At 43.3% G+C, this 72,089-nt stretch overlaps 1 protein-coding gene across 2 annotated transcripts; it reads right to left on the bottom strand.

Annotated features, from left to right (window-relative positions):
• Window positions 1-20,886: 20,886 nt before the first annotated feature.
• On the bottom strand, window positions 20,887-59,311 carry BDNF (brain derived neurotrophic factor). Of its 2 annotated transcripts, none has more exons than XM_058851017.1 (2): window positions 59,112-59,311; window positions 20,887-21,893 (listed from the first exon to the last, which is right to left on the bottom strand). In XM_058851017.1, exons 1-2 carry the CDS (start codon window positions 59,112-59,114, stop codon window positions 21,132-21,134), a joined length of 765 nt encoding a protein of 254 aa, XP_058707000.1. In that variant the 5' UTR covers window positions 59,115-59,311; the 3' UTR covers window positions 20,887-21,131. The 2 variants fall into 2 exon arrangements, with proteins under 2 accessions (XP_058707000.1, XP_058707010.1); XM_058851027.1 differs by lacking the exon at window positions 59,112-59,311 and adding an exon at window positions 40,252-40,523.
• Window positions 59,312-72,089: the final 12,778 nt, after the last annotated feature.

Below are 72,089 nucleotides of genomic sequence, written 5' to 3'. Positions count from 1 at the left end.
AAAATAGCTAAAATAAAAAAAAAAAAAATCAGGATTTGTTGTAATAAGCAGCTACACTTCTAGCTCTTCTTTAAGATAAAGTTTTCTAGTCTTTTCATGTTATGTTCCCCAGGTGAGGGACCCTGATGAGATCATTTAGCCACATTGGCTCCAAGGTTCTTGCCTCCCTGCCTTGGGCCAGAGCATGACTGTGGTGACAGATACCTGTGCCTGCCTGTGTCAGGCAAGGGCTGCTACTTGCTCCCAAATGGTCACTTGATGTGGCATCTTCCAGGAGTCAGTAATCCTTGTTTGCTTTGTTCTGCATTGCTTAATATCCAGTGACTCAGCAGCATTCCCTGCCACCCACTGGCATATTTTCCCTGTTATTTTATACATTGTGAAACAGCCACTAATTTCATTTCATGGGTGAGGAACGAGCCTGCCAAACATAATTCCCCAGCATGTTATGTGGGATCTTATCAGGGAACTCTCACAGCCCCGGGAAAAGTTTAGCAGGCATCTCAGTAAAGGCTCGGTTTTGTGGAAAGACAGATTTAAAGTGTTTATCCTAGTGACCATACAGGGCCCAGGAACCCCCAAAAATTGCAGGGAAAGCACCAAGGAATAGCTACTGCATGAGTGATGAGCAGATGCTCCAGAAGAGGCACTAAACAAGCTATGGAGCAGCATTGCCACAGCCTCAAAGCTTCTCCAGGAACAGGTAGCCAAGGCAGCTGCTGGTACATCCCTGCTCCATGGGATAAAGTCCCAGCTGATCTACCTTCAGCACTGCACCCTGCTAGCCCTGCATTTCCATGCTGCTTTTTGGAGCCTGAGCACGGTTTGAATAGTCCTTAAAATGAAGCAGGCATCCATCTTATGCTGGCAAAGGAACAGCTGCTCTGATTTATGGTCCTACAGAACCTATCTGTACCAAGCCTGGGCTTAAAGTAAGCTGATTTAATTGCTTCAGCGGAATGAACATAAACTTACTGGGTTTTTCTGAGGTGGTTAAGGGTTTTAGTTTGGAAGTCAACTCTGTTTATTTTTCCCTGTATGTTCCAAGCTGAGGGCTTCGCATGTATTTCATGCAAGGCGCAGCTGTGGAATGTGCACCTCAGATGTTGTTCATGGAGAGCCTCCACACAGGATAATAAAAGCAGTCTAACCAAGCAGACACCAGCAGCAACAAACCTCCCAGCAGTGAACAGGTTGTGCCAGTGTCCAGAAAAGGGAGGCTCATCTCTGGCACTGGGTCCCTACTCAGGGTGACACAGCTCCTACACGGCCATGGGTGACAGCGTCAGCCCCAGCAGCTCCCACCTCTGGCCAGATGTGTGGGCACTCTTGTGCCTGAGCATGAAGTGCCAATGAATACCTAAACTCTAAAACCCACAGGAAGCCAACCGGCCTGGAGGAAGGAGTGAGCCAGCAGAGCAGGTGGGGGTGGTGAAGGGCCCACGCATGGGACAAGAACGCAGCACAAACCTTTCTTGCTATGGTAAACGTGGACGCTAAAAAACAATGGCTATTTCTCTTGTGATGCAAACCTTAAAAAAAGTGTTTTTCCCCCCCTGTTAAATCAGCTGAGCAGCCCTGCTCCTGGCACCCTCTGACCATCTCTCATCCAATATAGTTTCAGTAGATTCTGAACTGTGGATTCAGTTTCCTCATGGACAGGTTCAAGAGGAATACTGGAGGAACAGCAGCAGCACCTAAACCACAGGGAAGCAGATTTTGGGTACTAAAAATACTAAAAGTGAGTCTGTTCAGAGGAGGCAGCTTTGGATTTTGCTCATGGGTATAAAAAGATTAATATAACTCTTTGAGAATTTAATATCACCATAGCCTAAACTGATGTTCCTGCCATTGGAAAAATTGTGCTTTTTATGTCTACAAGATCTTCAGAAACAAAGATACACCCATATACAGATTGTACACATATTATAAGGACATTCATGACTCCAGACACAGTTTCAAAGGATTTGGCCAGCTAGCAGAACAAAATCTAGTGCTGTGTTTAACATACCAGCCTGACTAAAACCAGAAGATTAAGAAGCTTTGGCACTGTAAGAGATATTACTGAGACATTAGGTGTGGGGTTATGATAACTGACAAGTCAAACCCATATCTAAAGGTGGAAAAAAATTAGGAATGTGTTCCTTCTCGATGGATTTTCCCAAGATACATCCTCAGCCCCCTAAAGTAACCTCACCAGAGGATATAGTAGATAAAAAGAGATTGTGTCTATCACAGATATTGTGTATATCATCTAATAATTTAAAAGTTGAATACTTGATGTTATTACTGAGTGATGAAAAGGAGGGTAAACTTGTTAAAAGTTAAAAGGAGGGTAAACTGTTGCTTGAGCTAAAGGCATAATGATTAGTGGGGGACCCATAGTTTCAGTGAAACTGTCCCAGAAGGCTTTGCTTATCCTAAGCAGCAATTAAAAGAGCCTGTTTCACTTGCCTTTGCCAAACTTTAGCTGAGGGGAACATTAAAAATATCTATAAGACAAAGAAAAACCCATAACCACAAGAATAGGAGATACAATTTGAGTATGAAAGAAGTTAGGGCAAAAAAAGAAGGGGAGAAAAAAGGTCTCCAGCACTACTGGCCCAAGAATGCAATGACTGTGGGGCCAACAGGAGGATGAAGAAGTTGCCTCATCTGCAAGAAGTCATTTTCAGGGACATCACTAGGGGAAGGATGTTATTTATTTGCTTGGTTCTTATTTCTCCATAGCCTGCTCATGCCATTACTGGAGAAGGGCTGCTGGACTGCAGGGACCTTCATCCTGCCTGTTTTTATGTTGCCTCCCACCTTTGTTAATAAGACTGTGGATGAATCAAAAGCAGCTTCTGGAATGAGGTAAGATGGATGGATAAAGCATGGAAAGATTTATTTTCCTTGGAGAGTAGCCATATGTAAATAGTGTAATTAGTTCTGGAAATAAGGAGTGTGAGTTAGTTGAACTCCCAAAGACTGTCTCAGCTTCAGTCTTTGACACCTTTCCAGGGAAACAGCATGAAGTCATGGGAAATTTTCTGATTCTTCACCTTCTTCAGAGAATTGCTGATAGCAGTCTGCAAAGTATACTTCAGATTCTCTTGAAATAATTTATTTGTAATTTAACTTTTTTTTCCTCTTTTTTTTTTTTTTTTTTTCTGGGCAGAGAATGAGAACAGTTCTCTTGATGGTCATAAGTGTTCATAAGGGTTTATTTTCAGGCTGGATTGGAGCACCTCAGAGAAATATTGGATGAAATTTGAACTCCTTGCATGCTCTGGAGAAGATGTTGGCCACTTGCAGTAAATGTGATAGTAGAAAACACAAGAATGAGAAGAAAGGAAGAGGATCCTTTTTCCTCCTCATACATTCCTATGAATTCACTGTTAAAAGCAACTGCATCACTCTGCAAAGAAAATATTTTGTATCACCTGCCTTACTTCTTTACACCAAAGTTATTAAATGTGGTGCAAAGAACATATTTCCAGTTTGATCATTTCTCACCCAACCTATAGGGTATGCTGTTACATCAGAATGATAAAATTTTAATTCCTTTCCAGGAGTTTTAGGTTACACTTCACCCTGCACTGTATCTAGGCTCTACAGATGTTTAATCCTAGAGCTGTCTTCCAGCAGCAGTTTGGCAGCATTTGTGAAACAGTTGGCATGTTCAAACTCCAAACATGTTTCTAAGAGCCTGGTGCTAGTACTAGAGGGATATGGCATTTTCCATATAAGATGGTAATTGCAGTGTATTTTCCATAACATATTTATAAGGATCAAAACCTTCCTCTGTCACTTATTCTCATGCTAGGTCTGCTACTATGTGAAAATCTATATATTTATAGATTATAGATTTGATTTATACTCACTACAAGCAACATCAGGTTTTATTAGTTGAGGGGAGGGAAAGCAATGGGTCTGTTCTTCTTTCAGTCCTTCTCAAGCAGATCTCCAAAGTTTGGTGGCCATAACCAAGCAGGGATTTGACTCGAAGGTTAATGCTCTGTTTGCTTTGCTCCACATGATTTTGAAGACCTTGTTGGTATATTCAGCTGTGTAACTCTCTGCTGTTGTTTTGAAATAAATTAAAACGTTTGAAGAATTATCTTTCTGACCAACACTTCTGTATTGACGTAGCTCTCTGCTCCAGCCATTAAGACTTTCCCCTGGGAGGAGCTAGCTTGATAGCTTGCTAGTTTGAGTTAAATGACTTAAATGGTAAGTGGCATTTTGTTCTCATTACTCTAAGAAAAGTCAATCAATATAAAGCCCATCAATGCATTAATATAAAAGCAGAAACCAAAGAAAACTGATATTAAATGGAAATTTAGGATCCATTATATTGAACACTACAACTCAGTTTCCTGAACTAGAGTTGACAAACCACCAGTAAATGTCCAGCAGGGAGTAGTTCTGCTGTGATTATACTGACTAGATGATTTAATAGGTCTTTTTCCTCTCTAATACCTATGAACATATGAAAATCAATGGCAGTCCACTTAGTGGAAGTACCTTCTGTCTTTTGCTCCAGATGCATGGTTTGAGCTACCTGTGCAAAGCAATGCTAACAGAGATGCCAGCTCTGTGCCACCTCCAGGGGGAAAAAGAAATTCCAGGCCAAAACCCAAAGGATTTCTTTTGAGCTCTGAAAAACACCACCTCCTTTCCTTTTGTAGGAACTTCAGGCAAAACCTTGCCTCAGGAGAGGAGAGAATTCCAGCTGTCAGCTGTAGAACAAGGTGGAGACCAGCTGGCAGGAGTGGGAGATCTCTGCCCAGCCTGTTTCCATCCCAGAGACTCTTTTGGGACACAGGTCCCTGCCAGTCTCTGAGAGAGGATGGGATAGGTGTGCAGCTGGGACCAGACACTGCTGTGCCCCCCCTGAAGGCTTCTTCTCCATTTGAGAGCCTTGGGAACTCCTACAGGAGTATGCCAAACAGCCCAGCTGTGTGGATTTATTCAGATTGGTCTTCACCTTGTCCCACAGGCTGTGGAAATGTTGTGTCTGAGGAGTGGAAGCAGCTCCCCTCTCTGTATTGCCAGGGTTTTATTGTACTTTTTATTTCTGAGCTGTCATTTCATTTAATTTCCAGTAGGCGTTTGTAGCACACCAGGCCCAGATGGTCTGGCCAGGTGCTACCTGGGGATCCTCAAAGTCCTCAAGAGGGTGACAAACAAAAGAGGGACAGGCACAGTTCAGTGACCCAAAAAGTAAAAACCTTTAATACCAAAACAACAAACACACAAGGTGAACAACAAGGGCCACAAAAAGGCCAGGCTCACAGGGTTGAAAATAACTTATATAAGGTGGGTTGAGGGTGGAGTTTGAGGGGAAGGAACCAATAAGAACTGGGGGTTAGGAATATGTAAAATAATGCACCAAATTCTAACCAATAATAACATAGAAACCATAGAACTTTCTAGAAATATTTACATACAACTATTCAGGGGGCAGCATGTAATATTTTGCTCTCCATGACTAAGGGGATTATTCCCACAGCCTTAAATCTGAGTTTTCACCAATCCCAGCAGATGCTACTCTGTTTGCTAATCAGGAATTGCTCCTTACCCAAATGCCAGACCTTGACAGAAACATTTCTCTGTGTATTTTCAGAATACAGGGAAACAGTCTTAATCCATCAAGAGTTGATATCAATGATATGACATGTTTAATTAACATGCAAAAGGAAGGAACAGGGCCATGCTTACCCACTGAAGTCCATGGTGATAAACCAGTGCAGAACTGAGCTCAGTAATTTAAAAACATTTTAGTAAACAGTGGCAGAAATACGGGAGCTTGCATTATACATCAGCAGTGCTGATAAAAAGCATGGGTGCAGGAAAAGTAATAAAATCTAGGGTTTTGGTAGCGAAATAAGGGAAAAAGGAATAAAAAATCCTTTCTGAAACAATCTTTATGAATTAAAACAACAAATTTCACCACAAACTTTTTTGTGTTCCCATTTATAATATTGAATATTATTTGCACATCTTATCCTTGACCAATTTTTACATATTTCTCTGTTTTTCTCAGAAAAGGACAATGTGTGTGGTAGAATCCTTTTCACTAAAGGAGTTGCAGGACTTCTTGAAAACCTCTTAGGACAAAGGACATAGTTTAGCTGAAATAAAAATAAAATTACAAGAATATTATTATATTTTACATAATTATATGCATATAAATTATATACGAAAATATTATATATTCTAACCCCTCTGTCCCCTGCACACTCTGGGCTTTGGACACAAAGCCTGGCATCCATTAGAAAGCAGGAAAAATCTTCTCCTAATCTGAGCTGTGCCATGTTGGAAAGAAAAGGTAGGTACCTTGCTCAAATCTGTGTTCATGTTATTTGAAGTCACACTTTTTATGTTCTTCTGCTGGAAGTACTGGAAGGATAAAAGCTGATGGTAGCTGTCCCACACCAAGCATTTGTTGAGGGAGAACACTTAATTTCCACAGGAGCTTTGTCCCAATATCAACTCCCCATGATTTTGAGGACCAGCAGTACCCATTTGCTGTCACCTCCCTCAGTGCCTTTGCCTTACATGCCCTAAAACTTTCTCCTGCCCTTGCTTTCAAGGATACAGACTCATGCATATATAATAATATATGCTATATATATATATATATATATATATAATAAAACAACACAGGAAATTCTGTGAAATGCTGAAAAGGTAAAAAAAAATGAAAGGAGGAAGTGTTGGTCAAACCTACTGTGAATATTAATAAATGGTGCCAAGCAAAGTTTTACCAACATTGTTTATTTCCATAGCAATTAATCTCAAAATCTTGACTTTTTTTTCCCCCCATGATAATTATTTCAGTAAATTTTAAAGTAAGTGGCAGCATTAACTTAATTAAATCTTAATTTAGTTAACTAGCTTAATCTTTGATTTAGCTAATAGGAAAAGGTTGCATTAGAGCATTCCTGGAATAAATGTAAGTGTTCTTTAAACTGAATGCAATAATGGCAATTCCCCATTCAGGTGGGAAATGAACTTAATATGACTTTGTCATATTATTGAGTTTTATTTTCCGGTGTCACATTATCTAACCTTATTCTTCAAGTTCTAGTTAATAAAATCACGTTGATTTGTGAAAATCTCAGCTTTTAATGGAGGTTTTAATAATGGTTTCCTGAGAGCTACAGAGAAAAATCTTCATTTCAATAGCTCCTAAAGCAAGTATGAGGACCCTTAGCATTTATGGTTAAAAAAAAAGCAGCAGAGCTTCTGTTCCATGCTTTGGGCATCTATAATGGTGAGCACTGTACGTAGTGTAGCTGTGTGGGAAAACACACTACTACATACAGAATGAGGGAAAATGATTCAGGTCAGGCCCCCTTTTCCCCAGCAGCCATCCTTTGAGATGCCCAAACCTGGGGATGTCCTTTTCCAGCTAGCATTACATATCCAGCCTGTAATGCCATTCAGCAGTGCTGCTGAAACTTATGGGAGGGATTCAGTACCATTAAGCCAAGATTAATTTAACTCCAGCAGTCTTATTTGTGCACCTGATAAGCTTTAATCACAATGTTTGAGGCAAGGCTGTAACCAGCACCTGGTAACTTGGCTTCCTTCTGCATCCTCGTCACCACCGTTTATCCCTGTCCTGTTGAACCCTGGTCCTCGCCCACCCTGGTTCCAAATCAGTTTGTTTCTCATTTTGAACTTTAGCTGCTTGAAAGATAATGTAAACAGAAATCCCAGTGGAAGGCAAGCTTTGCAAACAGGGTGCTGTTGCTTTGCATAAGAAATAATCTTGTTTGAACATTTATTGTGAGAGCTGCAAGTCGACGTCAGGAGAAGGATGACTAAGAAAGCATCTCAGGAAGCAGAGCACATGCACATCAGGGGTTCCACATGGCACAGCCCAGATTCCAAACACCTAGTCCTGCACAGACCAGAGCCACCCCAGCCTTGGCTCTGCCATTACCTGCTGGTCCTTCACGGTGCCTCCCTCATCCCAGGGCTGCCCTCACCCTGGCCGATGGCCACAGGGCCTCCAAACGGAGCAAACACAAGGGAAATGGATCCTGTAAGCACACAATGAACACCAGAAAACTGAGCTCACCATCCTCTGGCTGAGCTGCATGCAGAGATGGAGGGTGCAAATCCAAGGGTACAACACAAGGGTCACTTTCCATGTGTCCTTGCAGTGCTGGACTAGAGGAAAAGAGGGTAGATGGCCATTGGCAGCCCTTGGGTACCACAGGTCCCTGGGCAGTGCCAACCATGCCCCATCCCCTGCAGGGCTGGCCTAGAGGGCTCAGGTTCAGCCTGCTGGCACTGCTGTCACCTCTTTCCAACCACAAAGCCAGGTGCCTCCTCTCTCAGAGCCTTGAAAACACTCTGTTTCCTCACTGCAGTGCAGGGAAGGGAGACATGGGATTTCTCATTTTCTTTCAAATGAAAGACGATGGGTCAGTTTGTTAAAGAAAGGGCATGTGGTGATTCTGCCTCTGCTTTGCTGTGAGATCTCTAGTGAATTCCTTAAACACTCCATGCTGAGGTTACCCAGCCACAAGACACATGCAGACCTCATAGAAGTGTTCTGAAAAGAACTGCAATTTCAGCTTCTCCAGGGTAAACTGCTCAAACAGGGCAGAGCATTGTGATTTATTGATGATTTCTTCAGCGTGTAACATTTTCCACAAGCCATGGTTCAGCTAGGAAAGATGGAAGACACCGTAGTTGTGATCTTTTTCCCTTCCATGCAAATGGTAACCTAGACAATATGCAAACACATCTGCCTAAATCAAAGCAGAATTTTCATCCTCACCCATCCCTGCTCAGGCACAAAAGTTGGCAGCAATTAGGGAGGTTCAGAAATCAAACACGTAAAGAAAGATGAGAGGCACACAACTGCATATTTAAACAAGATACAGCTGGTAAAGAAAAAAGAATCTTTTTTAAAAGGTCACCTAATCCAGTAGGACAATAGAAGAAGTACTTGTTATTATTCCATTTTCATGAAAATTATTTTAGCACAAAGAGGTACTTATTCTTCCACCTTCTTTGGTGTCTATGCAAGACATTAATTCTCAGGTAATAAATGATAAACTGCATGAGACTTTTTCCAGAAAAATGGAAGAGATGGGACTTATGCCTCTATAATTAAACCAGCAATTATAGTCTGCACTATCTAAACCCCACTGGTTTAGGTTTCTTGCTTTACAGCTGGATGCAGCATAAACAACATCCTCTGTACATTTCTGGCAGTGGTTTTAATTGATTGTGGCATTGATTATCTGCATGCAGGTGGCTGGGGGCTTCCTCTGAAAAGTTTTTGGTATCACATAGTGCTGATGGAAGCAGCAAGTGCTCATGACTGACAGGACCAACATTTCAGTTGTTACTCTACACTAACCCAATAGTTTTTCACACCCTTTTCATCCCCATAGCTGAGCTAGTTGGAGTGTGAGGCTGAACACTGGCCAGTTTGGATGAGATGGATGGGGCTGCAGCTCTGGTACCCCATGTGTCCTGTTCTCAGTTCTGGTGACCTTCCCAAGCAGATCCAGAGCCAGGTAACTTCAAAGCCAGCACCTGGCACCTGGGAACCCCAGCTCTGAGTTTCTGGGTAAGGCAGATCGCTGCAGCAGTAGCAGGATTATTTTTATTTTCCAAACTCATTTCTGTACGTATGCTGGGCTGTCAGGAGCAGCACGAAGCAAATGCTTTTGCATAATTGTGTATTACAGCTTGGATTCAAAGCTGGTGCGTGGGTGGGGAGGGGCTGGTTACACATCTCCAACAGGAACCCTTACGGATGTCGTAACAGCCACATGAAGAAAACATCTGCTCATTAGCAAAGCTGCTCCATTTCAGACACTGGGAGCACGCAAGCACCAACAAGCCCTGAGCAGAGGCTGCTCATATCTAAATCCCCTTGTCAAGCCTCATTGTTTGGCCACCCTGGCTCCCCCCTCCCCCCCACAGCCTCCAGCTAACCCTCTGTACTCAGCAGCATCCTCTGGTCTGCCAGTCAATACAATATTCCAAGGGGGTTTCTTCCCCCTGGCTGCACTGCTCACATTTCTTTTTCTCCTCCTTGCAAACACACTCACCCAGCTAACAGCATCTTCCCTGGTTTCTCTGACTTTTCTTCCCATTTGTTCTGTCTAGTGGCCCTCAACCTGATACATCTTAGCCTTTTCTTCCCAAGGCCAAGGGAAGGCAATTTTCCATCCAAATCCCCTGTTTCTCCTTTCTGGGGCAAATCCTGTCCTCTCTGCCAGAGAAATGGCTTTGTCCCTTTTTTTAATTTGTGGGAAGCTATTAATCAGTCTTACTTCCTTGGTGACGGAAGCACACACCCACACAGCCCCCTGGAATGTCCTGCAAGCAGCTTCCTCTGTGCAGATGGGCTCTCCAGTGGTTTCTTGTGGAGGGAGGGCATCTTTGCCCTGAGATGGTCTGAATCTGGGTTTCTCTGGTGGCCCTGGCTTTGAAGTGAACCTGTACTCACCCTGGGCTCTCCTCCAAGTGAGGAGTTTGAGCAACAAAAAGGAGGGAAGCAGAACTGAGGGAATGTGACCAGTGATGGTGTGATCACCAGTGAATTATCCATGGGGATTTTTGGACAGGTAATACAAATTTCTCGTATTTTTCCCAAGTCCCCAGTTAGCTGCTGATGAGAGTCAGGCACTTGGATCCTCACGTGGATCCATCTGGTCACACAGTTTTGGGTTAGAGTATCTGTGGGAAGTGAGCACACGTAGCTCTGGATCCTGACTGAGCAGGACCTGTCCAAACACAAAGTGCAAGAACTACTTTGCCTTGTGTTCCCAGCTCTCTGCAGGGGTGGGCTGGAATCAGGGACTTCAAAGATATCACATTTGCTTGCCAGGCCAAAAAAAAAAAAAAAAAAAAAGTCTGAAGCCCATATTTTCCATAATTTCAAGTCTGCAGTGTACTTGAGAAGTCTGAAGTCTTTGACAGGGTTTTATGCTTGCAGAGGGGGATTTTATTTTGAACATCCTTTAAATACTTTGTGGGTAGGAGTATTTCCAGTTTTGGAGTGGTACATGTATTCTGATAAATAAAATCAGCCTACAGTGTGGACCTTTGCATTGGTAATCAATACAGCATTTATCTGCATTAGTGACTCACACAGCCTGTCACAAAGGCTTTGTTCAATTACTTAATGTAAGGTTACATTTATATTACCAAATATTTACATTGTAGATATTCTAACATCAATGAACAGATACTTTGCAATATGTAATTTATTAAAGAATAAGAGTTTTGCATCCTGGGGTGTGCTGCAGTCTTCATAAATACGTCTCTCAAAATGAAAAAGTTTTTTGGCACCATATATATTGCTCATCTTAAAAGATAGAAAACTGTAGGTCAGAGGTATGGTGGTAATAGTTGAAACAAACACTTTTCCTAATCAAATTAGTATTTATTCAAATCCTAACTTCCTAACCCAAATTATGTCATTTGCCCAAATTCTTCTTCCGGGTACACTTTATATTCCTGGAATAGATCAAAGAAATAACACAGTGTTTGCTGCCTTGTAGATCAAACTGGCCAAGAAGACAGATCAGTGTTCCTGCCATGTGAGGAGAAGAGACTGAGTTTTATCTCTGCAGCTTAAACTTCGTATTTTGAATACAAATTCTTGTAATTTCCTAGTTACTACTCACAGTAATCATAGTTTTGGCATAAAATCTTTTCTGTTTGTGATTTTTTTGGCATTGTTTTGTTTTTAAGTGCATGTGTTCAACAGAGTTCAACAAGAACACGTTGCAAAACACTGCAGGACCCTAAAGGTAAATTAAGTGACATTTTATTGGGACCTGGCAATGCTTAGGGATGGAGGTAGGAAAATTCCCTCCTGGGTAATGAAAGAATCCTCTGGGTACAGAGGTTTTTTTGCAAAGAGGCAAAAATAGATGGTGGCCACAGAGCTGAAGCAGAGCAGAGGGTCTGTGCTCTGTGTGGCAGAGGATGAAAACTGTTGGGTGGAACAAGCTCATTTGCTTCAAAGCAAAATGGCAATTCCCAGCCAGCCATGGACCCCGTGGAGCTCTGCAGCTGGAAACCCACTGGTAAAATAAAATCAGCAACATTCAGAGCAGCAACAAGCGCAGCAAAATGGTAAAACCTAAAGCAGAGCCAGGCAGCTCAGCTGTGTCTGAGGCCACGTGAAGTCTGTAGCACCACGGAGACATCTGTGGCAGGTTTCTCATCCCTGCTGGATCCCCATGGCTGGCTGTAGCTCAAATACATCTGTGTAAATCCAAAAAAAAAAACCCACTGGCCTGACTTTAATTTACTAGAAAGGCAAACTCACACAGCTTAGGAGCATGAAGACCAGAAGAAGTGGCATGTGGTTGTGTGCAGGCCCCAGGAGATGGCTCTACCCCCTGTGCCCTCTGAGCAGCCTCCCAGTCCAGACAAGGTCCCACTCCATCCTCCTCTGGGCTCAGTGTCTCCAGGGCTGAAATCCACACAGGCACACACCACAGTGTGCTCAAGGTCCCTGTGCCAGTGCCACGGGGGCTTCTTCTTGTTACTCTGCAAGAGGAAGTTTTCTTTTCCACACCAAATGAAATCACCATTGTGGCCACCCTCACGAGTCCCCAGTTTTCCCAAGTCCCACGATGGGGGTTGAAATGGGGCAGTTTTACAGCAATTGCCTCCCAGACTACTCCTCTGCCAGTCTTCATCCCGAGTTTCTCCTGAGCTAAAAGTGATTCTGTCCAGAATGACTTCTGCTAGATTTATTCTCTATTGATTTATTGAGTGCTCTTTAATCCTCCAAGTAAATTCAGTAGACACTGTGCTTTTCAAAGGCAGAATTAGGCTCTGTGATTAAGGAAAAATTGTCCTATTTAAAGGAGAGAAAAACAAAAGCTCCAAGAAAGAATATTTGCAGAGGTCTCTGGGGTTGCAGCTTTGCTCTGCAATGTCCCAACCTACTGCACAGGTGGTCATTTCATTTGTCTGGCACCAAACTAAATTAAATTACAGTGTAAATTACACTGTAGTTACAGCCCTACTCAATACCTGATACATGTTTTATTAGAGATACTGCACCAATTCTTAGAAACCGTAGGAAACTGTTGTGTTACAAAGCACAGAACAGAGTATTTTGTTTTTTAAAAGGAATTTATGAGTTGACCATTGCGTAATTGTGGATTGCAGATCCCTAATGTCATCTTAGGCTGCAGGAACCCTTTATTTCAGGATCTCTTCATATTAATGTACTGCCTTGGAAGTTCAAGCAAGGCAGACCATCCACTATTTTCAGTGACAGGCAGGGCTAATTAGCTCATGTAACTATTGTTTGCACTACTTTATCTTCATTGTTCCTCTGACTTTCCATGCAGGCAACAATTACAAAGCCGTAAGGACATGCAGAATTATGCCTGGAATCTCTGGTTTAATTAGAGAAGGCACAGGCAATGCTACTGCTAACTGCAGGTGCCTACCTGACAGATGGACAGAGGGATCTCATGTGTTTGTCTGCCTTTCCTCTGTGTCCCACACTGTGCAAGCTGCTAACAGCTGGCAGAAAGGGTTGTGTGGTCCCTGGGCTCGTCAGGCTCACAGAAATAAAATCACAGAAATAAAATAGCTGACTGTCAAGGCCTCAGTGCATACAGTCATATGAAGATTGTTATTTTTTGGGGAAGCTAACAGTAAATGCATGTTTTAAGGGAGCGCACAAACTGATGCTTTTCTTCTCTTAGCCTCCTCCAAGCTCTTGCCCTATTTTTCCCCTGGGGAAACAAAGCTGCTGTTTGGCACATCAGGTGATGAATCTCTGTTTCACTAGACAGCTTGTTTGCAACAAGACTTCTGAAAACAGGGGCATGGCTTATTCTTCCTGAAGCGCTGGGCTGAGACTGCCACTGCCAGGATTTCAGCACAGGGTCATTTACCCCGTGTCACGTCTTGCAGGGAGCCAACAAGGAGCTGCAGCACTGCACAGGAGGGCAAGGCACAACAGGGCAGCAGGATCCGCTGTGTCTGGCTCTGCTGCAGTGGCAGCTCCTGAGCAGAGACCCGTGCAGCTCAGCGGAATGCACCAGCAGATATCAGTGAGATTGAACGGGCATGTCTGAACCTACATCCCCTGAAATGGGGAGTGATCCACACCGGCACAGCTGGCAGCAGGGAGGGGGGACTCAAAGGGAGAGAAGTGTAAGGTAATACGGCTGTTTTGAGTAGCTCAGCCAAAGCTGAATGAGACTTTTCTCTGTACCCTTCAGAATTAAACAGCCAGGCAGCAGCATCTCCAAGACCAATTTACCCAAACCCAAGGGAATAGTGGTCAGAATCTGTAACAAGCTGGGAGGTGATTTGACATTAGGTGACACAGCCACACGTCACCTTGTTGCTGCAGCCCAGCACTGGCAATCATGTTGGCAGAGATCTGCACCTTCCTCAGCACATCCTTTTGGCTCTACCCTCAGGAAGGGTAGCTCCTACAAGGCAAAAAAAAAAAGGTATTTTTTTTAGGTACTATAAAGGTGTTAAAGTATTATGTTTTTTTAGGTATTATAAAGGTATAAAGGTATTATAATTTACAAGGTGATGTAGTGATTTTATTTTTTTTTAAATAAATACTTGTGCTGCTGAGACTGTTCTTCCTGACCAGGGGGCCTGCATTACACAGGGACATCAAGGACAGACATTTTGCTTAGCCCAACAATAAAGCAAACCAGAGGGACTAAAGAAAAAAAAAATAAAAAATATATATATATATAAAGGCTGCTGCATAGTTTGAGTTTCTCGTAGCTAAACAAGACTTTAGGTATGTATTTGTGGCTAAAAGGCAGAGGTGGGGATGTCCAGCCTGCTATGAACAGGGGAAGCAGCAGTGCATCACCTGCACCTTGCTCTCAACAAAGCTCACTAGATTTGTTCTTTTTATATATTTCTCAAAGCTTTTTTTGGGTACGTCATTCCATTCAATTTTACAGCTGTACCAGTCCCTGTGTGTAAGGGCAGGGTGTACATCTGGAAGCAAAAGGGCCTCACTGGGCTGTTTCATGGAAATAAATGGTGACACTGGCAGCACTATTTTTGTAACAGAAACATGGTCACACGTATTTTATATTGTCTTGATGTAACAGATTCCCAAGGTCGGAGTCCAAATAGAGTGGAACTTCTATGAAGGACCATGGGGTTAGAGAAAAAATGAGTATCATAGCAGAATGGCCTTTAAAGGTCAGAAAAAACTATAACCGGAAACCTCAAGATAATTTAAAACCCTCAGTGTAGATGACAGTTGAAGGAACATTTAGTCCACCAGGTACCTGCCCCCCTGTTTGGAGGCTCAGTACTTTTAAAGGCTGTTATAATTAACATAACACAGGAGGAGAAGGCAGCTTGGCTTACACACATGAACTGCAGTTTGAACTTCATAGGCTTAAGCTACACCAGATTTTTTTACTAAAAGGGAGGAAGGGACAGTATAAAGGATTCTTTTAGCAAAAGGAAACATTTTCAGAATGTAGACTCATGAGATGCCGTTTCTGGAAGTGCAAAACTCTGCACTCCCAGCAGGACATATCCTTCCTTGTAACCCATCCCTTTGCTGGCAGAGGCAGAGAAGAGGATTTAAGCCTCACAGCTCTGTGCCAAATCCTCCTCCTCATCCCTGAAATCCCTGTGTGAGCAAGCTGGCAGTTGTTGTTCAGATGAGATCAGTGGTGTCTGCTGCAAGCTGAGGCAGTGGAGGACTCTCAGCAGCAGGGAAGCCCTTGCTGCCTGCCTGGTCCTCCCAGGCACTGGCAATTACTGGAATTGTCTCTCCTTGTTCCCTCTACACGTTATTCCCACAGAGCAAGGACCTGCAGCAGCAGGTGGGGTGGCTGCAATCCTCTGTGTAGACCAAGAGAGACAAGTGAGCAGCACCAATAGTGATTTTACAGCTAGATAAATACATATACACGTGTGTGACTTCAGCAGGGCAGGTCACAGGCAGGTTTTAGAGCACAGCAAAGCAAAAACCAGCAGCTATGTGCCCTTTGTCTCAGTAGAGAGGGGTTGGTGTAGCAAAGAGCACTTTACCTCCAAATGCTTTCTGTCACTGTCTAGCAGGATTTAAAAGACTTGAAAGACTTTCCAGGAGCGTATCAAATTCCAGAGGTGAATCCAGATCTTGTGTGGAAAAGCAGGATCACTTGTGCTATCTCCGGTCCATCTCCCATAGGCATCAAAATAAAAGCTATCACTTTAAATTCTCTGATTTATAGCAACACCACAGTCTCTGAGTACCCAAAATGGTACCAAGTTGTTTTAAAAACCAAAGTCTACCTATGAAAAAGTTCAGGGGAAAAAAAATAAAATCTCATCCTCTTCCAAAACACCGCCTACAGAAACTTCCTGACTTTCAAATCCCAATTCCTTCAAAAGGTCAGACATCAGTGCTCTTTATATTTACTCAAAACAAGTGCATCAATTACTTCTTCATTTTAATTGACCTGCCAGAAGGTATCTTCTCAATGAGAACCTAATTAGGGGAAGGAGCCTGTGGAAGCCATGTGTTAGATCCACCTGGGACAAACTGAAATAAACATCCTCCCCCTTTCATTACACTTCAATGTACCCTTCACTTCTTTTCAGAAAATCTTTTACTGCTTCCTATTATTTTTTCACTGAGTAATTTTAAAATCTAGCTATGGATTTTTTTTTTTTTTTTGTTTGCTCCAAGTGAGAAAAGCCATGGAAACACCTTTGTTTTCCCCTACAGAGCTGGGACTCAGTGTGAGTGGCTGGCTGGACAGTTAGCACCTGTTACCTTCCTCTGCAGATCAAATATGTGTTTCGAGTGCGTACATTTCATGTCACGTAATCAACATAAATTTAATATGCTAAAGGAACTTCTCTGTCCTACCTCAGGGAGGAGGCAGGGTCCAAGCAGAGCCAGCTCCTGCAGCCAGGAGCAGGCACATGGCGTGGTCAAAACGCAGCTCCGTTCATCCACATCCCAAAGATTTCAGTATCCATTATGGCTTCTGTTAGCTTATGCTAAGATGGCAATAAAGAAAGCAATGTGCATGCAGGTGTGTTTAATATAAATGACCATCTGCAAAAGCATCATTTCCTTAGTTTTTGTGAGATATTGCTAGTGCTGGGCTCTTGAAAAAACTGCAGCAATAGAATTTTTTGTATGAATTTGGGTTTGTGTTCCCCCCCGCACCTCCCTCCTTAAGTTATATGAAAGTTTTCTACTCATCAAGAGGATTTATTGATTATTATAGATCTATGGGATAATTAAATATGCAGATTTGGCAGCTGTAGCAGAGAATACTATTTTAGAAATACTAACAAAATGTTAAATCCAAGGAATCCCACTCCTAATACTCTGTAGGGTCATGAATTAGTGCAGGGGATATAAATATAAATGACACCATTTAAAATTCAGATACATGACTATAGCTACTGAGTTTATCTCTCACTTATCCCTTAGTTACTAAGGGTAGAAACTCCCCCCCCCTTCCATCCATTACGCTCTTTATTTTATACTTGAGTAAAACCATATATATGTCATTCATGGGCTTTTAGTTCACGAGGACTTTTGTGCTAGAATTAAATGGAAATATGTAATTCTGCAAGTATCCCCAACTTTTATGTGAAGTAAATTCTTGCTATCCCTCCCCTCCCAATGCTAACTGTCCAGCTATGAAACAGGGGGCTGGCTGCCCTCCGAGTGAGATTTTATTGCTAAAATAGAGTAAAAACTGTTTTAAAACAAAGAACACACATATTTATAGTAAAACTCAAGTTTGTTTTACAATTAGAGAAAAGTCACATGGTCCCCCAAAAAACCCCGTTTTTTATATATATATATATATATGTATTTCGAAAATATATTTAAAAACATAAAAACTCTAGTTAAACATATATTATGTTAATCAGTACACTTAAATATAGCTTAATTATATTTACAATATGACGCAATTGCTTTTAAATTTTAATGCCAATTTCAATATTTTCCCAAAAAACCATAAAATTATATAAATATACAATAAATATTTATGTTACACAAGATGAATAATACAGAACAAGGCCACAGATATGAACTTACAGTTGCAAGAGTCTTTAACACAGCACTAGGCCTGCTGACATGCATGATATACTTCTGTCACAAACAGACCAGAGCAAGAGTTTTAATGAAGTGATATGAAGGAAAAGCAACCCTCCCCTCTCTGTCTGTGTTAATTAGAATTGCCCAGCCTGTGGATGTGTAAGGTCAGGCACGGCAGGGCCATGGGACTGCAGGTTAATTGGATTAATTAACCTCATATCAATAAGCAGAGAGTTGGCATGTTATGGGGAATATCAGTCTGGGTGTAGTTACTGCACACAGTTCTCTGGGTTCCCAGCTCCATCCCTTAGTCCCTCACCATCTACATGGGCTGTCCTTTACCCCTCTGGACCTACCATCCCACTGTGCTAATTCTGCCACACCTGCACCACCTTTACTGTGCCAGGTGAGGGTTTATAAGTAAAGGATATAGCCATAGTTAACTTTGGGAAGTAAGGAACTTTATTTCTAGCATGATTTATGCAAACGTTTCTCTTTTGGAAATCAAATTTCTTTGAACTAGTAGTTATTTTATTCCTGTATCTGAATTAGACTACTGTCAGATCCTAGCTCTTTTTTCCCAGTCTAGATGAGTGATCTGTTTGTTATTCACATATCAGCATCATCCTTTCCTTTAAAGCAACCAACCCTTATTTTGAGACAAGCCAACATTACACCACTTCTCTGCTGCAGATTAAGAGTATTGCTGAGAATAGCTCCTGAGTCACCTTGGGTTTACTAAATGTGAATTACAATACACACACAGGTACTGGCCCTAGGGGAATGAAATGGTCTAGTGGAAGATGTACTTGCCTATAATATAAATGATTTTTAAGGCCCCTTCCGACACAAAACATTCTTTGATTCTATGATTTAATTTGCATAAAGCATATCTTAGATGAAATTTTGAGAATTTCGGTAAGGTTTTGGGTCGTTTTTGGTTTGTTTTTTTTTTTTTTTTCCTGTGTGGGAAATCCCCACCAGCAATTGATGGGGAAGGCTGAAGTTTGAAGTTCAGGTGGGTCACACAACCCTCTCCTCTTACTCAGTCTCATGTGCACATGGCCAATGCAACTGGCACTTTGACAGCCAGTTATCCTCAGGAAGGGGCTGCTCTTCTACCCAAAGTAGGAGCAATCACTGATGTGAAAGTGTGCTAGCTTCCAGCATGGGCTTCTATTAGTGATCACATAAAATCAGTGTTAAATATGCTCTTCAAAGAGCATCACCGGGGCCAACATATTTCCGTAAGCTTTGCCCAGTCAAAGTTTTAATGAACACAGATTCTAGGGCATTCAGAAGCAGATTATATCTCGCAGTATTTTCCTACTTGTTCAGCTATTTTTTTTATCTACAGGAATTACAAATATAGCATCAGCCTTCAGTGAGCTTACTAACAAGCTATTTCTGTTCTCAGCCCACTGTAGCCAGTGCAAGTGCTATGCACAGCTCTCAGCCTTACAACCCTCCTTTTTAGCAATATTCTGTCAGGAGAGGGGGGAACAGAGCTAAACACATCTCTCAGAACCTCAGCAAGTTAAGCCAACTCCTCCACCACTTGCTCTTCATTTACTTCAGGAGTGGTTTTTTAGTGCCAATGTCTGTTTCATAAAGTAAGTCTGACAGCAGAGGTAGAGCCACGCAAACACGATGCTAATTGTTTTCTGCTAGAAGTAGTGCTCCTTTCTGTCTCATTCCCAAGCTGTTCCCAGGGCTCCTTCAGGCAGAGGTGCCCCCAGAGTTTGCCCACCAGCTTTGCAGGCCTGGGGCTGCTGGCATGCTCTGGAGGGAAAGGGCATCCATGTACATGGCCAAGCTCTTGCTCTCTGACACAGTGCACAGGACCACATTCAGTAGTGACTGCAATTGGAGCAGCCCCAGTCAACCCAAATCACTGTTATTTGTTCCCAAACTGGCTGAGCTATAAAGTGCCACAACCAACCTGATTTCAGATCCCCTGTCATCTTTTCTAGGCCCTTTTTCTAGTGACACTCTCACCGTGCTTCACCAAGACACTTGATCCAAGCACAGTCTTTTATTATATGAAAATAATTGCTCTGAACACTATAGAATATTCTCTATATGACAAGCTCCAGTTCTATGGTAAGTGAAATACTTAAAGATCACAACCAATGTCCCTCCAGAGGGAGAAAAGGGGGAAAAAAATTTCTCAAACACAAGCTAACATGGTATAAGCAAATGCATGTCTCAAAATACTGAAAATTGAAAAAGAAAAGCAAAACAAAAAACCCCCAACAACAACAAACCACCCCTCCCACCCCCAAAACCAAAAAAGCATGTTGCCATACAGTTAAATAAGTGTTGTCTTTAAGCCTGAAGTTCAACAATGTGAAGTGGAACATCACCATTCTTTTTCAGTTGCCTCTTTTTATTATTTTTTGTCAGTAGTCGGACTGCTATCGCAAACACCTTCACAACATACAAAAACCAATTTTTTTTTTCTAATCCAGAATAAGGTAATGATTTTTTTCTTTTTCAATCTGATGGGAGTTCAAAAGTAAAAGAGAAACAGTAAAACTATGACAACAGCACCTTGACATTGTTTTAATTTCAACGCTATCAGAAGTTAGAAGCAGTAAACATATATACTAACAGACTAAAGATACTTACTGTCTAAAATGTAAACAGAATGTTTTGGTTCAATTTATTTTTCTGAAAGAGGACAGTTTATCATTAATTCACAATTGAAGCAGCATGCAATTTTATTCTTTTTTTTTTAAAAATTTTTTTATATTTTCAATTCTTGGCAACGGCGACAAACCACAATGTTATGGAGGAATGTAATGCAGACTTTTTTGTTTGCTTGATTTTCCTTTTTTTTTTTTTTTTGTTTTTTTTTTTGTTTGTTTGTTTAAACTTGTGCGCAAATGACTATTGTTCCCCTTCAGGTCATGGATATGTTCAATAAATAGATTGTGTAACCACTGTACTGTATAAACTTCAGTCATACATGCAGTCCATAAAATTATTTTTTTACCGAATAATTTACCCTGTTATGTATATATACAAATAGATAATTTCGTCTCAATATAATCTATACAACACGAATCCACTATCTTCCCCTTTTAATGGTTAATGTACATACACAAGAAGTGTCTATCCTTATAAAGCGCCAGCCAACTCTCTTTTTATTATCCATGGTGAGAGCTCTCACGTAAGACTGGGTAGTTCGGCACTGAGAGTTCCAGTGCCTCTTGTCTATGCCCCTGCAGCCCTCCTTTGTGTACCCCTTAGGGTTGCATTTGGTCTCATAGAAGTATTGCTTCAGCTGGCCTTTGGGTACTGGAACTTTTTCCAGGACTGTGACGGTTGCCCCGGACATGTCCACTGCAGTCTTTTTCTCTGCTGCCGTCACCCACTCACTCGTGCTGTCACACACGCTCAGTTCCCCGCGGCGAGCTGGATCGGAGTGGCGCCGGACCCTCATGGACATGTTTGCAGCATCCAAGTAGTTTTTGTACTCCTCGAGCAGAAAGAGCAGCGGGGGTTCCAAAGGCACTTGACTGCTTAGCATGACTCGGGATGTATACAAGTCTGCATCCTTGTTTCCCTCACTGGGCTGGATGTCCTGGTCCTCGTCTAGAAGCTCCTCTATGACATGTTCAAAAGTATCTGCCAACGATGTCAGTCCTCTTGAACCAGCACTGGGCCCATTTATGCTCTCAAGGGTCCCGTGGGTCCGAAGACCTGGGTAAGCCAAGCTGCCTTGTCCTCTTAGACTAGCTTCTTTCATTGGGGCAGCTTTCATGCAAGTGAAGTATGAGATAACCATAGTAAAGAAAAGGATGGTCATCACTCTTCTCACTTGGTGGAACTGTTAAAACCAAGAAAAATAAATTAACTTACAAGGTTTGGAGGAATAAAATTCACCCAAGTTGACACAAAACTATGCATTTTCTACAGAGATATTCTGCATGCAGTTGCGACTTGTTACCGGTGATAAAACATACTCTTGTAAAAGAGTGTTCTTTAATTTAGTTTCAGAAAAAGTATATGCTGCAGCACAGGCAACACTGATCCCAGCAACTCAGTTCTTATATGCTAAAATCTCTCTGCAGCAAGTATTAGATTAGATACTATGCAGACTCCTCATTTATTGACCAATTACACCTATTTCAAGTAATGGCAAAAGCAGCACTATTATTTAGCAATGCAACATTTCAGCAATAAAAGACAGCTTCACAGCTGCGAAAGGCAAGACTTCCAATTCAAGCAAATGTAAATACTTGATTTTGAGGACTTCTCTATAGAAGAAAATAGTTCATCATTCTGCCCACAAAAAAAAAAAACAACAAAACACAGAGTAGCACCAGGATAAACTGCATTTGTGTTTTGAAAGCAATCTTTGAAACACAGGAAGAAGCCATACAATTCTGAGGTTTCAGCAGGTCAATTTCTCATGTAAATGTAGAAGGTATATGTACCTAAATACAGAACAATAAAATGGCCTGGAACAGTGCACTGAACTGGAGCTGAACAGGTTGCTTGCATCACGTGAACAGCACGGAAAGGGCACGCAGGAATACAGAGCTGGTAAGAGCTATACTGAAGTGACAGTAACAAAACCACTGTTCTGTACTTTTCCAGGGCCCCACACCACCTCTTCTCAGGTGGGCAGAGTGTTTATTTACACCTAGGTAGAGTCTCAGGTGGGCAGAGCATTTATTTACACCTAGGTAGAGTCCAGAGGCCATCATTAAAGCCAGCATAACCAGCCCTACTGCCATACTGAAACACAGCAGTTTGCCTGTTTCTCTCGCATTCTGCCCCAAAACCTGGCACATGTTAAGGGTCATGCTTTGATGTTTGTATGTGTTCTCATCTCTGTCCTCACTGAGAGGTGGGCTAGCACCAGAAAGGTGTGCTGGTAAGGAAATTCCTCACCAGGCTTGGAATCAGCACAACTTGCTCCTGTCAGGACTCCCAACTGCTTGGAGCTGGTATGAACTCCTTGCCAAGGGCTTTTTTGAGTCTCCTCAGGGTAAAAATTGTTTCCTCCTCAAGTGCAGAGTAGATACTTTAAGTCCTGTTAAAAGGACCACCCCCAAATCCTGCAGTGACAGAGATCTATGCCTTCCGTCTGATCCCAAGTACTACTACAACATCTATCATATCCAGTTGTCATTTTTTTCACCTTCTGATCTCTCTGCTCACCAGTTCTGTTTGCTAGAAAGCAATGGCATTGTTCACATTTTTGAAAAAGCAGCTAATGCATGTTTCAGAGCTTTTGAAGTTCATTTGGAAGTACCTCATACTTGGCAACACTCATTGGAGTAAATGCTATTTCTGTTTGCCAACAGGGTGCTATGTAAAAAGACTTACTTTATCTCCAGCAAATATGCTGTGGGAAATCAGTACTCTTATGACTTAACATTGAAAGGCAATTTATCATAAAACATACAAATAAAGTGAAATGTGCACTAGAAAGGCAATGCCTAAAATGTAGGTCTTAAAATACCTAATGAAGGCAGGGTGGGAAGCGTTCAGGATTATGTCCATGCCCCCACTAAACAAGATTTTGGCCAAGAATCCTTTGTAACCCAGCACAACTCTTCCTTTTAGCCCTCCATCTCTCTCTTCCTGTTTAATAGTGTTGTTGCGGCATAGATTTATTAAGATTAAACAAACTTGACATCTGTGACTCACAGGAACATAGTGTTTGCTCTAACCATGCAGAACATTCATATTTTGCAGATTTTTTCATGTTGGGATTTTCAAAACATTCTACAGGGAGTGTCAGATTTCTTCCTCAAAGGGAAGGAAAGGAGGCATTACAGAGGTGATTTACAAAGGAAGGAAAAAGATTGATAGTCTTCCTTTATCAAATGAGGGACAACTCTTATTTTCAATCCTGAAAATGGGTGGCTCAGCTAACATACAAATGCAGAGCCAGTGGAACAAAAAATAATATTTATACACTCTCTCTTCAGAGAATTGTTTAATAAAAAACCTAAAAAGAAAAGAACCCCAAACACTCACATCACACTTTGTGGCCACCAGAGCAATGAACAGAAAACAGATCTTCTGGCTCCTACCCAAGTTCCTGTTATTTTTATCGAAGTAGTGCCCAGAGGTCCTGGCCAGTTCTTGACTCTGTAGGACAGTCTCTCTGAGCACGTAGCCCCCCAGTGGGCCCTCCACAGCAAAAGAGAGAGGGCACAAGAGGCACCAAGACAAGCACAGAAGAGGGAGAAGTTTGCACCCATCAGGTAAGCACACCAGCTGGAGTAGCTCAGTTGCTGTTTAAGTTAGACAGGTGAACAAAGGAGAGAAAAATCCCTGGACCAGGCCACATCACTGACTCCTGTCATTGGGCTGTTTACCTTGCATGGATGTGAATACAGAACAGTGGCTGCACAACTTCACTCACATGGATGCTCTTCTTAAAAGGAAGACAATGGAGGACAGTGGTGCAGATTGACTTTGATAAGGCCTCAGCATCCTCTGCCCACAGCTGGTTGGTCACCAGATCTAACAGTACTTTATATATCACATTCAATTTTCCTTAATCAATTATGCCTTCCATTTAGGAAGAAAACTGCTGTCAAGTGTGATCAATTCACATCCTATCTGATGATACAACCACCATTATCTGGGATAGCAAGAAATTGTGTACAACTAGACTGAAAACCAAGAATTTTTAGACAGGCATTACCCACATAACATATTGATGATACACAAAAAAACCCGTATCTGCTTAAAGGCCAATCCTCTTCCTCCCATTTAAAACTGTAGAAGAGCATGTTGAAGTAAGCTTTAGCAGCACAGATACCTGGAATATTGCTAGCAAGCAACCACAGAACAAACATCTACTACTCTGCAAACGAGTCCCAGACTAAGCTGAACTCCAGAAGCAGGATGTAAAACCATTCTTCTCTCTATCTTGACAGTGACTCAAGCACTGTACAGAGTCCTTATCTTTGGCAGCAAAATTATGTCAAGTGATTTAATACAAGGGTGTAATATTTTATCACCTGGAAAATACCTTTATTTTAGAGACCATAGCAATTTGTGTTAGCAGTTGCTAAAAATCAACTAGCTTAACATGTTATAGAAGAATCAGATTATTTCACTTCATGGGTAGAATCACACAACCTTTCACCTATTGTTGAACTCACACATGAATGTATGTGTGTTGGTTTCACCTGGCTTGATTTTTTGGTGAGGAGGAAAGAAGGCAGCCATGGAAGTGATTATTTTTTTCTGTGCAGTAGTTGAGATTCTTCTGCAAGGCGTGGTGAAGACTATAATATAACAAACAACTTCCCTGTAATTCATGAAGTGCTTGGGGGGATGCAGAGGTCCACTCACAGCCTGTGAGAAAAGATGCTCATGCTGGAGCACATGGATGCCAAAAAGCTGTAATCTAGTGGAAAACTCAGAGAAAGAAGATAAAGAGAACCCTTGCTTCCAAACTAGAACAACTCATCCTTAAAGAAATGACACCCCATGAACTAAAATGACCACACCATGTATTTTGGGAAGATTATTCTGCCCATGGAAGGGAGTCACATTACAGCAGGTTGGGTGGGACTGCAAGTCATGAAAATTAGAACCATGTTGGAAAAGTTCACAGAGAACTGCCTCCTGTGGGAAGGACCCCATGACATAACAGAAGAGACTCCTCTCCCTAAGCTAACTGAAGAAAGATTTTTAGAAGTGCTAAACTGACTAAAACCCCCATATATTTAGTCTCCCTGTCCTGTTGGTGGGAAGGAAAGAAGGGCTGGGGGGGTGGGGGAAGGCAGGGAGAGAAAGGTGTTGTAATGGTTTTAGTTCTCATTATCCTCTTTTAGTTCTGTTAATATTTTTATTTTAATACCTTTTAAGTTTTGACCCTATTTTGCCCTTGAAGTGTTTCTTCTCAATCCTTACTTCAAGTCATGAGCCCTGTTGGGTTTTCTTTCCCCCTCCTTTACTTAACTACAGCAGAGGAGAATGGGTGAAGAGTTTTTTCATGGGTGCCTGGCATTTAGCCAGCATCAAACCACAACAGGTTCACCTCCTTAATGAGGCAGCACTGATATCCCAATGCTGCACCAATAAGATCATTGGAAACACTTTGGAGGGCAGCTTCCAGTCCTTTTCCTCTCCGTTCCCCAACCACCAAACCTTCATTATATTGCAAAGATTAAAGATACTGCCTGTCCTGTTACAGTAAGTGTCTTGTAAATCCCAAACATTAACTATTGTCTATATCCTTCTGATTATGAGCCAGTCAGTGTGCCACCCTGTGTGGAAGGGTAACTGAGCTGGGAACATGGGACAAAACAATTTTCCTATTTTCCTAGCCTGCTACTACCGAGCAAGGCATTGATCCTTTCTGTGTTGGGCATATCCACTGCTATGAGGTCTTGCATGGAGATGCCCCAGCATTTCTGTGTACATCCATGCCTGAGGCTGTGCTGGTAGACTGAGCAACTAGCTCCCATGGAGGTCACCAGTGCTGACTTTTTCTTAACTGGAGCAACCTGGCTGACAATGGATGTTCTGAGGGCATCAATACAACTGAATGCCAGACAAACAGTGTGGCCATGACTGCTTGTAGTAAGATGTGCACCCAGAACCATACAATAAAAAAACTACTACAACATCAGTCTGTAATCCTACAATACACTTATTTTCCCTCCCTTCTCAGGTGTAGGAGGTCCAGGTCTCTACTTCACACCTTCTAGGAACAACAAGTAAAGACTGCAACCCTTTTGCACTCCTGTTCAGCCACATCTCTGGGCATAAAATATCAAAGACATCTCTAGCAATTGCTAGAGTCTCTAGTCCAGTTGCTGTCCCATTCACTGTACACCCACTAACTTGTACAACATAGATATACACTAGCTTCCCTGAGAGCAACCCTTAAACTACTCCCTCAGGGCTTGAGATGCATCTATCAGAAATCACATTTTAGACCAGCTTGGTGGACACTCTCATGGCCACAAGAATGTTCTTTCTGCTTTCAAGCAGCACAGTGAAGCTGTAGCAATGAAAAGAGGTCACCCACCAGACCAGATCTCAGGAAGATGAGACCTACTTCATATTCCAATAAAGTCCATACAATTACAGCTACAGTAAGACATGTAATTGTGGCAGTCATCTCCACTAATGGAAAGCAGGCTCATTAAATGAAGGTCACGTCAATTATCTACAGCTACTTAACATATGCAGTCAATGACCTTGCTGTACTATTTATTTCAGTATTTGTACTTAATGAAGATTCACCAGTTAATTGTTTCATTTCGTTATTTTTAGTTATTTTAAGCAGAAATCCAGTAGCTTTACAGGTTATATTTCCACCAGAGAGACCTAAGGAATAGCTGTGAACATGTACTTGCTTTTCTGCATCCCAGTATGTGCCATGAAAGTTGAAATAACTTTCAGTAGTGAATAGATTCATGTTTTCATCTCCAGAAAGGAGTGTGTGGAGGAAGATAAAATTAGCAGCATGTGACATTCGTTTTGTGCCTTGCCATTTTCTAAGATCTTTACACAAAAGTTCAATTTACCAAATCCTACTGAATGCCACAGGCATGAGTTTCTGCTTTATGCATCATTGCCAGAGTGTGTGAACAGATATCAAAATGGGATGCATGTCAGCACATGATTTGCAAAGACTAAATGTACTGAGAACAAATAGCATTAACCTTTATCACATGCATAACTGGATGTCTGACACACTCTACTTATCCTTGAGGCTATTTATGCAGCAAACTACATAATTACATTTTATTACTGCAAATAAAGCACCCACCCCCCAATACATATACATGCACACCCATATCCAATTTGTATTCTTGTAAGTTGGTGCTTCTCATCAGGAAGAATAAACCTATTTTATTTTTTTTCTCATGTTGGTTTCCCCTGAGGTAATGAAATCTACTCAGCCTTAATGCCAGAGATAGCAGAGACTATGAAGTATTTTGAAGTCCAAGATAAACAGCAAGCAAATTTACAAGTAGTGCTAACTTTAACTACAACTTTAAGCATGAGAAATTGGCTTTTATCTTATGTAGCTAAATATTGTCTGTGGTACAGCTTCTGAGAGCAAACAAACTCCAGTAATGTCTATATTGGCTCTAGAAAAGTATGCATCTGTCTAAAGCACTACAAGGCATTTTTTGTGGGGTTCCAAGGTTTTATTGGACTCTCTCCTCAGTACATACAGAAATCACAGCTCCTGACAACCAGAGGTGAGAAAGAACCCAAAGAAAATAATGGCAAAATAATAATGCCATGACATCACAGTCCTGATCTTTCACAGAGCCATGTATCAGAGTTTCCTACAAACTTCTCATACCTTTCTAGATACTCAAACAGCTCACTTCAAAGCTCAGAGTGAGAATTCAGTTGCTTTAATGAGTGCAGAGCAGATTCATTGCAAAGACAATTATGCTTAAATTGGCTAAGTGCAGGACTACAAGGTGTTCCCAGCAGCCTCTCTGTTGGACAGATCTCAGACCCAGTAAGGATGAGTTTTGACAGTATGTACAAGTGAAGAAATAGCAGACCAGATTCACAGATGGTATCATAGGTTTTCAGAGAGACATCTTTAGAGGAGATGTGCACTTTTTTTATAGTTTGATAATGGGAACTAATTACTGAGCCAGCTCAACACTTACTGCCTTTCCAGCTGTTCATACAGCACACCACACTTCAGGCACTCAAACTGCACAGGAAGTTGTGATTCCAACTGTACACATAGAAACTTAGCTCCCAAAAGAGCCCTGTGTGTGTGCCACCATTTGTGGCTTTACCACAACATTTCTTGCCAAAATTTCATGTTGAAATCCCAAGGTATGCAATGAATGTCCTCCACAAATAAAAAAGTTTCTTCTTTTCAGAGTATCATGGGTTGAGTAACATGCTGCACTTCTATTACTATGTCACAAATACTGTGCAGTAGGGATGATCCTTCTAAGCTCAAAACTTGTGCATTAGCAAATTCCAAGTTCAAAATTTACTTTAGAAAACTGCATTTATCTCTTTAGAGTACACATCAAGGTATGATCATGCCATTACTGTGGTCATTCAGAAGTAACACTAAAGCAATCTCTGTGAGAGGAAGGTTCACCTATAGAACGGGGTACATACTCCCCCCCACAACATGAAACCCATGAAACCAATCCATTAAGTAATTACTCCATGCCAAGATACTATCTGGTTCCTCCATGGGGGCAGATAATTACAGTTCTCTGAAATAATTTGCTTCAATAGCCAATAGAGCTTTATAAAATGCTAATTCAACCTGCGTGCAAAAGAACATTAAGAAAGAACCTCAGACCTTTGAGCAGCATCTGCAGTTTGTCTTCTATTTCACTACAGCTCTTTGGTACAAAACACTGCACTGAATCATCACAGGACTAAGCTATTCTGCCAAGTGCACACATGAAGCTCACAGAGAAGTCAAGGATAATTGGCACCCAGAAGCAGGAACAGAACGGATCGTGTTGCGTGCAATCTAGCACGAGCTGGATCCACTGAACAGTGACATGTGTCCAGCAGCCCTGGAACAACCCAGAAGTTCCTGCACCAGTTGAGGCTTGATTTCACAGAGTGCCTATAAAATATTGAACAGCATGAAAAGGATCCCACACATACATCAGTTCTGCTGCAAGTGGCAGCTTCCTAGGACCTATAGAACATTATGCAGCCAACAGAAACATAAGTGAAGATTTGCCAAGGAAAAGAAATGGTTAAAAAGCATAATCATCAGATAGTGCAGTTACCAGTGGTTTGGGAAGGCAGTGCTTTCACTAGGGTGAGGGGAGGAGAGCAAGGGCTATACCTGTTTGTAGCAAGACTCTTACCTTTGCCGAGACCCTGACTGTGTGTGGCATTGCTGTAAGAGAATACCTTACTTTTAGCCATAGCCAGTACTTGAAATGTAGCTGATCAGTACATTGTGATGTGAATGAACCAGAAACCAGAAGTGCTTGCTGTGAGAGCTCTGACAGGTATTAACAGTGCTCCTGCATTTGCTAGTGGTGTTTCAGTCATCTTTTGGCTGTCTGCCCTTGTGTGTGGATTTTTCTTGACACATGCTCAGTCCAGCTGTCAGCACAGGATCTCCAGGGAAATAATTTCTGTACACAGAGCAAGGAATAAAAGCTTACACTGAGGTACCAGAGCAGTTTCTGGGAGTATTCAAGTCCAAAATTACATGGGAGCAGAACCAGAGGAGCAGCAGAAATCTGTAGGTTTGCAAAGTCACCTCAATCAATGTTAATGGAATAATAAGAACTTGTATAACGATATAAGGATATGCTCATTGGGAATCTAATCCACTTCACTGGGCAGCCAGCCCTGCACGTGTCTTGCTGTGATAACAGCTTTATCTTTAGAGATAACACTATTAGAAAATTATGTCAGTATGTTAACATAACTGTATTGAAAACACTTTGGCAAGAAGTGCTCTTTCACCAATGATATTTTACAATGACAATGCAGCTTACCACAGATTTCAAAGAATTATTGTTTTCAGCTTTTTAATCCCCACCTTCTAAGTGGTTTCATGTTGAAACAAGACTGTTGCACTTGCTATGGCTGGTACTCTATCCCTAATCTATTTTAAAAATCTGGGGGCCAACATCAACCAGATTCAATAGAGGGACACACATGGTCATGTTGTATAACCAGCATGCCAGCACCTGAAACCAACCCAAATAAGCTCTTCTCCTCCTCCATCCTTAGGAAAACACCTGTGTATAGGCTTATGGACTTACAACACCATATTTTCCTTTCATTTCACAAGCTCCACAGAGGGAAAGTTTGGAATCACTAGAAGGGGTGAGGAGGTACCTCTGGCAGAGGTTTCAAAACAAGCTTCGTTAGTTGTACTACTCGGGGTACAAACATTTAATGGAACAAAGAAAAAAAAGCCCCTGTAGTCTTACAGGAAAAATTAATTTATCCAACTCCTGCCTTGTCCCAAATGTATAATGGCGTAATTTCTTTCACCAAGAGTGTTACACTGTGTTTTTTGTGAACTACACAGACATTGGGACCTTACCTTCCCTAACTAAAAATTAAGTTTACAAGGTCCCTGACTTTTCATACTTGCCACTAGATATAACAGATTGTGGCATCATGGGGAATTATTTCCACAAAAATTATTGAAGTTCCTTGAAGCAGTAAGTTCCAGTGGACCTTAATTCTGGTGGACACAGTCCCTGCCTGGTATAAATGCACCATGTTCCATTCATAGATTTGTATCAGTTGCAAAGGTGACTCAATATTTATGTGCTTAGAAAATCAGATGGGGTCACAACCTAAATGATAGCTAATAGCTGTATCAGAGCAAAATGTGACAGGTTTCAGCAAGGCAGTTTCCTCAGAACTCCTGAGGGATACATGAGTATTTGGTAATACAGTTTAAAGAGAAAAGAAAAGACCTTTCTAGGTGTGCAGGCTAGCTCTTCCCTCACTGATATAAGCACATAAATAGCCTGGACATGTCTATAAAGAGAAGTATGCAAAATCCAGCCCAACACCACCTAATGTTCCTCACTTGGGTGTCCTGTTTCATGCACAACCCCCCACTGAAGAAAGTGGCTTTGCTCCCAGCAAACCACTGTTCTCACTGTAAGAGCCCTTAAGCTCCAAAGGGTAGGTTTGTATATGAGATTTCAGTCATTAAATAAACACGTCTCTAGAAAAACTTCAATACCTGTCCCTTCATGTAAGCAGATCCCACTATGCTGCAGGGAAGGACAGCTTCTCTTCTAATAGCTGGGGGTGGGGGAGGAAAGAGAAAATTAAAGCAAGAAACATTAAATTACACGATTACTCTTGGAAACAGCTAAGTCTTTTCCCTCTTCCAAATATCACCACAACAGAATAGACTAGTTAAAGAAGTCACCATCCTATTCAAAATCAAAAAATGTCATATCAGAGATTAGTAGTTGTAGAGGGAAAGAAATTCTTAGCAAAAGCTAAGAAATCTGCTACTTAAGCTGTTGTGACTCTCCAATTGTACAGCATGTTTTGGAGAATGTGCTATCAAAGCCACCAAAGTGCTTTGCAAACACTGAATCTCAACATACTTAGGTGAGAAGGAACCACATCAGAAGCTGTGTTTTCCCCCTGGGTCGCCTAAAGCCCACAAGTATTTTAAACATTTTATCCCAGATTTCACAGCAAGTCACTGCTGAACCAGAGGAGAACAGAGGAGTTCTTGCTCAAAATCCCTCAGATTTGCCACTACACAAAGCTGCCTTTACCATGTGTATCATATGCATATTTTGCTAATCTCTCCATGGCAATTCAGATGTCTAACACAGAGAGATGCTGATTAAAACCTTAGGGGTATTACCTTGAATACATATGCTAGCTCACTTCCATCTGTGTCATTATTAGTTCCTGACTGTAGGTTAACTATAGGGCATGTTGTCACGAGCCTAAGGTGGGGTGGCAGAAACTCCTGCAATTGCCATATGGATTTCTGTTTCTTCTTTCATTTTTCAGCTTTTGGCCTCATGCTTCCAATTTGTGGGCTCAACCACTACATAGCAAAGAGCAACAAGGAAAACAAAACTAGTGTTAAACTATAAATATTCTTCACCATTAAAACCTCTAAGTTTGGTCTGAAATGCAAGTACAAGTTCCTATCTCATCCAGACCAGACACTGCTTTTACCTGCAGCAAACTTGTTATGAAATTTGGGAAAGACTTATTCCCATAAAGAAGTAATATTGCACAAGCAGGTATTTAGCAACCCTACAAACACAAACCAGGCAGCTTTCCAGGTACCAAGGGTCATCCTTAATTTGGATAAAATGGAGAGCAAGGTTATGCCTACTTGTAATATGGGTAGCAGCACCATCAAAACAATAAAAGGAAAAAAGATGTCTGAGTTCCAGTCATCTTTTTTGCCAATGGACATCCACAGATCCATCTTTATGTTAAAACACCAATGGCTCAAGACTGTCCTTAAAAAAATTATGGGTCGTGTTTTGACGTACGCCTGAACATAACAAATTACAAAATACGCAGAATATCAGTAGTTCCCCTGCAGCCATTTCTAGTGAGCACAATTTGAATATTAAAACATCTGGTGGTGCTTTACAACTGAAGACTTGCTCCAAAGCATTCAATTTACAGTAGACATGGAAGTTATTTATTGCGTTTTCTACGTCTCACTGCAGACCTGCCCTTCCTTTAGCTAAAGGCAGGGGAAATGATTTATAGTATTTCCAAGCATAAGAGTCTGTAAGTTCCATAACAGTTACAAGAATCAGAGCAGGTTAAAAAATATACAACTGTTTCCACACTGAACAAAATTTTTAAGAACTAGGTGATATGACTTCATGCTCGAGGTTTATGGACTTCAAGATGTTGTCCACAGGTTTGTCACTCTCAAAGGTAGACTCCTTTGGAGGCTGACTTCTGACTGACTTATTCTTAAACTTTATTTCTGCCTTTCTTTTTAATGGAGGTATGCAGAATTGACTCATTCTTTTGCAACAACCCTGTTCACTGGTGACATTCCTCCTACTTCTGCACTTGCAATTGCAAAGAAGTTTTGCACAGGGGACAGCAGAATTTTATCATTAGTGCAAAATCAAGAGAGAAAAGGACTTAAATGAGGCCTTTCAAGGAAGGCAGCTTTATTCCTTGTTTTAAATTAATGTGCCAATTATTAGCTTCTAAGGGGAAAACTCATTTTCAGACATTTCTTGCCAGTCAAAACATCTGTACATCTGTGAGAAGATGTAATGAAGCACCTGCTTCTTCTCTTTGTACCACTTCATTGAAATCAATTTGCCAATGCCACACCAGTAAATACTGTGCTGCTGTAATGACAAGTGAAGCATCCTTCCTTGCCTCCCATAAAATAAAAACAACCCTTCACCAGTCTACAAGACATAAGCTGACAACAACAAAAAAAGTCATGACATTAACGGTAGTGTTTACATCTGGAAAAGCAAAAATGCAGAACTTCAGATGTGTTTATTTCTAGTTTTGCTTCAACCCATTATAAAGATAAAGGGTGGTCATGATGTTCAGAAGGACTTTCATAGCTTACCACAGTTTCCTGGCAAGGATTCTGGTTAAATGACTCTTGCCAGCTCAAACTTGTTATTGAATGTGCTTCCCTCTCACACTGGCTCCCAGTACAAATTCTATCAAATAGCATTTCTCTCTCGGCATTTACAGCTCAGTCAAACTGGATAATCAACTCAGAAGGAATGTAAATAGCAAGTGAAGATCCAAGTCTTAATGGACGCAGCCAGCAGGCAGAATTACCTCAAAATACTTCAAAACAAGTCATGTCACTCATCCCAACAGTATCCATACACTTCTGTGGTATAGAGACAGCTATGACTAAGGGGAGAGGTTGGTTTTACTAATCCAGCCTTTCAATAAAGTTTGGATTTAATTTATTTTCTTCTCAGTGTATCATGTACTGAATACTCAACAAAAGCACCATGGCCAGTGTAAAGATGGATAAGCTAAACCATGTGGATAGTAGATGTTGCACCAAGCTTAAAAAGTAAATGGCATAACAGACTAAGGAATCCAGAGATCATAACCTTTAATTTTTTGATCTAGATGAAACAGCATTTCTCCAGGAGCAGTGTTGAAAAGAAACGGTGTTTAGATCACACTAGATAAGGCACAATATGCATTAGAATTGGCACAAGATTAAGCTTAACTCACTTTTCAAAGATATATAGTACAGGATTCTGTGTTGAGTCTTTTACATGCTGAATTAATAAAGACCATGTAACAGCATTTTGCTCAAGGTTTTGCCTAGTTCAATTTTTTTCCAGATTCCTCCTGCATTCATGCAAAGCCTATTTGTAACTCAGTGCACATACTGGAAAGATTGAGGCTGATGTTGAACTCTGGTGAGCCAAGGATTGTTTTTCAAACTCTAGTTTGGTATTACAACTCTCATGCGCCATGATATGGCATAAGCAGTTTGCAGTTGCCTCCTGACTTGTGGCAAATATTCCTGTATCACAGTTTCTGAGCTTCCCACAGGAAAATTCTGTTCCTTCTGAAGTTTTGGATTAAGCTCTTATCCCAATATAATTTACACTGACAGACTTCAAATATTTCAGGAAATTTAAAAAACCATCACCTGGAAAGTTATCCAGTATGTGCAACTGACTAGCAGATCGCATTTTCAGGTCTCTGTGAGATGATGTTATCAACTCCAGGTTAAGTTGTGTTGGTTTTCTTATTCTAGTAGGCATTTGATAGCTGAGAGCTAGCAGTTATTATAAAAGCCCCAAAACATACCATGTCTCTAAGAGTCAAACAGAGAAACTGAACATGAGATTATGAGTTCAGGGGGTAAAAAAAGGCTCATTGTTTCCCTCTGTAATCAGGAAACAAATTAAGTTGGGAACACTGCTTCTCTCTCCAGCGCAGAGGAAGAAACTACTACAGCAGGTTGATGTACAAAACAAAAAAAAAGGAGGAGCAGATACTACTGTATTCCATGTTGTTAGATTTGAGGTAGCAACAGATAGCTACATATTCAACTTAACTTTGATACTTAATTTTTAAACTGAGAAAATTCTGAATCTAGTGAAACCAATCTAAAGGCTGCTGAGTTGAGACATCTAGGAAAACCAGAATTTTTTCTATTCCAGGAAATATATAGTAAAGGACAGTCCCCAACAAGTAGACTTCAAAGATGACATAGGGAACAAACCAACCTTCAAATGAACTCAAATCCTTAAGGGACTAATTCTACATTGCATTTTATTGGCGTAGGCTTTACAAAGGCTATGAAGCCTCAGCAACAGGTGTACCAAACCTTTATAAATTTGACTTGCAAATAGTTCTTTAGGTGTAGTCTAAATTAACCAGCAAATGATGTACTGAAAGTGATGCTTCTTTGCTTACCTATTCAAGCCACACAAGGAAGACTCTATAAAATTTAGTTTACCTGCATCACTAGAACAGGATTCATCACTTGAACAGGTAATCATCAACTACAGGGCTAAAAAAAGTCGGCACTCATACACTAAATTTATACTGTGGAGTAAGGATTGGGATTAACTTGTTTTAAAGGTGCAGGCTCCCTTGCCAGAGACAGCCTGAGCACCCAATGTGGTTTGTGCATCTCTAGGTGGCAGTAGCTGCTCAGATTTTGAGATACTCTGAGATGCTTATCTCGAATTTGGCAACCAGTATCCTTCCATCCTCCTAGAATTGCCTTTCCTAACGTGAAATGTGACCCCCCTCCCCCATTTCTTCATAATTTATAGTAGTCTGTAGCTGAGTCACAAGGATTTCTGCATTTTCCTAACCAAGTACACAAGAAAAGAAATGAACTGCCAAAGGATTGAGGTAATTTATAGCGTAAAGCATTGAGAGCTTCTAGTCGATCAAAGGACTCAGAGAAACAAATATAAGAACAATCATGCCTTCTGTTCTCTACAAATGCCACGGCCAGAAATAACTGTCCTAATTAACTGGTTTCAGAAAATTACTTCTCTGAAAAATACAATATTCTTACCAAGGAAAGTATACAACTGCTACAGTCTTATGGCAGCTGTCAGCAGAGCATGAAAAATCACTAAATGAAGTTTCCTTTTGCTTCCTCTGGTTGTGCATGGTACCCATCTATAGACAGTTCTATCTATTCATGGTGCCTAAATAATGCTGTAATGGGACATTCTGCTACCACTAGTATCAGTGTTACCAAGAATTACAATCACATCAGGTCAGTACCATCCTCTGTCCACTAGTTATAAAGGGTAGACATTGTACCTGAGATGAGGTTGGCTGGTTTGGTTTTTGCTGTTGCTTTTTTGGTTTTTTTGGTAAGACTGTTGCCTGGTCAGTCACGGCATTTCCAGTACTTCAGACTATTTCATGTTCATTGTTGCTGAAGGGTATAGCAGTTGAACTCCACCAGTCTACAGTTGCCTGATAGTTAGATGCTGAATGTTGAAAAGGAGGAAAGGCTGAGTCTGACCCTACACTTTACACATAGACTGTTTTCCCTGTGGACAACTCCTGCAAACAGTGCTCCTCACTGGACTACTCAGCACCTGGAATTGGTAACATGCAAGTTTAAGGCAGCATAGCAGAGTTGCCTGTATGCACTGCATAGCAAAACCTATTATTTACTGTTCATATTACAAGAGCATTGGTGAGTTCTGGCTGGGTACCAGAAAGAGAAGACAGGTGAGACTATCTCTGCCTCAAAGAACCTGCGGTCAAAGATAAGACTGAGTAAGAGATGGATAAGGAAACAGTAAGATTTGTGAGTTGACAGACAGGGGACACAGCCTATCAGCCCCATCCCAACTCAAATGTCAGGCAGTTCACTCAGTACACACCTGTGCTGCTTCCTAATGGTGTATCACAGCATACAAGAGTTGTTACAGAACCTTCCCAGCTGGAACTGAAGACAGTAGGTTATTGGTTAACACTTCATTTCAGCAACACACAAAAATAGCTTCGCTTCAGTGCCTTTAAAAGCTTCCTTTTAAAGGGTGTTTACAACTAAAGATTACCAAGAATGCCAGTGCATGAACTGATCTAAGGAATGATTGAGAGTTTCCCAATTAAGCAGCATTTCAGCTATTTAGGAGAAACCAAGTGCTCACAACATATGCTTGAAAACAGGTCAAGACATGTTAGCAGTTAACCTATTAAAACACATATCCTTCTCTAGTGGAGCCTCCAACAATTCACACGATGCCTAATGTGAGATTTCTAGGGTAGGCATGGGGCAAATTCTTATAAGAACTTTCAGCTTTTTGTACAAACCAGGAAGGCAGGTATGAGAAATACCTTTTTTTAAAAAAAAAAAGGACCACACTTCTCCTCTTCATGCAGTGCTTAGCCATGGAACGGATGAGAGGGTCTCCTACTTCCAAGTTTCTTGTGACCTGCTTTTATACATGCAATCCCTGAGAGAATTATTATCTGAGCAAAATGTGCAGCTTCTGTGTTTTCCTTACAGCAACAGCAGAGTAAGAGTTGCACAAATGCTACAGCTACTGCAAGGACTTTTTAAGTGCAGCCACTTTCAGCTCAGCACTATCATGTATACAAAGCTTTTAAGCAAAAGCACAGAACCTTATTTTCCCCTGTATTTTTTTCACATGTTAACGAGCCTTTAAAAACCTTTGCATCTGTGCACTACATTTTGTAGTATTCCAGCATATTGCAGTACTTCCCAAGCACTACTGTTACAACATAATGCCTTGGTGCTTAACAGCATGCTGCTTGAAGTTACACTTTTTTCAGTTTAGCCTTACTCCATCAAAGATAAAAGTCCTTTCCCATCTTCCTCCACCATTATATCTGGACTATTCAGATAAAATGTTCTTCATCTTTTTGACCTGGTTTACCCTGATTTCACAGCCATATAACAACAGGATCTACCCTGCAGTTCCGGAAAGCAGAGAGCATTTGCAACATGAACAGAAGGCACACTGCTTACAAATGGGTTTTCCCAGACAAGGTTCAGTGAAGCTGAATGTTAGCGGTAGTACTACAGCAGAAAATAGACATTTTAGAGCTGAAACAGAGTCGCTGTTTTACTCTGAGACCCAGGTGAGGGACGGCACTCATTCCTGCAGAACATCACTGTCTCTCTTCTCTTTTTCCCCACGTCTGTTTACACAGCCAGTGCCCTGGAACTCTGCACACAGGAAGCCATAGCATCCCCCTAACAGCTGCTACCTCCTCTCACGTGCCAAACTTCAGGATTCACAGCATGCGTGAAGCCAAGAGCATCCCCTCTGCTTACGTTCTCCTATGCCCAGACAAACTCTGGGCCATCACTGGGGTTGAGTTTTCACTTGAGGGCTTGCAGACAGAAATACAGCTTTGTAAGCAGAGCCTGTGATTTACACAAGCACACTACCCAACGCAGAAGAGCAGGCAACATGATGATCTCCTTACTTGGGACAGCCACTCGTGTAAACAGAGCAAAATCTTCACTTTTGTGACCAAGAAGCCATTAAAACTTGGTGCTGTGAAATTTCCTCCTGCCCACACGCAGGCGGCTCATTATCCAGCCCTTTGCTCGTATCTACAGACAACCAAGGAAATTCATTTTATCTATTTATCACCATGAATTAAAGATTACAGAAATACTGGCTGAAGAAAAATGTATTGCCAGGATAGATTCTTTGCATTCATTAGAACTGTGTTACTAGAAACATAAATAAGTAATGACTATTGATCTTGCATAACCTCAGAACATCAAACTACAATAAAGTAAGAGGAAAAGGACATATCTTAACTGGAATGTACAAACCAAGACAGAACCTCTCAAAAACAACCAAGCAAAGCAAGCGTGGCCCACAACTGTAACACCTCATGTTTTTAATCCTAGGAAAAAAAAATAATCTGTGGGACAGCACAAGGTTTCCAAAGTATTAATTAAACCTCTGGCAAACAAATTTACCATTTAACCCCGGGATTTTTTTTTTTTTTTCTGGGTGAAGGCGTGTCTGACCCCCCGATATGAATCCACAGCCCGTGGGTCGAGGCCGGTCGCTGCTCTTTCCCGAGCACCGACACCTTCAGCCCCTCACGCCGCCGGTCTCGCTCTTTGCGCCGCCTTCCCTTCCCTTCCCTGCCGGCGGCACCCGGCGGGCTCCCCGCGCCCGGGGGCTGCTGGAAGCGGGACAGGCGGAGGAGAAGGCGCCCGTGGCACCGGATCCCGGCAGCGGTGCCCGGCATGCTTCACGTTCCAGCGGCGGTCCAGCTCCAACAAGTGCATCGCGCCCCTCCCTGACGGCGCCCGGCCCTCCCCGCACCGCGGCTCCCCCGCGCCGGCCGCCCCACAGCCGGGCCGAGCCGGGCCGGGCCCCGCCGCACCGGCCGTGAGGAGGCCGGGCCGCCGCCCCGCCGCGCGCCCGCCGCAAGGGGGCGCCCCCCGCCGCCCAAGGGCCGCCCGCCGCGCCCCGCGCGGGGCGCCCGCGCCGCCGTCGGGGAAGCGCCGCCGGGTCCCGCGCTCCGCTCCCCCTCACGGAGCCCGGAGCGCGCCCCAGCTCCCGCCGGCCCCGGCAAAAACCCCGCCGGGCACCGGCCGGACCGACAGGTGCGGGAACAAAGGGGTGCGGGGCTGCCCCGGCCCTCCCCCGCCCTTACCGCTCCCCGACGCCTCTCACCGGCCAGCGCCCGCCCAGCTCCGCGGCCACCCTTACCCCCTACCCCCGGCCCCTTAAGTTTTCTGGCGGGGCGCCGCATACCTTGTCGTCCACACAAAGCCTGTCCGGGTCCCCTCCGGGAAGTCACATCCTCTCCCGGGCGCCCAGTCCCACCGACCGCCTCCCGCCGCCTCGACAACACAGGCGGCGTCTCAAGTGTCTCATCAAAGCTTTATGAGGGGCGGGAGGGCAGCGGAGCCGGATCCCACACTCCCGCCGCTCAGCCGGAGCCTCCTGGCCCAGCCCCACCGCCTTCTCCTCGCCGAGCGGCTTCGCCCCCGGCCAGCGGCTGCGGCGGCCGTAGGCACCGCGCTGCCCCGCTTAGAGACTCCGCACCGCCTCCCGGCCCCGCCACCGCCCCCGCCCCGCCCGCCCGGCCCCGCTCCGCTCCGCTCCCCTCCGCTCCGCTCGGCTCCCCCGGCGCTTCCCGAGCGGGGAGCGGGGCGGGGGGGCGGGAGGGGGGTGTCGGTCCGCTCGCGGCGGGATATTGGTTTACTCCGCCGGGTATTAAGCAAGCCCAATCCATTTAAATATCGCTCCTGCGCTGACCTCTCCGTAGTTCGCCTATTAAGAATGCAATCAAGATAATAACAGGCATTGCTTATTAATGAGCGCCGCAGGTAACGTTACACCGGTGACTTTCTGCAGGCGCCCAGCGGGAGCTCAGTCCCAGCGGTCCCGAGGCGGCTCTTCCCAGCCCGGGACCCGGACGGGACCGGGACCGAGGTTGAGACCGACAGCGAGGCCGGCCGTCGCATCAGCAGCGCCCGTCGGCACAGACAGGGGCGACCGCGGAGCTTGGGGATCCCCGGGCGAAACGCCGTGCTCGGCTCTGCCCGGGCACCCGCGGGGTGCATTCTGTACCCCCTGACAAAAATCCGTTCGGCCATCTCCTCCTCCTCCTCCTGCGCGTGCAGCAAATACAGTAAATTATTGATAGTGGAAATTGGTGGAGTCAATAATGGTATCCCCTGATTGACTAGCTCCATTTGATCTTGGTAAAGACAGAGAGGTGGCACGCTCCCCGGCTGGGCTGGCTGCGGCAAGTGGGAGTGCACGCGTGTGCTGGCAGGGCGCAGCGCCTTGTGCCACATCCCACGGCAAGAGCGAGCTGTGGGAGAAAAGCTGGCTTCACCCCCTGCCTGGCATGGGCTGTGGTAGCCTTGCCTCTTTCCTTGCCTCTTCCCTCACAGGCAAAATTAGAAGCAGCTGATTTGCAGAAGAAGATAGCGCAACTCTTCTATGAATCGGTTAAAACACGTATTTTTCTACACCTCAAAGCCTGACTGCCATCTAATTGCAATTAATGCCAAAGGCCCATTCACTCCACACACTTAAGAAAATTTATTTATACTAGGAGAAATATGTGCAACTCATTGCTGCCCTCAGACAGTCTGATTGCCTGTGTGCTTTTGCTATGAAACACCTGCATTGATCAGTAAAGTAAAGAAAATAACCCAGGTGTTTGAAATTTGAGTACACCTAAGGCCTTCCATATAAATCAGCTTTTAATATATATAAAAGGAAAGATTCCTGGTGGTTAATAACCTTTGCAGCTTTAAGAACTTAAAAAAAAAAAAAATAAAATCATGCTTAAGTACCACATCACCATCCTTCTTGCACTTGGGGATTTGGTTTCGCGGGTTTGAACTAAAAATGTCAGCAAGCATGAAGACAGTTCTACCTCTTTTGTCTCAGTGTTTTCCAGTCCAAATCAATTTACGAGAAAGGAGACATTTTCAAAGCCTTCTCTAACAGCCTGGGCCTGAGGAATCATGTCCAGCTTTCGCTGGCTGATAGTCACTGATACAGGTAGCTCTTCAGGCCAAGTCCTGCTCTGCTATTTCTGTGTTATTCAAATTCTGCCATTAGGGATATAGCAACCATTCCTTTTCTCACTCTGATATACCAATATAAGCTTATATCTCTCAGCAATAATTCAGGGTGGATGTTCCAGGGGTGTTTCAAAAACATGGTTATACCTGGAATTTGCTATGTTAATGTGTGCATTTTATTTGTCTGTTCTAGATTTCACTCTACAATACCGTTTAACTTTCCAGATATGACTGTATTAGTGTGGGTACCTGATTTCACTAAGGCAGCACATTTTCAGCAGCCTTTTTGCACAGTCATAAAACAGCACAGTTTCAATATTCTGTGTTTATAAGATGGTGCCTGCAAGTATTTGGATGATCTACCAGACAAGTTAAACAGTAGCAGGAGAGGCTACTTTAATCAGCTGTAATGTAATACATTACACACTTGTTATTCCTGGAGGAAAGACTCTTCTGCTAGTACACTAGACATGCAGATGAGCAACAGCAAGTATCATGCTTTAGAAACACTGCTGGCTTTTTCTCAGCAGTGAAGGAAAAGGGATACGCTCTGAAAAAATCTGCTTGCAATCAGAACAAATTTTTTTTTTTTAATCTTGGAAAGGAAGCACATTACAGACAGCCTGACAAGTCCTCACTCTTTGGTAAGCTCTTCAGCTCAGCTCTGCTAAGAACATGAGAACCATTAATTCCGTGCAACCATGAAATTCCGATTTTCCTCTGCTACAAACATGTTGCATTTTGCATCAGTGTTGAGATTTTCCCAAGGAAGAGGTGTGGTCAGAGGAGCTGCTGTTTCTTGCTGGTATAATCAGCCCTTTGAGCATTATTACCAGCCAGTGCTTGATTACTTGGAAAATGAAAAAGTAGTGTAAATAATTACTTGTTTGGATTTTTAATGCACATGCAAGCTGGGTTCCATATTTTTTGATCAGACCCTGACATCCAAGAGAATTTTTATGAATGAACCCCCAAAAATTTGGTCTCTGAGGTATTAGTCTGTGAAGCAACTGATAGTCCTCACATGGGGACACTGCTCTGCCTGGACTTCCACTCCTTTGTCCATAAGATGCACTACAAATTTAGAGTTTACATAAACCATGACCTTTGAGATTTGTGGGATACATAGGATGCAAAGCTGAAGCATCCTGATGTTTTCTTGACCCAAAAGGAGTTTTGTCTTGTGTCTGAAAAAAGATGTCTTCCAGCCTGTCTCAGGAGCAGCTATGTTTTTCCCATTTGGGTTGTACAGATGTCACAAGGAAGAGGCACTTGAAAAGAAAGTCACACCACAGTTGCATGGGGAAGAAAAGGTCAGGCAGACCCTTTTCTGGTGGTTTCAGATAATTCAATGTATCAAGCCTCTTGGTGTTGTCACAGGATGCCCACTTTACAGCATTTACCTTGGAACTAAGTGTTTTTTTCTATTCATGACTAATTAAAATAACCGTTTCCATACACAAATCATACATCACCATTCTCCAAACAGCAACAGGGAAAGAGTATGAGTTGTCAATCAGCAAAATGTTGATTTAGCCCTTCAGCAATAGTTTTTGCAGTGGGGTAAGACCATTGCTTTTTACTAAATTCAATTTAAACTGTAGCATAGGCACTAATGATTCTGTAGGTACTATAAAGAAGAAAGCAGAATCACGCACACCTGGTTTCTGTCTCAGTGGAGGTTTCACATTATAGTGATTGATGTATGAGGTCCAAATTTACTGATGAACTAATTATATGATAAAGTAGTTTGTGAGGCTCCTAAACTCCCCCACTGCAATTGTAGGGGAAGCAATAAAAAGTCAATATTTGAAAAGAGTAGCATTCTTAAAAGGTACATAAAAAGGTAATGGGTGATTGAGTCTCCCCTCCCCCAAACTGTGTCTTTACACTCCCCATTTTATTCATGTAGTATCTTGAACTGTTTTTGAATGAGAAAAAGGTCAAGAAGCTACAATTTGGAATTCTTCTCACTTGGCTGTCAGGAAATATAAACTAATCCTGATTACAAAAAGGACAGTGCTATTGATGTACTCGGGTTTTGATGCCACAGGGTTTTTTCTGCTAAAATTTTCAATTGGCTGAAGTAATTTCTTATATCATTACAAGCATTTTATGTTTAATTATGTTTATTCATATTTCCTAGTTACCTTTATTTGCTATTTTTTTCACATTAAGGGGAGGAAAAATTCATGGAAATAAACTTTTCCAACTCAAGTAATGCTAAAAATTGCAATGGATATATACACAAGTTATATACATGATCAGGGCTGTAGACACAGTGCATTTATAAGATGACTGGGCTGTGATGCTGCTCTACAGTGATTCAGTGCTTGCAGCACACACAAGAGAGCTCCTCATGCTCCACACCAACATCAGTGCACTAGAAAAACTTCAGCATCTTTGAGGACCAAAGCCAAATTCTGCTTAACTTTGTAAAATCTTCGTATTGTTGAGGCTTTGACTGAGAGATGATGAGAGAAAGACGGTGGTGATCACTTCCCCAGTTTACCCCCTGCATTCAGGGGCTGGCCAAGCTGTGGCCACAGCCCCTCCCCAGGTATCAGTGTTAATGCCTGGGCTTGGTTGGTGGTTCCTGCATCTCACAACCTCAAGGTTTATATTGAGTTCAACCTACAAAGAGTTGGTGATGTTCTGGTCTGCAAGCAGCTTGCTGGGTGATTAGAATAGACCCTGTGCCTTAAACAGAGCAGTGCAGTTGCTCTTAATTTCAAGCATAATTTCACCTCCAGTGAACAACATTTTTTGAGAGGTCTTTCAGCCTCATTTTAGCAGGGGAAGTATTAAGTGAAACAGCAAAGATGGGAATACAAACCCAAAGATCTTTCATTAGACGTGGTTTGTAGGCTGCACATACCCAGGATAAAGCAGGAAAACCTACTCTGAACCACAAGCACTCAAACCACAACATTTTTCCTGAAGAAAATACCACTTAATAGCTCGGAATTGTCACCCTGCAGCTACAGCAAAAGTGATTTTAAAACTCTAACAAACAATTAAAATAATTGTTCTCATGTCTGCCAGAGGTATGCCAGCTTTCAATCTCCTCTGGCAGGATCTGTACCCTGAGTGTTGTCCCATGCCTTCTAATCAGGGATTTCAGCACAATTTATGTGCATGAAACCGCTTCTCTGACAGAGTTCTGTGGTAGGTGCAGATTAGTCTTTTGCAAACAAGGAAATGCATGTGTCTATTACACATAAATCTATTAAGCTGCTCATGAACATGCTCGTTTGGTGAGCACGCCAGTTCTGGGTTTGTTCCTTACTACTGCTCATAGTTGACTCTACTATGGCATCAAGTGTTGTAGAAATAAAATGTGTGATACGTGGCAATTGCCACATGCGATTTTGTGCACTCACACACAGAATCCTCCCCATTCAAACCTCTAGGATTTTCTTTTGGGGTTTTGCATGAACTCCAGGAACTGCTTGGACAGTGGGACTTCTAAACCACACATTAAGTCCCTCTTCCCTGTGCTGAAGGGCTGGGGGAGCCAGGAGGATAATTCACCCTTCATTCTGACGCCAGGTCCCATGGCCAGTGTCCAGCCATGCCAGGCTTGCCCCACGCTGTGGGGTGCAGCTGTTGAGGATGATGGCGCAGAAATAAAGGTGAGAATGAGAAAAAAAAAATAAAATAAAAGTGAGGAGAGAATGAATCCAACCCAGCAGAAACATTAAAAGTTTGGTTTGTCATTTCTTCATGCTTTGACATTCACTAAAACTGGCAATTCATCTCCTGAGCCTCTGCCTTACTGCTGTTGTTTTGGAGGCATTACACACCCATTACCTGAGCAAAGAGGAAAGTATCTGTGTTATGCTCAAGAGTATCCAGTGTACCAGGTGTCTGGCGTATGGTGCCTGAGCCTTCCTCACTCACCCCTGACCTTCCTGCTTACAGCCCAGCCAAGGCTGCAGCAGAGCAGACAGAAAAGAGGGCATGGTACAACAACAGCAAAAATGCAGACTCTGAGGGTGCAGCAGACATGGGAAGGGAAAAGAAAATCCCCTCTTCCCCAAAGAGATTGCGTGTGATTCCTTGGGATGGTGGAAACCTGAGCCAAGTGTGGAAGGATTAGATGGCTAGAGATGCACTCCTGTGATGAATCAGGCCATTGGAGCTCTATGATTAAAGAAGATCAGAACACTGTTGGTGCACTTGTGGGTGAAAGGTGTTGGGATTGAGTCATCTCTCCTTTCCTCTAAGTATTCAGTGAGTTTCAATTAGAGGCAATATAGTGGATTATTTTTAATATTTAAAGGGATCGGATGCCAGGGGGTTTATAAACTTAGCCAGGCATCTTGTCAGAATAGGTATATGCCTTAGCAAACCCTCCTCAGTCCATAACTTTGAACAACTTATTTTGAGAGTGTGCTAAAAATAAGCAAGCCCCAAAATCCCAGGTCCGCAGCCCTGTGAATGCTCTTTTGTAGTTTATTTCTATTTAAGCAAGTAAAATCTCCTCTGACATCAAGCTCAAGCACTCTATTTGCCAGGTGCAGCAGCTCAGCAATATTGCCAGGAGGGTGATGTGCGATAAGAGATCTAAAGCAAACAGTTGGGGAGGGGAGGTGGAAGATGGTGTTTGGAAGCAGGGCCAGGAGCTGTTCTGTGGTGCCCACCACCCACAGGGTCCCACTCTGGCCAGGAGCTGGCAGGAGGGATCCTCCTTGGGTACACAGAAATCCTTGGGAATGCAAAGCATGTGTAAACATTAAATAGCTTCTGGCTCTCCTGCCCTTCAGGACTTTCATATTAACGTATTTCATGCTGCACTTAGATAGTTGTCTTCATCTTCCTGAAGAGGTTAAGGTACTTTGGCTCCATCCCTTTTCAAAGCACAGCCACATCAATGCTTTAAACAAGTGGATGTGTTTAAAGATAAATTCAGGATATTTTTTCTTTAAATGACATATTGAGCTATTTCACCTAAGAAACAAAACCTAAGAGTTCAAAACATTTTCTATGTTAACCACCTAAAGCATTAAAAAGAGAAGTATCTCTGAAACAGCTGATACTTTTGTTAATTGCAAACTCAAATTATCAGTGCAGCAATAAATATTAAAATGAGTCCTCAGAATTAAACTCAGACCCCATTAGGTTCTCCTCCTCCACTTACTGTGACTTGTGGCTCAAGAAACAAGTACTGATTAGTCACATTAAAGCAAAAATTTCCCTTGACTAAAACATTTCATTTGTATGGTGTCATTTCTGTTTATTGAATACTTGGGATTGTTAATCCTTCGGTAATTTAATGACTGGAACCACGTTGTGTGTAAACGTTACTACATTCCACTTTGGAGGTTAATAGGCAGCCTTGTGTCTGTCCAGGAGTTTTCATTTGTCCAGATAAAAGTTATGACCTGTTCATCCTTGGCAGAGGGGTGCCCAGGTGGCATGTGAGCACTGACAGCAGCAAGAGCCACTACTGGGTTATGTGCTCATCTATTCCTGGGGGGGTGCTAATGCACAAAAGATGCCAACAAAGAAGGTGCACTCCTCACCTCCTCTTTCCTTCCTCTGGAACACCCAGCTCCAAAGAGCGGGAATTGTACATGGGCCGTTATTACTACATTGGCCAGATGAAATTATTTCATTGACTTGTGTGGCAGGATTGATTTAAATAGTAACTAGTGCCAGCACAGGTGTTTATTTGGTACTACTGTTAAAATATGATTTTCCTCCTCAGTAGTACAGTATGGGGGTAGGTGGATGCATAGCTGGTTCTCTCTCTGCAGCATGTGATGTGCCCTGACTATCATTTATAGATGCAGAGAGATGGGAACAAAACATGGGGTGGATGTATGACTACTCGGGAATTCAAAAATCCTGAAATATTGATCCACAAAATCAATACAAATTTTAAGCTATTTAAAAATAACTTTCCTCACGTTCTACACAATTTCTCAAATGGGAAAACATATTGATTTCTCTGACCCAGCCTGCACAAGGTCAGGGTGGTTTTTGAGGGGTAAGGGGTGGTTGGGCCTGGCACATCCAGCAGTGGAGACATGGCCACCACCACAAAACCCATTTGAACATAATCTTGAGCCGGAGGAAAGCAATCCTGCATGCTCAAAGCTCCTGTATTTTTAGGGTTGGATATGGCTCAAAGAATACCCAAGTAAATCTACCCCTGGCTTTGGCAAGACATTTAGTGGGGCCTTGGTGGTTCCGTACTCGTGCTATTAGAGTATAAATTCATAAACAACATAATGTACATTTATTTTCTGGACAATGTTTATTTTTTATGTAGTTTATACATCTGAGACATAAATGCTTACAAGGGAGTGTTTTAAACATCTCTTTGTATTTCATTAGTTGGCTGTTTAATCTGCTATAATTTATTGCAAATTGCAGTTGTACTATATGGCCTCATGGTGCCTTTACTTATTTGAACATAAACACCACTGAAGTCAGCAGGAATGCAAAGTTTTTAAATCAGAAGGGAGCCAAATGCTAGATTTTCAGCAAGGACTTTGCACCAAGGCATTAAACCCCTTATTTTAGACTTTTGTTACGTTTCTGTTTGATGCTTTACCCTGCTACGTGCTCCAAGCAGAATCATTTTCCCTTACAGGCATGTATAGCTTCTTCCCCTTTGGTTTCTTAATTTGGGTTAGATCCTGTAATATGAAAAATATACTGATATTGCACCTAGAGCACATTGATGAGACCTAAAGAGCTCTTCTGTGAAGGGAATTAAGATCAAAAAGAATGTGGAATTTAAATATTCAACATTTCTTCTTGGATATGAAACAGAAAAATTGTTTTGATGCAAAAGTTCTTGTGACAGAATACGTTACTTAGACTCTGAGACCATATTAGGATAAAATGGCTTTTTTTATATAGGAATTGCACTCCTTCATATGGAAATTATGACATTTTGTCTATTGCCTCTTACTACAAATGTTTAAAGGATCTGTTAAAAATACTCTTTTAAGAAGTTGTATCAAGATTAAAAAAAGTAAATAAGAGCCAGTACAATTTTCAGGCTTATTTCTGATTAGTTCCTTGATTTAGACCCTGTTAACCACCAGAAAATTGCACCAACTACCAGAGCTGGGGAAGCATAATTGACAACACAGTTTATTTGGCAGTTTGGATTTGCTGTGGTTTCGTCAGACCCCCACCCTCCCAGTAAATGAACATTGTGTTAATTCCATTAACTGATGGGCTTGCTGATGAGACTCAGGAAAAAAGGCTCAGCCTGAGTGCTAACACAAATGAAAGACAAGTAGATGAAATACAATTGAATACAATTCTAATTGTCTGACAAACTAGTACTAGATATCCATCTAAATTTAACGATTGGTTTTTAACTAACCATTAATCCTTACTAACACCCCAGAAAGCATGGACTCAGAAGGCAGTGGACAGCTTCCCCCATCAAGGCTTCAGATAAAGCCAGGCAGGATACGCTTGCAGATGGCTGAGGGGTTGCCAAACCAGCTTGTGAGGAAGGTAGACCTTTCACCCTGTGCTCTTCCTTGCTAGGAGAGACTCATCACTATTTCTTTTCCATCCAAGCACTGCTCCCCTAATGTGGGCTAGCCTGGGCCTGCAAGGACTCCAGCACTATCCATCACTTCTGCTTGGCCCTCACCTCCAGGTGCTCCCACACCTCCTCACAGGCCCCATGGGGGTCCACAGGAGCCCTGCAGGGCTTCACTCCAGGGAATTTCTGATGCTTATTGGAGCCCCAGGCAGCTGTCACACGATGGCCTCTGGTGGTTAAGGAGATGAGTCAGTACATTGCTTTGGTGCTACCCTGTTGCTCTTGGCCAGGCTGATGGATCCAAAGAAAAATAATTTGGAAAGGTCCATCATTGGCTTTTCTCCTGGACTGAAGGGTATGCATCACATCAGTCTAAATTTCTTCCCTGTTTTGTCTGGAAAATCCCTACAGAAAATGAACAGGAAATTCTGGTAATTTCAAATTAACTTTCTAGGTTTGTCTTTTTTAAGGACTTAGCCTTCTTGTCAGATGTTTTGGCCTCCTTAAAATTTGGGAGCCAGCAAAATTTTCTTAAGGGACTGCTGCAGAAATACTTTGATGGGAAAGTAGATTATAAAAATAACTATTAGGTGCCAAAGGCAGTAGACAGGGAATTAAAAGCTCTTCTTAAGTCAGAGGCATTTGTGTCTTTAAAAGAGCTCAAAAAAAGAGGTGAGAAAAGCAATGGGTATGCAGGGCTATGACCATGGTTGGACAGCTGACTGAGTCTAGGTGAAGGATTTGGGAAGAGGAAAACAACAGGTGGTGGGCAGAAAAAGCACGAGAATCAGATCTGCCTGGGGAATAAGCGGTGGATAGAGTGACTGGCTGCTGATGTAGGAGCAAATGCCAAACAGAAAGAAAAGAGGTGAACCTATGATTAAACTTTTACCTCTTGCTACCAATAAGACCTTTGTGAACCTTATGTGCAACAATTAAATCCCTCAAAAACCAAAACTAGGTAAAAATCCTGAAACTCTCAGAAAAGGATGAGAACAAAACATGTGACTGAGGTTATTCACGTCACTTAGAAAAGTGTTCAAAAACAGTGATGAATGATGAGTGTGGTGCAAGGACTTAAAAGATCTTAATAAATAAACCAAATTTTGGACACAAAAGGAGATTCATATGGAAAATACTGTAAAATTCACTCCCCCTGTAGATGACTATGACCAACAGATGCAGTAATTTGTTTTTTTTCTCTCTGATGCAATAAATTTTCACCAATATAATAAAGGGTATCACACTTCAGGCTACAGCAAGAGATTTGTACAGTAGTGAAAGACATTTGAGATATATCCTCATCCACTGGAAAATTTCAAACCTAGAATTTATTCTCATTTAAAAACTGCTAAGTCTTTTTGTTTTCCTGGTCAATACTATATAGTCAGCTCTCTGTTTACAAAATTCAGCCAAATATTTTCTCAGATGGTTTTATAGACTTTTGGCAGGTGTGAGTGAACATGTATTTTACAGAGCAAACCAACATATGAGCAGCTCCAGTCTCTTGACCTCTGCTCATGTCTGTTGCTTCATCCCATTCTCAGTAGAGTTGGTTGGGTTTCAAAAGGTATTTGCTTTCAGAAATAAGTGCTTCCCCCCCACCCCCCCCTTTGGCAGCCACCTGTTTACCTGAAATCCATTAAATCCATTGTCTCTTCATGATATCGTTTGGGTTTGAATCTGAATATTTTATCAAATGTCATTGTCAGATTATTGACTATAGCTTTAGATGGAAGTACTGAAAGCCTCTTTGAATACTCTGTTAAACAATATAGAACTGAGGTTGTGTTGCAAATACTGGAAAAAATGTACTTTGACAATGTTTCTGATTCCTGATAGAAAATCTGAATGGGAGCTAAGTGACAGACACAGAACTACTTGTGGGACACCATACAACCTCCTGCTATTGCTGCTGTTTCCAGGGATGAAACACACAAAAAGAATAAAAAAACCCTGAATTCAGGGTCAGGGTTGAAGTCAGTATTTTGACATTTCTATAGCTGTACAGATTTAGTATCTCTAATATTAGAATAATACACTCCAAGGGTTAGTATGTTATGCTATACTATCTTGTCTTACACTTGAGCAGTAACCATCTAAACAGCCTCCACCATTCTCTTTCCATTCTCAAATGCTTCATAAAACACGTCCTTCAGACAAAGAATTGTGAACTCTGGTTGGGTTTCACTCTTTTTTAAATTTATGGTATATTTCACCTTATTCAGTGCTCAGATGGGAGCTTGGTAACATCTCTGTAATGTTGATGAACAAATGGAGATAAAAGAGCTGGAAAGATCTGCCACACAACACACAAGCTGCACAGGAACTTGGCTTTACTGTGGGTTATCAATGAAACCAGCCTCACTGGTCTTCCCTCCTATTTGTCTTTAAAGAGCACACAAACACACACACACACACACACACAAAGTGAACCCCCAGACACTGCCTATGTGCTACTCTTGCCAAACAGGTGAGAGGAAAGTTAATTCTGAATCCTTCCCACTCTCAGGGTCCCTTCCACCTCAGCATGCCTCACCCTTCTTTTTTTTTTTTTTTTTAACTGCTTCAATTTGTATTTTACCATTTGTTATAATAATGGAGTCTAGTGAGAAGCTTGTGGCCCCATAAACTTTGGACATAATTTTAACTGTGTCAGTTTTAAAAAGTCAGTATCTGCCTCATCAAAGGGCAATCATGTCCAATGTGGGTGTCTCTGTCAATTGTGTTTTGAACTGCAGCAATAATCCAACCAAACCATGCAAAGAGCTTTTCTACACCCACATTTCTTAATTATCATCATGAGACTGAGGTAGCTGAGACCAGATCTATAATGTTTTCTGGATGTCAAAATGCCCACACACCTTCTGTAATCCTTGTGCTACCAGCCCCCTTTCATATTGCTTTTAGCTGGTCCATCTAATTACCTACTACCATAACTTTTTACTGCATTATTCCCAAATCCCACAAAGGCTCTGTTTAAGAAAAAAGAAATAACTGTTCTGATGAGACTTCCTTAACTGAACAATCCTATTAACATTTTAGTGGATGATAAACCCCTCTTCACCCCTGTCAGAAATGAACCATTTTTTTTACAGTCAGGGAAGACCTACGGCCTTAAAAGTCTCAGCATACATTGCATCCATAAAAAATGCAACTTCTTGGGAGCTTTGGGGTCTACTGTCTATTTGGAGAATAAATAACTTCATTATTTTCATATGTGCTATAGTCAATAAGGATCTGGAATGGGAAAGCAGCGAAAACGTTATGACTTAATGAACATGTTGCAAAATCATTCTTGCCAAATGTCAGAATAAATTGGAGGCCAGAGTGTATGGTTTGTGCTTGTTAAATTGGGGGATTGTGTGCTATTTTGGGATGAAAAAAAAAAAAAAAAACAACCCAAAAAACAGACCACACCATGAAAAGGCAGGGGGAAGAGAAAATAGACACTTGGCCACTTATGGCAAGACCTTGGTCCATTACAGCCCCACTACTAGTGCTCCCCACAAGAGACAACACAACACCCTGTGACTGTGGGGAACCCACTCACTGACAGCAGAACTGGCTCTGTGGCAATGCCCTGGCCCCAAGGCTCTCCACTAGCAAAGGAAGGGCAGGAGCCAAGCCCCCACAGGCCAGTTTATTCCCCAGAGCAGACATGGCTAATCCCTGCCTTTCTGGGAAGCACCAAGCCCTGCCAGGGGTGAAAATGCATCACGTCCATTAGCAATTTCAAAAGACTTTTCCCATCATGGGACTGTCAATTTGCACTCTGCCATGAAGTTCAAATGACAGCAGGAATAACATGACTGGAACCAGATGTGCTTCTGCTGGAGACTCCTGTGAAATGTCTGATCATTTCCACAGGTATCCCATTGATCCCACTTTTGGCATAGACGTACTGACAAAAGCAGGTTTTGCCTATATTGCAGAGAGTTTTCTGTTTGTCCAAGCAATGAGTAGCTTGAAAGGTCTAAGTTTAGAAATATCTACACAGCTGAGGACCTGATCCTTTGAACACCAAAGTGTGTCACAGCTATTTTCCCTTTGAGATTGCCTCAGGAAAAGACCAATTAGGATTACATGATAAGTAAAATTATTCCCATACTTACATGGTTGGGAAAATAGGTCTCTCCAACTGCATATTCAAAAGGAGATCAAAGTAATATTGTTCTTTTGCAGTCAGATTTTGACTTATTTATGCTTTTCCCCATTATGTATTTGTTCCAGCAGCACCAAGAGGCCACAGGCATGTGCTTCCTACTTCACCTCTACATCTAGTAATGGGAGTGCCATGAAAGTGCCTGTATCTCTTTCTGCCTGCATGAAATGTGTGGATACATATATGTGGCTTTCATTTATTTTGTTTCATGACACATGGAGGGGGGAAAAAATCTTTTTCATACACCTACATCTATCACAAAGCAACTAAGAATAGAAGCAATATTGAGACAGATGGAAATGTTAATGGTGACAGCTCACAAGCAAGAATCACACATTTGTGAAATAATGAAATGGGTGGGCAGTTGTTATATGAACTCCATGTCAGTCGGTATGTTTTCCTGGCTATAATTTTGCAAAAGTATGTCTCAGAGATATTTTCAGTTCATGGGAGAAGTCAGTGCCCTACCCTACAACTTGCTGGCACGTGGGTGTAGGAATTCACCAAAGGTGGTGAGCAGCTTGCAAGTGAACCTGTTCATCACGTGCCCTGGGGGCTGCAGGTTGTCCCCTGACATTCCCTTGCCAGGGCACTTTACTATTCCTAATAATGTGGTGGGAGAGATGCAGAAAGGAAGTGTAAAAATATTTGGAAACCCAAACATGAGAGAAACATGGGATACTCACACTTGTTTCAACATCTTACTTCCAGGCATACAAGTATTAGCTTTTCTTTTACATGTCATCTGTCCATATTCTGTAGTCCTTATTATTAGCTGGACTTGCTGACCACAAATGAAAATGGGCATTACTAAACCAGTCCTGCATTTCTCCATTCTTTCTTTCTAGTGCTTCATGCCCCAAAAGCCATCAAATCCATTTTAAGGACCACTTTCACAAGCCTGTTTTTGCTAGCCCCAGTTTCTTAGCCCCAATCTAATGTTAGCTCAAAGGGGAGGGAGCCGTGAAAGCGTCTTTTCATACATATTTTACCTTGCACTACCTGTGTCATTCCCAAGGTCTAGGGAATCTACTGATTTTCAACAACTTTGATAGGTAGTGCTTCTTGCAGATGCTGTTTACTGCACTTGACGTTACTATTTTTTGCCAGAGGAATGAACTAGTTCTCCTGAAAGCTTATGGATGCTCTCTTTGTTTGTGTATCTGATTAAAAAAATTCTAGCAGCTACATCTTCAAGTGCTTAGTGGTGATTTACTACAATGATTCATGGTAGGACTTGCAGCTCCGAGGAAAATCTGTCCCTCAGGATTTAGCCACCTTTCCAGAATTTCTTATGGCAGGACAACCATATGCCACTATATTTAGGAAGCAACTTATGGTTACTGAATGGCAGCCAGTCTGCATTTTCTTAGTGCATTTCTAAGAGCTCAACAGCATTAATGTGATAAAGGAAAAAAAAAAAATAATAATAAAAAAAAAATACTTGTACAAAGCCAAATGTATGCATCCAGCCACTGCAGATTAATGAAATGCTAGACATTAATCCACTGGCATACATGCCTGTGAATGCTGGCCACTAAGAAGAAATAGTGAGAAATATCAGACCATTTGAAATAGGAAATTATTAAGCAATCTTGAAAATCAGGAGGTTATCCAAATGGTGAGCTGCTGAGAATGGAAAACTTTGTATACAGATAATGCCTGTGTCAAATACCATGTTATAAAAACCATCTCACGCTGGACACAGACACCTGACAGACACCAAACCACTGAAGACAACACTTGTGGAACCAGGTAAAATATATTTTTATAAAAAAAAAAAAAAAGAGGCAAGAAAGACAATCAAAACTTTGGAGGATGAAGACATATTCCAAGAAGATCGGCCATTTTACAGTATCATAACTGTAAGAGATGAAAGATGGTGATGAACCACCACCAAAGCAGTGACAGCTCGTGGAGAAACAGTAGATACTAAAATCAATAAAGCTACTTGCAGATTAAGGTATGAGTCACCACAATGGGACCAAATATGGCCCATGTCATTTGTTAGCAGCCGTCCATCCCATGCCTCTCTGCAGAGAGTGATTAGAATTCAAGAAAAACATGGCAACAGAGGCAGAAAGGGAAATGTTGGAGTTTTTTAAGAGCTGGCAAGAAAGTAATGGGTGCAAACTTCAAATACAGGAAGATACACAAAATTATGCATGGAGTGGAAAATTCACATAACTAGAGGTTCCTTGACAACCTCCTAGATAACAGAAAAATTTATTTTGGGAAGTGGATGGATTTTTGGTAGGGCTCATCAACCTCTAGTTCACAGTGGATGTATTGAAACATTAGCTCTACCACATTACTTTTTCCTAAGTGAAAAAAAGGTCAGAGGACGTTTCATTACGAATTTAATGAAACCAATACTGCAAATCATGGGTGTTTAAGTGTCACCCGGCCTCCTGACGACGGATGCTGCTGGGACCTGGCTCTTCTCGGGCTCCTCTCTCCTCGCCTTACAGCTGCTAAGAACTGCCTCATATGGCACCCTGACAGGTATCCCCAGCAAACGCAAGTTCTTCAAGTGGAAATGGAAAAATCCACGGAGGAATCCCGCCCGCTCTCTTCCCCAGCCGGCGTGGGGGGCTGGGGGGTAAAGGAGAACGGCGCCAAGCCAAGGCCGCCGGTAGCGCATCTCCCGGAGAGGAGAGCGACTGCTTTCCTTTAACGATAAAAACCCCAAAGCCAGCCACCCCAAACAGATACGACCGCAGCAGAGGCGACAGATGACCGACTTTCGTGCGAGCCCCGCGCCGGCGCCCCTCCGGTGCCGTCCTGCACCACCTCCATTTTGGCTGCGCGCTCGGCGCCGGTGTCCGGTCCGGCTCCGCCGCTGCAAGCGATGCCGTCCAGGGGCCGCTGGCGAAGAGCTGCTCCCGGGCAGCGGGGCGGAGGGGGGCGGGAGAGGGGCGGCATCGCCGGCGCCCCCATCCCCGCGGCACCGCGCCCCCATTTCCGCAGGACGGTGCCTCCTGGGGGGAGGCGGTCACCGTAGCAACCGCGGTGGGGAGGGGGGAGGGAAGACGGGGGGACGCCGGCGGGGGTAGCCCGGTCCGGCGGGGGCAGCCCGGTCCGCCGGGGTAGCCCGGTCCGGCGGGGGCAGCCCGGTCCGGCCCGGCGGGGGGAGCCCCGCCCGGCCCGCCGGGGGGAGCCCAGCCCGGCCCGGTCCGGCGGGGGGAGCCCAGCCCGGTCCGGCCCGGCGGGGTGCGCGCTGCTCCGCGCGGTGTCTCCACCCTGCTGCGCGGTGGGGACGCCGCCCCCTCCCCCGCGGCGGGGCCGGCCTCCCGCCTGCCGGGGGGTTCCCTGCTCGGCGGCGCTACGTGCGAGCCGAAGCGGGAGCCCGGGGGGGAGGCGGGGGCGGCGGGGCCCCGGGATCCGCCCTCCCTCCCGGCGGGGCCGCGGCACCGCAGCGGGGCCGGCTGCGGGGCGCCGCCGGCTCTGCCGCAGGGAGGGCCTGTCGCCCCGGCGCCGTGGCTGTGATGGGGGGCTCGGCCGGCCGCCCCTCGGATCCGCCGGGGCGGGGAAGAGGGGTGGCTCCCCGTGGCCGGGATTCCCCGGGCGGAGGAGCGCAGTCTGTCTGGAACGGGGCGGCGGGGACGGCGTGGCTCCGTGCGGACCCTCCTTGGCAGGAACGCGCTCTCCCCGGCAGCGCGGCGAGCGGGGGAGGGGGGTGATGCACAGCCTCCGTGCGGAGCCGGAGACCCCCAGAGCATCTCTACCTGCGAGCGCTGCTGCTACCGCCGCTTCTCCGCCAAACTGCTGACTTTCCAGAGCTTATTTTTAGCCCGGAGACTAAATATTATTAGCTACATTTCTACGTAGGAAGAATCGGAAGCGCGGGGAGGGGTGGGGGGAGGCACTAGAGATAGGGAGGGAGATGAGCAGAAAGCTTATCCGAATGATCTCCAGTTGGGGGGGCTGCGTTTGGGTTTCAGGCTTGCCAAACACACACACACACACACACACACACACACACACACGCACGCACGCATGCACACACACCATTAATTATAGCAAAATAGATGCGGATATTGGATCATCAGCAATACATGCACGGCTCTCCCTTTGAGCCATAGGTTGCGTATACAGAGGGGTCAGCTAATCTCCGTATAGGTAAAGATCAGCTGCGTCCCTTTATCTGTGAAAGATCAGTGCCAGCTAGAGCTCAGCTGCATCTCTTTAGCTATGCAAAATCAACTTGCATCCTTAGCCAGGAAAAAAAAAAAAATCCGTCGCATCTGCTTCTCTAGGTAAAGATCAGTTGCATCTCTGCCCAAAGCATGCACACACACATAGACGAGATTCCTAGGTTAAATCAGGCACAACTTAACTCGTAGTTAAATCTCATCCAGTTTTTCCTTCCTTCTCTAGCCCTCACACACATCAAGCAGCCAGCAAGGTAACAAAACTAGGCAAAGAGCAGGCACCCATCCCCGCACCACAGAGAGGGAGAGGCAGGAGCCAGAGGGGCCGCCGGGGGTGTCCCCCCTCCGCTTACCTTGGTTACAGCTAACACCACGAGCAGTGGCTAGATCGCGGAGATAAATACTGGCATTTCCCAAAGTTGACACCGTCAAACCAACCCCCGGAGCTTGCAAGACTCTTTTTTTTTTTTTTTTTTTTTTTTTTTTTTTTATCCCTCCTCTCTTGTTCCTATTCCAGTCCGCACCGCTAGGAATTCAACTTAGCCCAGCTCCAGCGGGGCGAGAGGGCGGCGGGCGGGGAAGGGAGGGGAGTGGAAGGACCGGGGGTTGGCGGGGGAGGGAAGCCGCTACCGGGTGCCAGCGGCTCCCGGAGGCCGCAGGGTCGCGGAGCGATGCGGAGCGGTGCGGTGCCGCCTCCGCCGGGCCCCCTCCGCCGCTGTCCAGGGTGCTGCCGCCGCCGCCGCTCCCCGCTCCGCTCCCCGCTCCGCTCCGCCCTCACGTGCCGCGGCCGCTCCGCGTCCCCCCCGCCGCCGGGGCTGCCCCGAGCCCCGCTCCGCGCCGCGGAGGGGCCCCCCCGCCTCCAGCCCCCCCGACGGGAGGCGTCAGGCGCCTCCTGTGCCCGCCGAGGGAGAGGGCAGGAGCCAGCCGGGGAGGAGAGGCGAGCGCCCGGCAGCAGCCCGGCCGCCACAGCTCCAAGTTTCTCTCTCAGACGCGCTGTTTCCATCGCAGCCCTAAATCAAAGAGCGTCGCAATTAAAGTTACACCGTCTAAAACACGATTCTCCCGGCCTCGGCGGGTTACGCTCTTTGGCGTATTAAGTACTAGAAAGCCGAGCCCGTGATATTAGATACTGTCGTTAAGCAACATCTCGAGCGTTTTGTTGTAGTTGTTTTGTTCTTCTCTCCGGGTATTAAAAAATAAGCTTTTTTTTTTTTGGAGGTACTCACCATTGTTTCTTTGCTGTCCTGGAGACAGAAGTGGTTTAAAATCCAGTCTCTCCAACAGATGCTGGAAGGTAATGTGTCTTGTTTGAAGTCATCATGTGAGAACTTCTGCTTTGCTCAGTGGATCGCCCACCACTTGGTGTGACTTATGAATCTAATAACCCTTTGCAATATCCGCAAGCTTAAACTCTCCACCACCTTGGTGCCTACAGAAGACAGAAAGCAACTGGCAGGGAGTTTTAAAAACCTATAGATTTACGCAAACGCCTTAGCTCAGAGTCACGTTTCCCTCCGAGTTCTTACGTGATCTTAATGAATGAGAGGGGTTACCAACCAATACAGTATAAAACGTGATCGCAGCCGCCTCCCAGGAAACCGGAGCGGGACACAAAGTTCCCGAGGAAAGTCCTGGCCGGGCGGGCGCACTGTGCGGTGAGCCCTGACTCCCACCGCCCTCCTTCCACCTCCCGGCTCGCACCTGGGGCTGGGCAAGACGAGCCGGCTCTGGAGATTTACGTTCGGGACAGGTAAGTAAGCGTTTGGGGGGGTTATTTGTTTGTTTGTTTGTTTGTTTTAATGCCACATTCACTGCGCTCTCACGGGAAGTGCTCCGAGGACTTGTTGCATACTAGGTCCTGCCACAAGAGGAGCATGGCACAGTTGCCAGGACGAGTTCCTTTCCGAAATCCCTGCCTTTCCCGAGCTGCAACTTCCCCGCACACTTTTCCTTCCCCTCCACCCTCCCCGGGAGGCGCATCCCGGGGGTGAGCTGCTCCCCCGACCCCGCGCTGAGCCCCTGCCGCCGGCAAGGCGGAGGGGAGGAGCGGAGCGCATCCCCGGGATCTGTCTTTGCTTCCCCATTCTCCCCTTTTCCCCTTCTCCCCTCCCCTCGGGGCCCCAGCAGCGCCCCGGCTCCGCCCGTGATTTCTATCGCTAAGTCAATTCCTGCCTGCTTACGTTGTGAGAACACCCGCACACCTGGGCGCAACTGCAGTCTCTTTCCCCGAGACAGGCGGCCGAGCCCCAGTATCACTCCTGCCAAGGCTCACAAAGTCCTCGTCCCCATTTTGTCTTCGTATTTCGGGTTTATTCTCAGTGGCTGCCCCGCCTCCCCGGCTCGGAGAGCCCCGCGGGGAGCAGGTGCAGGAAGGGGTGTGGGAGGTGGTGGGGCGGGTTTGTTTGCCTTTGAAGGCGAATTGCAGTCAACCGAACCTGGACTTGCCAAAGTTTGTGGGTGCTGCCTCTTATAAGAAAAAAAAAAAAAAGAAAGCAAGACCGAGAAGCTCCTTGTCCGCTCCCGTTCTCTCCTGACTGGCTGTTGGAATTACATTTACGGGTCATTTCTCTCCAAAGCGCCTGTTTCTCCCGCCCCCCGAGTCCCAGGTACCTCTGCCTGGGAGCCAAAGCAAGCAGCCTCTTCCATGACAACCATCTATGTTGATCCATGCAATAACCAGCAGATGCTGCCCTAAGACTGATACAGCTGGTACTTTTCTGCCTTGGCTGTCCTGGGGACAAGGTGTCAGAAGAAAAGTCAAGTGGTATCCAGCAGAGCTGCCCCGAGGAGAGCCGCTGGATCCCTCCACCCGCATCACATGCAGCCCGTGTGCCATGTGCAGGCAGAGGCTGTCAGAAAGCCTGCTGCTGATGTAACACTGCACCCGACAGATCACCCTGTCGCTGGCTAGGGTGTCACCCGAGATACGTCCTCAAGTGCTGATCCTCAGTTAGGAAGCTGAAGTTTTCTTCCAGCAGCCACAAGTGCCCAGTGTTAATACTGGTCAAGAATACCGGTTTTAAGTGGCATTAAAGTAAAGAAGAAAAAAACTTAAGTGTTTCAACAAGTGGACTTGCAATGAGTTCTGCTTTCTCCCACTCTTCTAAGCAATTTGCTCCTGCCTCTTCCTCAGGAGAATAAAATAATTTGGTAATGTCTACTTTGGGTAATAAGCTGCACAATTCAAGTTTTGACTACATAAACACATATCTAAATCATAAAGGTTTCTGACCCTGTGAAGTCCTCAGTGTTTTACAGAGAGAACTTTACAAAGATGCGATATCTTTTAAAGCATATTTCACATATAATATATACTTACTTATAATACATACTTATTTTATAGCTCAAGAAACACAGTCTTTCACTGAGAAGGTAATTCCCTCCGTAGCACTTGTAAGGAAGTACCCTGCAGCATCCTTCCTCCCCTACTTCTCATTTCATTAACTTCTAGGCATCTTCATTTTCTGATGAAGTTCTCAGTTGTTTGAGATGCCCAGGAGAAACCTTTGGCGGGTCATAGTATAATATTGATGTAATAATGTTAAATTTACAACAACAACAAAAAAAGAAAATCCTTTCACAAAGCTTCCCAGGAGATCCACAGCAGGAAGCAGCATGGTGTCATTCCAGCCCTGTCCAGATGCATTTTCTAGAGGAAACTGATGGGGTTTGTCAGCAGTAGTAAGGCAGGCTCATGCTGACAGAACCACAAGGAAAGATACTTCTTTAGAGAACTAACTAGAATAGCTCCTGGTCAGTGTTTCTGCTTAAGGACAGAAACTGCTTCCACCCAGCTCACTGGGGATAGGTGACAATTGATAACTCATTCTCAACAGACCAAATTAAGCACACGTTTTCTGAAGGGATTGCTTTAGATTGCTTCAAGGTAATTAATAGAATAAGCAGGCACTGTAATCAAGGGAATGGAACAAAAGTGTATGGAAAAACAGAAGGTCATTGGTAGGGTAATAGAGGGTACTATGGAGAATGGGCATTATCTGGAAGAAGATGAGTAGGAGGAGGCAGTATAAAACTATCAGAGTTCTTTCCTTGTAGTGACATTCCCAGGTGAGAGAACAGTCCAAGTCATTCTGATGGACCAGAGCTGAAGTTGAGACACCAGTCAATGCACAAAAATGGTAGAGTCACTCCTCTGTCAGGGATTCCTGCAAGAGGGGCATTAGAAAGGGGATGGACTAGAATTAAACCTAAATTCATGTTGAGTTTCTAGACAATTCCTTTCCCCATGTCTTGTTTCCAGCTATGTTTTTTATCTCTAGAAGAGCTTATCCCCAGGCCATGGGAGACCCAGCCATGAAAAATCTCTTGATGTGTGTTGGTGTGGAGGGTGTTTTTTCTTACTACCATAGCGAGGCACAAGTGACTCACCTGACAAGTCATACACTTCAATAGAAGCTGGGACTAGTGAGAAGAGTTTAGCCCATTATTCAAAACTAATAATCGGGTGGTCTGTTTAGAGGGTGTTGAAATAGAATAGCTGTTAGCATTTGCCAGAATGACATGGTACAGCATTTGCTGTATGCAGGTAGTTCATACATATAAGGCAATGTACATCTCTTGTTCCAAGTCTGTTTATCTTGGAATCACATGGTTGCCAAATGAAGTATACAGCTGCAGGACTTGACTTCAGTGGGGACTACTCATATGTAAATAGTGACATAACTGTTTAGCAGATGAGGTCTAATTAAGCGGGAATCAGCCATACATTTTCCCTCTCTTAGACAAAACAATGTGGAGAATACTGCAGGGGCATTGCTAGAAAGTCACAGTGCCTTAAATCAAACCTGTGAAACACCCCAAATTCCTAAGCAAGCTGCAAATGTTCTTTCCCTGCCTTAAAATACCTTAGAAAATGATGAGCCGTTACTGGTTGGCTTTTTCACATAGTTGAAAGCCTACCAAAATATGTGGATAACTGCTGAGCACGTGCAAGAGACACCTTCCATTCATTTCGTACAGCTGCTCCTTCAGAGACCACTGAAAACCCAGCCTCAGACACCAACATTAGCAATCTGAGCAGAATCAGATGATAGCAGTAAGCTGTCAGCTTTACAGAGATGCTTCTGAAATAAGAGCTATGTGACATCATCGCTAGTGTGAAACGGGGCTGCCAACTTCTCTCCATGCCAGCAATCTAATGGTGTGTTTGCAAGAAAGGTCCCCCAGGGTTATGGTGTGCTAGTTTTGCTGGTAACCTCCTGCTTCTTCAACAGGCGGATTTGGCACCTGCCCTGCTACTGCCTGGAGGGTAAATACCAGCCTCCCAGTACGTATTTAGGGTAGCCTCCCATCAAGTGTTGATTTTCTGTGCCTGATTTCCTCCTCCTGCAGATTATCTTGCTCTGATATTTCCATCTTTCTCCTGATCTTCGCGCTGCAAGTGTTAGCAGTCTTTCACTCTGCCTCCTCCCTCCCTAGAAGTTTTCCTTTCTTTCTGAGCCGACTTGTCTTCAAACTGCGTATATTCCATGCTGGTAACATGCAGATGAACATCGTAGTCATGATCCCACTCAGATACTAAACAAGCCTCCCACCAATGCCTTGTCCTCTTTTAAAGTGCTGGAACATTTCAGCTTGCTTTCAGTCTCCTGAAAGAACCAGGAAATCCTCTGGAGTAGACAAGCAGCAGCACATGTGCTTGTTGTGGCTGCACCTCAGAGAACGGCTTAGCCTGGACTCATCTCCAAGCAGGTGTTTGCAGGGAAGAGAAGAGAGGGTGAGGCTCTCACAGGAGAGTGGTGGGCCCACAGCCACCGCAGATCTTGGGCTCCAACCATGAGCAGGCAGTTTCTTCAGGTGACAAAGACTTTACTAAAGGTCCAGGTAAACAACTTCCACAGCTTTTCCCTAATAGACTGTACACCTTGTCATAGGAGCCTGGGTTGGGCAGAAGGTCTGGGAGCACATGGCCATGGAGACAGGATGCTGGCAGTGGTTGTGCTCCTCACCTGGTGCCTTCCTTCCATTTGTGGCTGGCTGTCCTTCTGAGCCTCACCTTGCCCCAGAGCTCCAGGAGCCTGGCTGCAGGATGAGCACAGGGCTGACCTGAGCCCACAAGAGAGGGGCTTCAATGTCACCATCAGCGGGAGGCATTTTGCACATCGACTTCTTTTACCATCACAAATCGCTCCAAGCTCATACTCACGTTTGGTAAAACCAGGAGAGCTCAGTATGCTTAAGGAAACAAAGCCCTGCTACAAGTCAGGGTAAATCTGGGTTTCCATCATCCATACTGTCTGAAGCAAATACCTTGAGACAGATGCCTTGGCCAGCGTTCCTAATCTGCAGAGGCAATAGCACAGGCTGCAGTGGGAGGATGTGTGTCAGGGCTAATAGGGGGTCTGTCAGCATTGAGTCAGCCACCAATTTGCAGATCCTGGGGAAATCCTCTATTCTGCACCTTGCAGATCCTGGGGAAATCCTCTATTCTGCACCTTCAGCTGGCTGTAGGTACCTCAACATCCCTCTCACAGTGGAGTGGGGCTGTAGCAAGACTTCAAGAACAGGTCTGAGAGTTTTGCATTAATTATTTATTTGCCATCAACCTATAGCAAAAAAAGCACTGTTGCAAGAAGGTTTGGCTTAAACTGTTCCTGTCATTTATGGAGAAGGTGTGTTTCAGGAAGACTCCTAGAATTAAGGTTTTGTTTCTCTCAAACTATTACACATGCATATGTAGTTCAGTACTTGTATGGCACTCATTTAGGTTAGCTGGAAAAGACAGGAGATTAGATAAATGTAATGGAAACTATTGGCCCATGTAAGTTCTCCTGCCTGACCTGAGCAAAATGAGACACCAGGTATCTCTTACTGGAAGAAAACCAGAGATAGGGAGAGAAATCAGAACCTGGAGAAAAAGAAACATGACAGCTGTAATCTGTTACTATTGCAACCTGATTATAGGATTCATTGACAAGGTGGGGGACCCTTTCTTTTGGCATTAAAGTCTACACCTTACTTCATGTAACCACAAGGAAATATCTCCAGGCATGTCAGCCTTTAAAAAGAGATTCTTTCTTCAATCTTCTTTGAAGAGAAAACGTACAGTGTGACCATGAACAAAATAAGCTACACCACTGCCTCATCGTATTTTTAAATGCTGTTATGTGCAGATGTGAGTTATTAAAGAAAACCAGCACTTCCAGCACAGAAACACCCTTATAAAACTGTAGGGGATTAGCCTTAATTGTACTTACAGGTGAAAAGTAAACACATACCTTAATTCCTTTCTAGAGTTAATGTTTGTAAGGAAACTACCTTCCAAACCATATTAATCTACTTCTCAACAGTCAAATACACTATCAGCTTCCATGGGAGCTTGCAGTAATAGCTTGATGTTTGAACCTCGTGGAGCATGATAGAAACATGTTATTGTTTAGAACAAAATATCTGTTGGAAAAATTATACACTGAGAGAGCATGAGGAACCTGATGCCTGTCATATAAAGATTATTAAGAGATGCTGGCAAAGCTCTGAGTAAGGGTGACCCTTGACTTTGTCTCTGCATTCATATGATGAACTCTTTCAAATATAACTGTGCTCTCTGCAAGACTCTGCTCCATGTGTAAAAGAGGAAGAGGGTGAGAAGAGAGGAACGGGGAAATAGTGATAAATAATAGTGATAATAGTGAGGGTAAAAATGCTGAAGGAAAGTAGAAATACAGAGAAACTCTTACAAGGCTGCCACTGAACTGGGGGCATTTAGTAAAATAATAAACTCCATCCAGGCTCTAGCAACAAGTTAGCTTAAAACACCTCCACCCCAGTTATGTATTAAATTGTCCCGTCTATTTTTATCCTGTCATTTTCAGACTAAAATGACAAATTCTCCCCTGAGATAGGATTCACAACAACCAGGAAATAGTGCTAATGTTGACCTAAATAAATAAAGCTGCTCCTATGTAAGAATTCCTGCAAGGATCCTTTAAAACAAGATACTTTGAAAACATTTGCTGAAAAATGCATATGAAACCCTGGGAGGCAAACAGCCTACAAGTCTCACTATCCCAGTTTGGCAAACAAGGTTGAGAGCTTTATAAATGCACTGCTGAAGAAAACAGGGGTACTTGGGGTAAGACCTCATATGCCAAAACACAAGGTCCTGATATACCTTTCATTTAGGGCACAAATAAATTTTCAAAGAAAAAAGTACTATTTTGTGGAGTTGTATATATGTTTTTGAGCTAAGGTGCACATGAAGCTTTAACTATGTCTTATGACGATTTGCATGATGCTTTCTGTCTCAGGTGGTGCTATTCCCCTGTCTTAACTTTTTGATAGGGTCATTCATTCCTGTTAAAGAGGGCAATTACACACTCAACCAAACAGATCTCTTTAGATGTGTTGTTCATTGAGATTAATTAGATCTATTGTCCTTATTCAATCTGAAGCTGTGGAGCTAAGATCTGTTTCCAAAACCAAGCTTTGCAAAGATAGGAGCAACTCTAGATGAAAATTTTGTAGAGGTTTGTTTAGGATTTTGTGATAAACTCATAAATGCAGCAGTGTTAGAGGTTGTTGGTAAAAATATTGTTGCTACTCCTAGTTTGTATTTGCATCATGGGTTTGAAGATGCCTTTTCCATTTGCAGCCCACATACTGCTGCAGCATCCTTTCCTTTGCTTTTCCTGATGATCTGTCAAAAAGGTGGGCCATTAGCAAAACCTCCACTGTACAGCAATTAGCAAATCTTCTGTTCCAGCAGAGACCAAAAAAAAAGACTTTTTTTTCCAAAACCTGAAACTAGAATGGCAAAAAGGAGCCATTGTTTTCATTTAGTGTCCCTTGTAATGCTGTCAATTTACCTTAAATGGAGCAGGAGCTCTATGAGTTAATACCTTTCTTAATGGCAGTGCACATATGGAGACTTTGGATGCACAGATGTCATTATCAATTAATCCACTTCAGTCAAAAAGGGACTTTCTACCTTTCACACCTCCACTGGAATTGAACCAGTTTAACCTACACATTTTGTCTTCCACTCTCTTTTCTCATGTGCTCTCCTGTTTTAACTGTTTCACACAGGAGACTAAGTAGCTTTTGTTTGTGACTTGGGGGACTTTATTGAATAAATATTGAATAAATATATATAGAAGTGTTCCTAACACTGAGCAGCACACAAATTGCATGATTACTTTTAGTGTCTGTTATTGAACTGAAAATATTTTAATAACCTGAAAGATTCTTCAGTGAACCATGCTCGATCTGTGCAATTTATAGCATATTTAAATACTTTTACATTGATACCCAAGACTGAATTCCAATATCTCTCTTTTGTATCTGTGTGCATTTTAATACACTTCTGGGAACACTTACCTTTTATGATGAAACCAATATTTTCTAACGTAAAGTGGTGATTTCAGCTTAAGTGCAACCATATGTATCTTAGGGCAAAGGCTTTTGGTTCTAAATAACTGCTTAATGTTAAGCATCTTTCACAATGAAAATGTCACAAACTACCCTATACCAGCTCTCTCAAAGAAACAAAGCTAAAACACAGAAGAGTAGAGCTTCTATAGTTAAGGATAAATACTTTGAAGCACAACTAGAAATTGAATTGGTTATTTTTTTTTTTTTTTCAATTAAAGTGGTATTACTACAGAGTTATGGGAGAAACACAAACCAAATCTGCTTGATTTTTTGAGCCTGTCTCTCTTGGTATGAATTAGATGACATCCTATTTTAGTTTACTAGTCTGATAACCAGTGGGTAATAACAGCACTGAACATAATTCTTCAAAACTATGCATATAACTTATTCCTAAATCTGTACAGCATATATCCCTCATCAGTAGCTGCATCACATTTGATTATTTTGTGTCAGGCACAGATCACAAATCTCTCAGAAACCTGAATAAGTCTTTACAGCTTTGAGGGACACTTTTGTGTCCATTTTACAAAAACACAAACTGAGGCAGAGAGCATTTAAACTGCCAGTAAATTACTCTGATAGTGCATCTTGGTCCCAAAGCTGTTTACCCACAATAATAATGCCAGTCAAGATTTGGCAGTCCCAACAATTTTTTCTAAGAAATATATAATGACTCTTCTCCTGTGTCTGCTGAGTATATTACTTTGACACTGGGAAAAGATCCATGTAAAAATATTTGAACCATAATATCAAGGATATGCCATATCATTCACATGGCCTAACAGCAAAACACTGGCAAGGAGTAATTATTAATGTGGGGGTAAAATTACTCTAGTTTTTTGAAGTGTACATAAATTAGAAGAAAAAGCAGAGAACATGGGCAAACAGTGAGGGAAAAGCAAACAGATTTTCCATCTCATGCCTTCTCAGACTCACATTGTCTACCCTAAATGCTAAGACTCACCTGTGGGTCACAACATGCTTCTTGTGCATTTGCTACATGCCCTGCACCCTGGGGTAGTGAATTTGGAAGTTTTATGGAAGAGCTTTGAAATCATAGAATAGAATCCTAGAATTGTTTGGGTTGGGAAAGACCTTTAGGGTCACTGAGTCCAACTCAGCACTGCCAAGCCCAGCACTAAACCATGCCTCTGAGTGCCACATCTAAGTGTCTTTTAAACACCTCCAAGGTTGCTAACAAAAACAACTCCCAGGGCAGCCTGTTCCAATCCATGGCAACCCTTTCCTTGAAAAAGTTTGTCCTCAAATCCATTCTAAACCTCCTCTGGTACAACCTGGAGCCATTTCCTCTTGTTCTGTTGCTTTTTACCCAGAAGAAGAGGCCGATTTCCACCTTGCCATGACCTCCTTTCAGGTAGTTGTGGAGAGCCTTAAGGTCCCCCCTGAGCCTCTTCTTCTCCAGGCTGAGGCTCCTTCAGTCACTCCTCTAGGACTTGTGCTCCAGACCCTTCCTCAGCTCTGTAGACCTTCTCTGGATGTGCTTCAGCACCTCAGTGTCTGGTGATGGGTCCAGAGATGAACACATAATTTAATGCATGGCCTCACCTGTGCCAGGTACAGGGGGATCATCACTGTCCTGGTCCTCCTGGCCACACTATTTCTGATACAGCCCAAGATGCCTTTGGCCTTTTTGCCCACCTGGGCACAGCTGGCTCGTGTTCATCTACTGTTGACCAGCACCCTCAGGTCCTGGCAGCTTTCCGGACACTCTGACTCCAGACTGCAGTGCTGCATGGGATTATCATGATCCAAGTGCAGGATCCAGCACTTACATCTTGTCCCTCATACAGCTGGGCTCAGCCCACTGATCCAGCCTGTCCATAACCCTCTGCAGAGCCTTCCTGCCCTTCATCACTCTCACCAGCTTGGTGTTTTCTGCAAATTCAGCGAGGATGCCCTTGATGCCCTTGTCCAGATGATCAATAAAGACATTAAACAGAGCTGGCCCTGGGGAGCCTGACCTGTGACTGGCTACCAGCTGCGTGTAGCTTCATTCACCATCACTCTTTGGGCTCAGCTCTCCAGTCAGTTTTCACCAAGCAAAGAGTTTATGCATTCAGGCCATGAGCAGGCAGTTTCTTCAGGTGACAAAGACTTTACTAAAGGTCCAGGTAAACAACTTCCACAGCTTTTCCCTAATAGACTGTACACCTTGTCATAGGAGCCTGGGTTGGGCAGAAGGTCTGGGAGCACATGGCCATGGAGACAGGATGCTGGCAGTGGTTGTGCTCCTCACCTGGTGCCTTCCTTCCATTTGTGGCTGGCTGTCCTTCTGAGCCTCACCTTGCCCCAGAGCTCCAGGAGCCTGGCTGCAGGATGAGCACAGGGCTGACCCCCCAAGCACCCGTGGAGCGGCTCCTGCTGTGCTGGGTGTCTGGAACTCACATGCCTGTGCAGGTACTGGCAGCAAGAGCTGCCTGTGGAGCTCTGCAGTGCTGGGGGCCTTCCATGCAACAGCAGCCATCCCATGCTGTGCCACCTGCCTTCTCTCTTTAATCAGGCTTTTTATTAATCAGCACTCGGGTCAAAGCACAGGCCTGAAGAGCAGATAATGTATGCCAATATTTTCTGATCCCTTATGGGTGAATCATTTTTTTGGGCAGCCTGCCTTCCATGAGGAGGAGAAGGCAGTCCAGATACTACCAGGGAAGGAAGATGTGCAGATTCAGATAACTACAATAAATATAATTCTAGATTATTTTCTGGGATAACTCAAGTTGCCTATCATTAATAATCTGAGGTTTGTGCAGCTATGCAACACCAAAATGAAACTTGGCCTAAGGTTTCTCTGGCTTTCAGTGGGTTTGATTGTTGGCTTAAAAATGCAGTTCCTATGAAGTTGCTGTCTCTCATAATCTCATATTTATCTTTTTTCTTGTATTTCTCACAAGTCTTTTGACATTCCTTGCTCAGGAGTAATCCGCACTAAACCTGAATTATGTGGCAATACTTCGAAGGAAAAAAAATTGTGACTAAAATCTAGGAGATAAACCATAAGATGGAAAACAAATGATTAATTGCAAGTAGATAAGAAGAACGTAATGGAATACTAGTGCCTCTCAATTACTTAATTAGGAGCATATAAATCACTGTATCTAAGCATGATACCTTCCCGTACTACCAAGTCTCTCTAAAAAAATATATTTTGGTTATTGGTCTAAAGAGTGTTCTTAGAGAGTAGAGTAATACAAGCCAAAACAATAGCAAGATGAAATGATTAAAAAAATTATATAGCTAAATAACAACATAAAGAGCCATTAATATAATTTGAAAAGTGCAGCCTGGATCCTTAGTTGCTTAAATTGTTGTAGCACCATGGCTTTGTGGAGCTCACACACCTTGTACAAACCATCTTGCAACCTTGCATCTGTCTGACATGCCTTGGACCTCTTAAAGAAAAAAGTCAAGAAGAAAACCAAACAAAACCTGTTCAAATCAGTCCAAGGGTGGCTTGACTATATAGATTGCTAAATGAAGCTAATTAAAAAAAATTTTCCACCTAATTCTTTATTATGATAAAGACTTCTTATTTTGAAAACTGATTAGCAGAGCTTATTTGCTGTCACTTGTATTTGCTAATATAAGTAGGCACAAAGTGCTGATAAATAACCCACAGGCTCTGAAACTCATGGGTGTGGAGAGGCCAGTGCTTATAGTCATGTAAAGTAAGTAAGTACAATGTGCTCTGCTGTCAACATTGCCCATCCCTTTAGGTGCCAACTTATAAATTTGATGTCTTTAGTTATTCTTTCCATTGAAGCTACATTGGCACCATCAAAAGTAAGAAACACCTGAAATAACTTCCTGGTGTCAGAGTGCACACTAAGCCCTGGGTGGTGGTCCTGTGTTTTATGGAGGGAGGTGGGAAATTGGCTCTTTCTGGACCAGCCAGAGACACTGACTCTCTCTAGGAGATCCTCTGGAGGGAACAGCATAGGATTGGGGCACATGGAGCCAGGTGGGATTAGGTGCTGGTGATATCCTCTCTGCAAGTTTGTGTCTGGAAGTAAGGAAATGCTGATAGGCAAGGAGGCTAGGTTTGTTGGGGGTCATCAGCAGAGAGGATGGTAATGGGGCTCAGGGGAGATGCTCTCTGCTCATGGAAGGGGATGCAGGCAGGGCACGATACCCCTCCATCACCGTGCATCCCTGTTAGTGCCTGGGATGCCAGGCAGAGGAGGGGGTGGGTAACATCTGTAGAAATGGCAGAAGGGCTCTGACAAGTGAAAAGACTGAGGACTGTGGCTATATAAAGGAGTGTCATATCCCAGAGTGAAAGGCTGTGCATCATATTGACCATATACTGCTTCCCAATCTTTTTGTCCACAGATGTGTAGATAAATAATGTAAAATTTACATGCACTTTTATGTTTTTTACATGAGGAACAAGACTGACTATTAGCCAGAATAGAAATATGGCAATTTAGAGAATAAAAATTAGACTTTAGAGAATGACTGAGAGAAATGACACAAGAAATGGTCCTCCTCAGCTGCTGATGCCCTGTAGGTTGAAATGAGCTGTCTGAAGCCTTTTTCTTGGAGGAACACTGAAGGACCACTGCCAGAATGGGTGCTGCAGTGAAACCATGCTATTTGTATGGGATAGGGTAAAAAACACTCAGGAGGACTCCATGTCTCTGCCATTCTCTCCTACAGATGTGAGCCTTTAACATGGAAAGCTCTTGGTTTACAAGAATAAATGTGATTATGAGAGCAAGACCTGAAACGCTCAGGATTTTTCCTCAGTCTTACCAAAAGCAAAGCACCACCAAAAACTGAAATTGAAAAAATAA

The sequence above is a fragment of the Poecile atricapillus genome, chromosome 1, assembly GCF_030490865.1.
Source record: "Poecile atricapillus isolate bPoeAtr1 chromosome 1, bPoeAtr1.hap1, whole genome shotgun sequence".
Lineage (NCBI taxonomy): Eukaryota > Metazoa > Chordata > Aves > Passeriformes > Paridae > Poecile > Poecile atricapillus.
This window is presented reverse-complemented; position numbering and strand designations above follow the sequence as displayed.